The sequence below is a fragment of the Cervus canadensis genome, chromosome 30 (genome assembly GCF_019320065.1).
Source record: "Cervus canadensis isolate Bull #8, Minnesota chromosome 30, ASM1932006v1, whole genome shotgun sequence".
NCBI lineage: Eukaryota > Metazoa > Chordata > Mammalia > Artiodactyla > Cervidae > Cervus > Cervus canadensis.
The window spans coordinates 109,782-181,870 of record NC_057415.1 but is presented as its reverse complement, the minus strand read 5'-3'; the positions used below and the strand labels follow the sequence as shown (position 1 = coordinate 181,870).

The 72,089-nt window shown below is 39.3% G+C and overlaps 1 protein-coding gene across 1 annotated transcript; it reads right to left on the bottom strand.

Annotated features, from left to right (window-relative positions):
* Positions 1–41,609: 41,609 nt before the first annotated feature.
* Positions 41,610–65,448, bottom strand: LPL (lipoprotein lipase). Its single transcript, XM_043453499.1, has 10 exons — positions 65,051–65,448; positions 59,432–59,601; positions 54,265–54,444; positions 52,477–52,588; positions 51,256–51,489; positions 49,430–49,672; positions 48,063–48,183; positions 46,988–47,170; positions 45,370–45,474; positions 41,610–43,109 (listed from the first exon to the last, which is right to left on the bottom strand). Coding segments are annotated over exons 1-10 (1,437 nt in total). The 5' UTR covers positions 65,139–65,448; the 3' UTR covers positions 41,610–43,108.
* Positions 65,449–72,089: the final 6,641 nt, after the last annotated feature.

Below are 72,089 nucleotides of genomic sequence, written 5' to 3'. Positions count from 1 at the left end.
ACCAAAGATCCTACGTGACTTAATGAAGATACCAAGTACTGCAACTAAGACCTGATACAGCCAAATAAATAAATAAATATTTTTTAAAGGAATAAAGAGAGAATAAGAAACTGAATATCATTTCTATGAATAGGAAAAGCATGCCAAAAAGTTACCATTAGACAGATCAAAACTGTAATATATATTTAAAATTAATTAAAAGACATCAAGGCTAGGCTAGGCATTGTGATCAGTCAATGAGACATGAGCAAATGACATGCAAGAGGAGGCTTAATAAGTGCTTGCCTATTGAGGTTTATCCTCTTGAAACGCTAGCTCCTTGTTAGAATTCAGCTGCCATTCTGTGAGTAACCCTACTTAATACGTGGAGAAGTTGTGCAGGAAGAAAGCTAAGACGTTGGCTGCCAGCTCCAGCTCAGCTGCCAGGTGACAGCATCAGCTTCCCATCCATGTGCGTTACCTTCCAGCCCTGCTGGAGATGCCTCAACTGAGATTGTGTGGGCCAGACATTCCCAGTCCACACCAAGCCAAACTGCAGAATTGTGAGAAAATAAGAAGTTATTGTAGCTTTAAGCCGTATATTTGGGGATAGCTTGCAATGTAGCAGTCGATGAAACAAGTCTAGAAACACTGACAACTTGGTAACAGTAAGCATCCCTGGCATTCATATTGTCATCCTGAAATTTCATTTCACACTAAAAGAAGTCAAGGGTTTTTTTACGTTTTTTTTTTTTTTTTTTTTTTTTTAGAAATGGCTGATTCCATTTTCCATTGCTGGGGCATGAAACAGAACATCTTGATATACCAGAGAGCAAGCAAGAATCAAAGGGACAGGTCAGAAAGACAGAGTCCAACTTGAAGAAGTTTCCACTGGCCAAAGATGAAATACTTTGAGTGTTAATAAAAATATGCCTTGAAGCATACAAAATATGTTTAAATTCAAGTGATATATTTCAAGATATAATCAATCACATTCTGACAATAACAGGAAATGAATTTGTTATCTTGAAAACTGTGACAAAGGGAAAGAAAGAATTAGCATAATTCCTGCCTTTCATGTATGAACTATATTATTGAATCATCAAATAGTATACAAGGGAAGCATTTCATGAGAATAAAATGATAAAGTATCACCATTTTACAACCCCTATCGATTTAGGTGATGATCATCAGAGAAAGAGAAGGAAAGAGAGAGAAGAATATTACTCAGACAGAAAAGACAATGAAATAATGCCATTTGCAGCAACATAGATATAGAGATTGTAATACTAACTGAAGTCAGAGAAAGACAAGTGTCTTATGATATCACTCATATGTGGAATCTAAAATATGATACAAATGAACTTATTTACAAAACAGAAACAGACTCACAGACATAGCATAACTGTGGTTGCCAAAGAGAAAATATGGTGGCAGGGGAGGGATAAATCAGGAGTTTGGGATGAATAAACACACATACTGCTATATATAAGATAACCGACAAGGACCTACTGAATAACACAGGGGACTCTGCTCAATATTCTGTGATAACTTATATGAGAAAAGAATATAAAAAGGAATGAACATGTGCACATGTGTAACTGAATCACTTTGCTGTCACCTGAAACTAACACACTGTAAATCAGTTACACTCCTTTAAAATTAAAATTAAAAACAATGAAGTTAAGAAAATAGTTACTTTTGGAGAAAAGAAAAGAGTTTTGATTGGGGCAAAGCACTTGGCCAGAGCTCTGGGGCAAAGTTCTATTTATTGATGATTGAAAAAATAAAAACATGAATTACTAATACACGGAATACTATAGATTATTCTCAAAAACATGACGTAAAGTGAAAGAAGCCAGAATCTACACAAAAGGGTGTATAACATATGCTTCCAATTATATGAAGAGCAGCAAACCCAAATAAAGTCAATTCATGCGTGTGCATGGAGAAGGCAATGGCACCCCACTCCAGTCCTCTTGCCTGGAAAATCCCATGGACGGAGGAGCCTGGTGGGCTGCAGTCCATGGGGTCGCTAAGAGTCGGACACGACTTAGCGACTTCACTTTTGCTTTTCAGTTTCATGCATTGGAGAAGGAAATGGCAGCCCACTCCAGTATTCTTGTCTGGAGAATCCCATGGACAGAGTATCTTGGCAGGTTACAGTCCATGGGGTCGCAAAGAATCAGACACGATTGAGCGACAAACACTTTCACTTTCAAAGTTACTTAAGAGACAATGTAAGAGGGACATTGGACCGTCTCTCTGTCTCCTTGAAAGCAAGAAAGGGGCCCTCCCTGCATCTGGAGGTAGAAGGGCCTCTTTATCACCAGAAACAGGAAATTCAGGGCTGAGAAGCCTATTTAATTTTTTTTTGAGGTGGGTGTGGGAGGAGTGCGCTTTGAGGCAGGTGGGATTTTAGCTTGCAGACAAGGATTAAAGCAGTGCTTTCTGCCAGCGCAAGTGCAGAATCTTAACCCCTGACTCGCCAGGGAAGTCCAAGAAACCAATTTAAACAAACCCTGTTACTTCTTTAATTCACTATCCAAGCCCAAACTTTGTTTAAATTCTTCACTAATTAAGTACCCAAAGCCTAAGTGTCTTTGTCAATTCCTCACAAATTTATTGTTTGTCTAAAAAGTATAAAAGCAGTCTGCTTTGACTGCTTCTTTCATTGTATTTCTATAAGATATTTGTGCACATGACTCACATTTCTTTTTCTCCTATTAACGTGTCATGTCAATTTTATTATTAATACAGCCACAAGGACTCAAGAGGGATAGAGGGGGAATTTTCCACCTTCCCTGACAATATATATCTACATTTGTACTTTAAAAACTGTATATTTTAAACGTGTGAAGCTCATTGCTTGCCAATTACAGCCAGATAGTGTGGAAATGGAGATAGCTGTGAAATACTGTATCCTTAACCCACTTATTAGTCACAAAAAAATCCTCTGAAGCCCTGTGCTTTTTATTGCAATATTTTTACTTAATAGGAAGTGCTTTTTTTTTTTTTTTTTAACCTGAAGAGATCTATTTCTGCTTGTAGTCCAGTTTGATTCTGTGAGTGAAACTGAAGCAACCACATTTATATTTTAATCAGTTAAGCAACTGGTACTGTTTGAACATCTATCATCCATTATGAGAAGAATTCCCAAGAAGTGTTAGACTTCTCTTAACCTTAGTGTCTGAGCAAACAAGATGTGTAAGCTAGTGTTTCAAAACAATGCAAAGCAATTACGTCCAGTGTAGAATGAGTGGCGGAACAATAGCATCCATTGAGCTAAGGGAAAGCAAGAATTTCGCCTCAGCCTGAAGCCTGAAGGAGGAGACGTGCATTAAACAAGGATTTATATGCTGGGGAGGATTGGCTGAAGAAGCAAGAAGAGAAAGAGCACTTGCACTAAGGGGAGGTTTGCAATCTGGAATAGAGCAGCTGGCCAAACAGGACTTCATGGGAATAATATTTAGGCTGTCCAAGCTACTAGATGAGTTATCTTTACAGTATTGTGAAGTATCTTTACAGTATTATACAGTATTTACATGCAGGAGCACACACACACACAGATGGAAAGAAAGGCTGAGGCAGAGAGAGAGAGAGTGGGGGAAATGCCATCTTTCTGAGATATTGGCCATTTCCTCATTGAACACATATTCTTCTGTCCTGAACAACTAAAAGGAAGTCATTGCATTCATTTGTTCACCCACAAGCTTCTTCCAGTACTTTCTGAAAACCCAGTAACCTCAGAACAAACACATAGGTCAATTTTGCCCTAATTCAGTGCTCTCACAGCTTCAAAAAGAAACAGATATCACATTTACCAATGTATGTTCCTTCTTTGGAACATACAAGATTAGAATTTGATTCTAATTTTAAAAGGAAAGCAAAGTACATGTTTTAAAATTTCTTTCATGTCACTTTCCACTCATGGCAACTTGCATGAGCCTTTACCAGGCTTGACGGCACTGTTTTCCAAAAGTGAAGGCAGTGAACAGACTCAGGGCTATCAACTTCAGGAAAAAAATCAAGCTCAGAATTAAGTGTGCAGGGGCCACTTTGCCCACAAGAAAAGTCTGACATAGACTTAGCAAATACATTTTGAGTAATAGTATATTTAGTTTGGCGCTTCCCTGGTGACTCAGTGGTAAAGAATCCACCTGCTAATGCAGGAGCTGCAGGAAGTGGCGTGGGTTCGATCCCTGGGTTGGGAAGATCCCCTGGAGGAGGATCCACTCTAGTATTCTTACCTAGGAATCCCATGGATGGAGGAACATGGTGGGCTACAGTCCATGGAGTCCCAAAAGAGTTGGACATGACTTAGTTACTAAACAAACAAAACACACTTAGTTTTAGGGATCTAGAGACTAATAAGTGCTATTAATTGAACTGTGCATTAGGTATAGATTTCTGAGAAGAGAGAAGAAAATTCCAAGTTGATTTCTTGCACTTTTCTTCACTTACCCCCTCAACCTTTTTCTGTCCCTATGGGTTCTCAAGACTGTAGCTTTGGGGAAAGAATTCTTACTGCTGAACATTTTAAAAGTATTTAGTGACTTCTGTTGATTTTTGGATAAAGTCTAAGTGGTACACAGTTCTTGTATGGCTTTGACCTGACTCCTCTTGTGTCCACAAAGAGTCAGACATGACTGAGCGATTGAACTGAACTGAACTGAACTGAAGTCATGTCCAACCCTTTGCAACCATGAACCGCAGCACGCCAGGACTCCCTGTCCATCACAAACTCCCGGAGTTTACCCAAACTCATGTCCTTTGAGTTGGTGATGCCATCCAACCATCTCATCCTCTGTCGTCCCCTTCTCCTTCTGCCTTCAACCTTTTCCAGCATCAGGGTCTTTTCAAAGGAGTCAGCTCTTCACATCAGGTGGCCAAAATATTGGAGTTTCAGCATCAGTCCTTCTAATGAATATTCAGGGTTGATTTCCTTCAGGATTGACTAGTTTGATCTTGCTATCCAAGGGACTCTAAAGAATCTTCTCCAGCACCACAATTCTAAAGCATCAGTTCTTCAACGCTCAGCCTTCTTATACTACAACATACCAAGTCCATTTTAATGGTTTGAATGTGTGAGACACAGCAACGATTTTTTAATTGAATGGCCTATATATGATTACATTTAAGACAGTCATCCTGAAGGGATGGGTTTCCAACATCCTAAAAATTTTTATTATTATATTGCAAGGTACTTGGGTATATGCTATTATGGAAAATTGTACCTTGATAAAAAAGAACAGTTGATATGTTCATTACCTAGGATCCTGCTTAACCTTCTGCTATAAAGGATGATAATTTCTTTTATCCAGAATGTTGTGCTTTGATGGAAGCAAGGTGAGATAATAAGAATTTAACTGGATAACTATGTTCAATTTTCTTTTATACTTTGTATTCACTTTATGAATAGATAGTGTAGCAAAATAGTTCAACAAATGACACAGCATTGAAAAGCTGTATATGGGAACATGCTTAGTGGTCCAGAGGCTAATACTCCATACTCCCAATGCAGGGGGCATGGGTTTGATCCATAGTCAGAGAACCAGACCCTACATGCTACAACTGAAGAGTTTGCATGCCACAATGAAAAGATCTCACATGCTGCAACTAAGACCTGGTGCAGCCAAATAAATAAAACTATACACATATTTTTAAAGAAAAGATATATTAGAGGAATATATTCTATATTATTCTATAGAATACAGTTCTGTAACCCTTCTCACCACGGGTAACATTTGCCAATTTATTTTGTGTCCTTCTGGAGTTTTTTATGCTTAAATTTTGTCTGTTGAGCATCCTATTTGAATTTCACAGAAAAAGAAATCTGCAGCTTATACTAAATAATGGCTTCCCTGGTGGCTCAAACGGTAAAGAATCTGCCTGCAATGCAGGAGATCCGGTTCAATCCCTGGGTCAGGAAGATGCCCTGGAGAAGGAAATGTCTACCCACTCCAGTATTCTTCCCTGGGAAATTCTATGGACAGAGGAGCCTGGTGGTTATAGTCCATGGGGTAGCAAAGAGTCAGACACGACTAAGCAACTGACAGATTAATTTTTTTATCAAAACCAAATGATTAACTTAAAATAATGGATGATTATCTTTAATAAGAGAAGTGCAATAATAAGTGTTATATAATATGATTTATTCATTTCCTTCTTTTATTCTTAGTGGATTTGGTGTTCAGTGTTTAGCTACAAAATGGATATTCACACCCATGAAAAAGGGAAATACGCTGCTTTTTTTTTTTGACATATATTTTGTCTCTTGAAGGCCTAATAAAGCCAGTGACTATGCTATATGTTCTAAAGACCTTCAATAAAGATCAAATAACTGACTAGTAAGAGCCAGATTTGTTTGAATAAACATGAGTAACCATATATATTCTTGACTTTAGTTGAAAATTTGATGCAGATGTTTTCATGTGCATTTGTGGGTATGACAAGAAAAAGAGTTGCAATAATGTTCTTTTAAAGTTTTTTTGTTGGGAATGAACTATGTGTGTGTATGTCAAAATGTCTGCCCAGAAACTTAAATAAAATCTATAGTCAAAATAAAATCTGTATATTTTCTGTCTACCTGCATGTCATCCAGTTTTCCAAGGCTCTATTAATTATTTCCATCCTTTTCTGAAATCAATCTCTTTCACTCCACTAATGCATAAGCCTAAAAACATATCCAATTTTTTTTCTTAAAATAGAGCAAAAATATTACCTCTTTCATTCTATCCCTTGGATTGCCAACTTCTTTCCCTCCTTGTGTTCCCGGCAAACTTCTCAAAAGGCCATTGACCCCATTTGTGAAAATCCTTTGTGTTCTTTGCCTTAACAATCTGGTTTTTGTTCCTTGTCACTCCATGGAATTTATACACTAAGCAGTCATCTGTAGATTTCCTACTGCCAGATCTGGAAGCTTTTTGTGATGTTGTTAACTGGCTTTCTTTACTTGTGGAACACTCTGTGTATCGGACGATAATTTCTACTTAAGGCTTCTTGGAGCCTCTTTCCATGGAATCTTCTCCACCTCCTCTATTATAAACTTAGTTACCCACAAAGACTTCATTTTTGCTTAATATTTCTTTCTCACTGTTATTTCTTCTTTAGTTATCTTATTTATTTATTTCTAATATTTTATTTGTATTTATTTATTTCTTTGACTGCACCGGGTCTAGTTGCCACATGCAAACACTTAGTTGCTGCATGTGGGATCTAGTTCCCTGACCAGGGATTGGACCTGGGCCCCCTGCACTGGGAGCTCAGAGTCTTAGCCACTGAACCACCTGGGAAGTCCCATCAGTTATTTAATTAGCTCCCATTTGTATGAGTTCAACTCCAAAATCCATGTCTCTAGCCACTACTCCTCTCCTATGCTCCTAACATCCATCTCCATGTGAATGTTCCTTCACACCTTCATGGTCAATTGGTTGAAAGTGAGCTCTCCGTCTTGCACAAAACTGAATTTGCTCCAGTGTTTTTTAGTTTTATTAGCATGTAGTTATCCTGTCATTCAGGCTTGAAATCCATCTATGGATGTTTCCTTTCCATTACTGTGCTTCCCTGGTGGCTCAGACGGTAAAGCGTCTGCAGTGCTGGAGACCCAGGTTCGATCCCTGGGTCGGGAAGATCCCTGGAGAAGGAAATGGCAACCCACTCCACTACTCTTGCCTGGAAAATCCCATGGACAGAGGAGCCTGGTAGGCTACAGTCTGTGGGGTCTCAAAGAGTTGGACATGACTAAGCACACACACTTTCCTTTACATTTATTATTTAGTAGGCATGTGATCAAGTCTTCAGAGTGATACCAAAGAATTGATGCTTTTGAACTGTGGTGTTGGAGAAGACTCTTGAGAGTCTCTTGGACTGCAAGGAGATCCAACCAGTCCATCCTAAAGGAAATCAGTCCTGAATATTCATTGGAAGGACTGATGCTGAAGCCGAAACTCCAATACTTTGGCCACATGATGTAAAGAGCTGACTCATTTGAAAAGACCCTGACGCTGAAAAGATTGAAGGCAGGAGGAGAAGGGATGACAGAGGATGAGATGGTTGGATGGCATCACCAACTCAATGGATGTGAGTCTGAGTAAACTCCGGGAGTTGGTGATGGACAGGGTGGCCTCGTGTGCTGTAGTCCATGGGGTTGCAAAGAGTTGGACACAACTGAGCGACTGAACTGAACCGTGACATGTGATATATTGGATGTACATAGGTTTAGTTCCTGCCTTCAAGTAGCTCACAGTCTAGAAGGAAAGACAACCAAAGAAATATTTGAAGAAAATAACATTCCCCATGATAGATAACTACTATGTGAAATTTAGGTATTCAAGGAAGGGGAAAATGAATTTCCAGATAGAGGCAACAGCGTGGCCTTTGAAGGCTTGCTGGGATTTGACTTTAGCCCACTTTTTTCAGGTAATCTCTCACTGAGCCCTGTAGAAACTCCACATACATTGCAGCCAAACCAGACAACTCCAGGTACTTTCCTGCTTTTGCTCCAGCCATTCTACATGCCTTTTGTTGTCACTGTTGTTGTTTTGTTTGTTCTTGCTGCACCAAACGGCATGCAGGATGTGAGATCTTAGCTCTGCAACTCGGATTGAACCCGGGACCTCTGCATTAGGAGCGAGGAGTCTTAACCACTAGACCACCAAGGAAGACCCTCTAAATGCCTTTTGTTTTCTCTCTGTCCAACCTTTAAGACTCAGCTCAACTACTTTCAGCTATGGAAACTTTCCCATTTCCTGACGGGGAAGAAATCTTTCCATTCTCTGTGCTTTTGGAATATTTGGTTTATGTATTTCTTTAACATGCCTGCCTCATATTCTATTAATGTCCCATCATTTTCCTTTTTTCATTTTTTGTATCTGTGAGCTCCTTAAAGACAGGGACAGTGTCTTCTGTCTTTTTCACTTGTAGATCTTTGATAAATTTAGGGTTTTTTTTAGACACTGGAGTCCCCAAGATCTTTTAAGGCAAAGGAGGAGATTGATTCTAATTAGGGTGATGAGGTTGGCTGGCTGACTCAAGACTGAGTAAGGAGTTCCCAAACTGTGGGACTTCACAGCTAAAACACAGAAATTTCCAGGCAAACCCAGATGGCTTTTCACCCTACTTCTTGATTCAAACAGTGAATGAATGGTAGAGCTGTAAAAATGTTTGGAAAGCAGTTTTAATCATAATCATTGTTAGAACAGATAGTTTAAACAGCAGAATAACTCAAATTGATCTAAAAAATTCTGGTTGATAATCAGAGGCATCCCACAGCACCAAGGTGGCAGGGAATGTAACTGGCTCTGATGAGGATTGTTTTACAATGTATTTTATTCTTTTTGCTAGTCCCAGAGTTACGGAATACAGAGGAATGGAGATTTCCTCCACTCTTGCTTCCTTCTTTCTACCCCTTTCTCTTCCAAACTGAGGCATAATTAACATAAAGTACACAAATCTTAGAGGTATTTCATGGTATATTTCCATTTTGGAAAGGCTTTATAGTTGTTCCTTCTTCAGGAAGGACAGAGACTATTGCCAATAACCTGTGGTGCGACTTATTCATCAGTGTCAGCACTTGACCTGGAAGTCATCTTATATTTTTTTGCCAGCACTAACAATGCATGGTTTGATCTCAGCAAGATCATAAAATGGCACAGCACACACACAAACCTATTTCGCACTGACTCACTTTCATTCCACTTACCATTTTTATTCCATGTCTAATAAGTTGTTTTTATATTTGTATGAATACACTAAGCTTTAAGCAAGAACAAAACACTATAAATATTCTCTTGTTCATCATATTCCCCAAGGAATGCTTTCCTTCTATCTTTAATGTTAAAAAAAAGGATAAAGGCACTCAGTCGCCACAAATGGGGGCTCTTTAGAGCTTTGCCTGATTGCCTGACATACTTTTCCCTTTGATTTTATCCCTTCTTCTCAAAGGAAGCCTAATGTCAGCCTAATCTCCAAGAACAGACAGTGTCTATACCCTCACTTAAACCAGACACTGAGAGCCAAAACCGTACAATTATCTACATTAATTCAATTCTCCTCTGTCTTTATTATTAGCATGGCCTTATTCTTCCAGGGCTTCCCTGACGGCTCAGAGGTAAAGAATCTGCCTGTAGTGCAGGAGACACAAGAGACATGGGTTCAATCCCTGGGTTGGGAAGATCCTCTGGAGGAGGGCATGGTAACCCACTCCTGTATTCTTGCCTAGAGAACCTCATGGATAGAGGAACCTGGCAGGCTACAGTCTAAAGGGTCTCAAAGAGTTGGACGTGACTGCGTAAGCACTTAAGCATGCATTCTTCCAGGAGTGTTCTGCAAAGGCAATTTGATTGGTCACTATGGAAACTTTCCAAAAGTTTTATTAATTCTTCAGTGAAAAGCATCAACAAACAATATACACCACATATTCCTCATTTTGCTGTTTCCAAGCCTGGACGATTGGATTGTGATTGTAAAGGAAGAAAAAGTTTTTCTTAAATCTGTTAGGGTCCCTGGCTGAGTCTGAAAATTAAGCTGATAAAGACAATTTACTATAACAGAAGAAAAATGCACTGTTAGTAGATATAATTTTACATGACATGGGGACTATCGTAAGAAAATGAAGACCCATAGAAATAGACCTGAGTAATTTTAGGCTAGGTATGATGAAGGGTGAGCACTCACATAGAAGTATGATAGGTCAGAGTGTGAGGTAAGTTTAATAAGCTGAGAAATACTTAGCAAGGCCTTTTTGTTGGGATTCTTCCCAATGTTCTTTTGTCTTCAGAGATAACGAGGCTCGTTTTCTTTGGGTAAAGGAAGGGCACTTGTTAAATGAGCATTTTATGACCTGTTGCAAAAGATGAGGACAGGGGAAGGTCAGCAGACCTTTCTGCTTCTGCCATTTTCTCAAACTCCTTCAACTAAAAATATTCAAGATGTCAAGGTGCCATATTTGGGAGGTAGAGTGTCTTGAACCCTATTACAATCCTTACTGAATACTCTCCAAATCTTTGCATTTAAAGTTCTATCTAAAATCAGACTTCCAATTCTCAATAAATTCTGACCTTATCATCCCCTGCACCAAGACACTGCCAAAACTTTGCTATATGACATTCTTCCTTACTGAAGTAAGCAATATACTCAACTTTGTTTTACCAGCAGATTGTGTTAATATTGTTTGGGGGACCATCTTTTGACATTCCATAGGAGGAGCTTAAATCCATACTGAACTTACGGCACTTGCCTCCTGAGATTACTCAGATTCCTCCTGCCCTTTCTTTTAAAAAATGTACTACCTGTCTCCTAGTCTTCGCCTTTAAAATTCCCAATTTTTTTGCAGAATGGAATGTATATTTTTTTAATTTTAATTTTTAAATTTTATTTTATTTTTTGGTATGTATATTTTTTAGTTAACTGATTAATTATTTTTTTAAAGTGAGGTATAGTTGCTCTACAATGTTGCATTAGTTTCTGCCGTACAATTAAGTGAATCAACTATACATATTCATTTATCCCTTCCTCTTGCACCTCTCTCCCACCCTCCCCTCTGTCCCGTCCGTCTAGGTCACCACAGAGCACTGAACTGAGCTCCCTCTGCTAGTCACAGGGAATGAATATTTTTTTAAACTTCATTAAAAGGGCAACAACTGAAGTATTGGCTTATTAGCTCAACAATTATTTAGCATGTGCTAAATGCCGGGTACCAAGCATTTGGCTATAGAGATACAATTAAAAAGGAGACGATGGAAGTTTTTCTCTGCCACTCACACCACGTTGTAAATTTTCCAAGTCTCTGTGCCTCGGCATTACAAGTCAGAAACATATTCTGTGTCACACGTTAGGTCACGTGTTAAGAGAGTATTAGGACTTCCCAGGTGGTGCTAGTGGTAAAGAAACTGCCTGTCAATGCAGCAGACTCAAGAGGTGTGGGTTCAACCCCCAGGTCTAGAGGATCCCTAGAAGTAGGAAAATGGCAATCCACTCCAGTATTCTTGCCTGAAAAATTCCATGGACAAGAGGAGCCTGGCAGGCTATAGTTCATGGGGTCAAAAAGAGATGGACATGACTGACCACACACACACACACACACACACTTGAGGGTATTAAGGTTATAGTTAGTTCAGTCACTCAATCGTGTCCTACTCTTTGCAACCCCATGGACTGCAGCACGCTAGGCCTCCCTGTCCATCACCAACTCCTGGAGCTTGCTCAAACTCATATCCATTGAGTCGGTGATGCCATCCAACCATCTCATCCTCTGTCATCCCCTTCTCCTCCTGCCTTCAATCTTTCCCAGCATCAGGATCTTTTCCAATGAATCAGTTCTTTGCATCAGGTGGTTTAGATGAAATAAAAGTTGCTAATCAGCTGACCTTAAGATGAAATAATCTTGGACTATATGGATGGGCCCAGTATAATCACAAGGATTCTTAAATGGGGAGGAGGGAAGCAGACAGAATCAGGCATGGTATTGTAGAAAGAATCTACCTCCCATTATGGCTTCAAAGACGGACAAGGACAGCAGGTCACAGGATGCAGGCAGCCTCTAGAAACTAAAAGAGGCAAGAAAGTAAATTCTCTAAAGCCTGTAGAAAGAATACAGCTATACTGACACCTTGATTTTATCCCAGTGAGACTCATTTCAGACCTCTGACCTCCTTCAGTGTAAGATAATACATTTGCGTTGTTTAAGCCAGTGGTCCCCAATTTTTTTGGCACCAGAGACTGGTTTCATGGTAGACAGTTTTTCCATGGACTGGGGTGGTGGGCAGAATGATTTCTGGATGATTCAAGTGCATTACATAAATGCAAGGGATTCTTGCTCCTATGAGAATCTAATGCCATTGCTGATGTGACTGAAAGCAGAGATCAGGTAGTAATGTAAGTGATGGGAAGTGGTTGCCAATACAGATGAAGCTTTGCTCCCTCAACCCCTGTTCACCTCAGGCTGTGCAGCCCATTTCCTCATAGGTCATGGACCAGTATCAGTCTGTGGCCTAGGGGTTGGGTATTCCTGGTTTAAGCCACTAAATTTGTAACAATTTATTGTAATAGCAAAAGGAAATTAATATAATAACTATAGTAAATTGAGGATAATCATGACATATGAACTTTCCAATAATATCTCCTGGGTTTTTGATGGGACACATGGTCTGGATAAATATATGTTTTAAAACGCACCTGTAACTTTGTTTTTATTTACGTATGTTGAGGTCCACAGATCAGAAGACAGCTGCCATTTTTTGCTCACAGTTTCCAAGAGGAGAACGTATGCCACACCACGCAGGGCCACATGGGAAAGCACCCGAGTTGACGTGAAGCGGAAGTGTGAAGAAAATATCAGCAAAAGATTTTTGTGTTTTTATGCAAGAAGAAATGGGGGAGGCAAGGTAGGAAGCTGAACAGATTTAGGACTGGCAATTTTGAGTAATTTTCTTGGGATCTAGGCTATAGGGGTGTTAGTTATTTGGTACCAGGCTCTGGGGTGATTTAAGGAAAGAAGCTTGTCTAAACTACAGAAACCAGTTAAAAGAAGGTAGATGGGGTGGCATGGAATCTCACTTGGTTGGTTTATATATTAAAGTCATGTTCACAGGCAAGCTGTTTCCTAACTCTAGGAATTATATAGTTCTGGGACAGGTAGTATCTCTTCAAGTCTGCAAGGCCTGATGGTGTTCAAATCACCATAAAATATAGAAACATTTTTAAAGGATTAATACAGGTTAGCACCTTGGATTCAATTGTGAAGCATGAGACTCAGGCTGGAATCCAGTCAACGTATCCCATTTTTCTGACAACAGTAACAGTGGTTAGTGTTTGTTCTGTGGCCTGAGCCAATCTTAATGAGCTGAATTTCAGCACTTTTTAGATATTGGCTGGAAAGTAATCAGTAACATTTTTGGAGGGTCCTCTCCACTGATCTTGGAGCTGTGAATGTAAGACCAACCAGCTCTCTTCTTATAATGATTAGAAGTTGTCCTGACAGTGGTAAAAACACAGACCAGGAAACTTAAAAAATAGAAGCACCTGTATCAAGCTGTATCTGAAACCAGAACTCCTCTTGGATTTTTCAGGTTTAAGAGTCAGAGAGTTACTTTTTCTGAAATACTATAGTTTTAATTTTCTTCATCTATTACTGAATAACAAAATATCCCCAAAGTCAGCAACCTAAAACTACAACAGTTTTACTATAGCCCACAATTCTGGGGGCCAGGAATTCAGGCGGGGCTTGACAGGACAGCTCTGTGTCTTGTGGCGTCAACTGAGGTCATTTTGGCAGATAGGCTGCTCTGGAGTGTGCAAGCAGTAAGAAAAAACCAACATCCCTCAGAAAGCACTCTTCATGTTTTTCAATCTTTTTGGCATAAAATTTTCTTCCCAGGAGAGATACTTTTGGCATTGCTTAACCTGTGAAGGTAATATGGGTTTGATCTGAATCATTTCCTCTAATGTGTTCTTCTTGTCACTGAGGTTCTTGCCCTTGTTGAGGGAAAAAGCACTCAGAAGGATTTTAGAATGTCTGTATCCTAAAGATTATTTATTTCAGTGGTATTTATGGAGAACCAGGCCTGTTTCATAATAACCTGAGGAACCATCAAGGGAGACTTCCCCTCTTGCTCTTTCCCCTCTGGGGGAAGAATAACTTTCTTTTTACTTACAGGTTCTTGGCTGAAAGACAGATTAACAAGAGAAAAACAAACTGAAGCTTAATGCCATGTATACTCCTTGTACGGCTTCTCCAGTGACTCAGTCAGTAAAGAATCTTCCTGCTGGGCAGGAAACGTAGGTTCAATCCTTGGGCCAGGAAGATCCCCTGGAGCAGGAAATGACAACCCACTCCAGTATTCTTGCCTGAGAAATTCAATGGACAGAAGAGCCTGGAGGGCTACAGTCCATAGGATTGCAAGAGTCTGACATGATTAGCAACTAAACAGCCGCTCCCACCACTCCTTGTATACCGAAAACTGAATAACTCTCCAAAATGACCCAAGCCACTACCTTAAACATCATCTTAAGCTAAAGACCGTCAACTGAATAAAAAGGCATGGTCTAAAAGTTTCAAGTTAAGTCTTATTCAAGGATCTTGCTGAGGATTAGCTTGAAGGGCATCTTCTCAGATAGGTCTGAAGAAGGGAAGAGCCAGGATATATAGGAGTTTTCGATGGAAAAAAGTTAGTGGAGCTTCAAAAGATTACTGCTAATAACAGGCAGGAATACTGGAGTGGGTTGCCATTTCTCCCTCCAGGGGATCTTCCTTACCCAGAGATCCAACCTGCATCTCCTGTGTCTCCTGCATTAGCAGGCAGGTTCTTTACCACTGAGCCACCTGGGAATCCCAAAGAATAGGCATCTCACATTAATGATTTTAGTACTGTTTCTATCTATGGGAAGATGCAAGAGTCTGGGCTCATTGAAATTATTCCTTAGATATGTGTCTTAACTATCTCATGGCCAGTATCTGAAGCAGAGAAAACATTCTGTTTTCTTCCATCATGAATTTCCCTAAGGGCCCAACACTGGGGGTAGCAGCAGTGGCTGATGGCTTGACCTTTGTAGAACTGGAATGGCAGATAATATTTTTTTTTTATTTCCTGGAATAACAGGTAACATTCCCTGTCCACAGAGCCCTCTGTTGGTCAAAAAACTGGTGATGTATTTTGGAGCTTCCCAGGTAGTTCAGTGAGTAAAGAATCTGCCTGTGGTGCAAGGGATGCCAATTCAACCCCTGAGTTGGGAAGATATCCTGGAGAAGGGCATGGCAACCCACTCCAGCATTCTTGCCTGGAGAATCCCATGGACAGAGGAGCCTGGCGGGTTACAGTCCATAGAGTTGCTAAGATTGGACATAATTTAAGCAACTGGGCATGCACATGGGAGGTATTTCATAATCAATTTGTTCTACAGTGCTAGGAATCCTCATTCCTAGGTCAGATAAGGATTTTGTTGATGGGTCACTCAATGTGTTATTCTTGGATTAGGCCATGTTGATAACCTAAAATTCTGTGGATTGTCTGTTTTTCTAGTCTAATATAATCCATGAAATGTTTTCCCTTGTTGTTTTCTTCCATATCTAGAGTTGTACTATTACAATTATCCTATATAGAGTAATATATATGATCAGTTGCCTCAAGTCATTTAGGTATCATTAATTTCGTCAGAAACTTGGTTTCACATTGAGAAGTCATGAACTCTCAGAACAAAACCAGCTAACCAAAACTAGGAAGTGGATCACTTAAGGCAATAATTTAACTTTTCATGTGGGTCATAGTTAGCATAAAGGGAGAGGTTTTACTGAAAAACAAAGACTAAAAGCCAATAATATTTTAGACCAAAAATCATACAATTATAAGTGATATTGATCAGTTTACTTATCCCTTGTAATTAATTCCTATTTAGGTGGATGAAGCCATCAGATATTTTATTAGTTTTATAATTTCTTACTCAGTTCAGTGGCATGATCTAAAAGTCATCAGAACTTATATTTGTCAAAAAGTCCTTTCTATGGATCTTCTTTTTTTTTTAACTTTTTGTTGGGATATAGCTGATTAACAAACAATGTTTTTGGTGATAGTTTTAGGTGAACAGCGAGGGTACTTCGCCATACAGACACATGTGTCCATTCTCCCCAAGACTGCCCTCCCATCCAGGCTGCCACATAACATAACATTGAGCAGAGTTCCATGTGCTATACAGCGGGTCCTTTCTGCTTATTCTATGGATCTTCTTGAAGATCTTCATTTTGTAAATGCATCAGAGTATGTGTCTGATTCTTTATGACCCCATGGACTGTAGTCGGCCAGGCTCCTCTGTCCATGGGATCTTCCAAGCAAGAATACTGGAGTGGGTTGCCACTTCCTTCTCCAGGGGATCTTCCTGCAGGGATGGAACCTGGGTCTCCTGCATAGCAGATTCTTTTACTGTCTGAGCCACCAGGGAAGACCCCAAAACAGTGACTGTCTATAAAAGACAGAAGATTTAAAAAGGCATAGTTAAATATCTGATTGCAGTGCAGTTGACAAATGATTATATCTGTGTCATACAACAGTTAAAGACAATAACTAGAATTATGACTACCAACATTATACCAGGACATATCAGATTTTTAGGAATTCCATATAATTTTCTGGAATGTCTACATTAATGACATTTACCCATACAATATAACCTAAGAAGGTTTATCATCACTTATTTAACAATGTTTCCCATGTAATTCAGCATATCAAATAGACCTATTTCTCTCTTTGGGATGTTTCAGTGGCCCACTGAAGCATTTCAAAGTTAGTTAAAGGTCAAAAGAAGTTTATTTAAAATTTGATTTTGAGAAGTTTGCCAAAGATATAAAGAGTTTGTAAAATACTTGGTCAAAGAGGATTATATGTAACTGTGAAACTATACTTTTTCATTCAACCAAAGTGACAGTAAAATATTTTAAATGCAAATGCAGAAAGTTACAACAGATTACTTAAAAGGTAAAGAAATTTCACACATTGTTATCAAAAGCAGATCAGTACGCAAAAAAAAAAACCTTCGTTTTCAACACAAAGAAAAAATCAAATTCTAGTTTTTATCAACTTACTTTTAATATTAAAATTTATTTATTTACTCAACTGAATTTTATCTTAATCTTAGCCTGACCATGCACAGAACTCTTTTCTCAGCATTCCATTCCCATAAATCTTTAATAAATCTTACTTTACCTTTAGATTTTGTACTATGCTTTATTTTCCCTTTTTCTCTCCAGGACACAATTACTTCCTTTTCCTTATCAAAATGGATTTCCATTCCTTATGCCTTTTTTCATACAAAAATGTTTCCCCTATTAATTTTAGTAGTTTTAATTATATATGTTAATTAAATTCTTAATTTTTAAAACCTTAATTGCTGGTAAAAACTAAGAAGACAGAATTATGGACAGTCTTTTACATTACCATGCTATAGATTGTAATATTGTAAATACTATTTATGATTTCTTAAACGTGCTTTTTTATAGAAAAATTTTCAATAAAAATTTCCAAACATTTTTGTTAATAGATTCAATATCTTTAGTTTCTCTGTGAAAAGAGACCTATGTTTGGTAAAATTTCACTATCTTATTTGGGAATGATCTAGATATTTGAATAATTTCCGTCATTCAACTTAATTTAGCAAACTCTGAAATTTCAAATTACCAAAAATTTGGACAAACTGTTTTCAAGTAGACATACCATAAAACATAATAATTTCTAAAGAGTTCACTTAAAATCTCTTACCCCATTTATATCTGTTGAATTCATTTGTTCCCAATAGTTACGGTAAGATTAGCCATGAAAACTTTATGAGATATTAGACCAGTTCATCCATCATTCCAAGCTACCTTCTTGCTAATAAATTTTATGACAGAGATAATATTTTATTTGACTTTTAGTAAACATAGGTGCAATAAACATAAGACATATCTGATTTAATACTAAATATTAATTTAATATTAAATATTTTCCAGATAGCATGAACCTGAAAGTAATTTGGGCTAGTCTCTATTACATTTAGAAATAATTAATTTGTAAATGCTTTAATAATAAATTGATCATAAATTAATTTTGAAAATACTATCTGAAGGTAAAGATATATCATATGTATAATATACACACAGATACATACACAGGCATAACTAGAGATCTCATAGTTTAATTTCAAAACTTAGTCATGAATCAGGTATTACAATATAAACTTACTAGCTTATAAATAACAATTGGAAGAAGTTAAAGTTATTTGCTCAGATATGACTAAGGCTTTTCAATATTTGTAGAAAAGACTTTCAAGATTTGTGTTGTCCTTGATAAATCTTTAAGGAGGCTGTGAATTAGATTTTGAGTGAGGGAGTCTTCCAGTAGTTTCCTCTTTCCTCGCCTCCCCCTTCTTTTTCTTTTGGTTACAGTTTTTACCTGATTGAACTAATTATTCTGAGTCTCAGGTTATTGTGTGCTGTATTTCAATTTCTGATTTGTAGAGATTTTCAAGACAAATACAGTTGCTTTTTAATTCCCTGAAGAATTGATCTATTACCTAAATGATGGAAAAAAATTTATTTGCCCAGCCACATTTTCTTTAATTTGCTTTTTAAAAGTATATATTAGCAAGAAGATTTCCAACTAAACTGGAACTCGATTTCTATGTTCTAGAACTTTAAGGTTAAATTTATAATGCCCTCAAAAGTTTGCCAGAGTAACTTAACCCTCAATTTTTGCTTTTATTTCATGTATGCTAAGTCATTTCAGTTGTGTCTGTCTCTTTGCAAGCCTATGGAGCTGACTGGGCTCCTGTCCTTGAGATTCTCCTGGCAAGAATACTGGAGTGGGTTGCCATGACCTCCTCCAGGGGACCCATGCCCTCTGATCCAGGGATCAAAAGCTCATCTCTTACATCGACAAGTAGGTTCTTTACCACTAGTGGCACCCGGGAAATCTTGCTTTTATTAGTTCCCAAATATTAGCTCGTGATTTTTACTTCATACTCTGTGGGCTCAGGTAACCCTATTGGTTTCCCTTAGTATGTTTAATTAATATTATGTTAGCAGCAGATTTATATACCCTGTCTTATAATCACCAGGCAGGGCAAGCATCCTTAGTGAGATATAATGGCTATCCCAAAATATAATTAGGCAAAAAGAGATATAACCATCTTATATAAAGCCCCTTTAAATATATCAGTTCTTATAATCTTTCATTTCTATTCTATCAACTCTGATACCTAATTTTAGCCTCCATTAAGACTCCATCAACAAGTCTAATCTGACAAGTAGTCCCACTGACTTTCCTTTTTGTCCCCTGACCATTTTACATATTTTTGTATAAAAGGCTTTGGAGCTCCCAATGAGGAATTGAGACAAGGGACTCAGGCAGATCCTTTTATCAATCTTTTAACCTAATTGATCTCTTAACCCAAGCAATTGTTGTTCAGTGTAATTTTCTTCCAGCCTCATTATTTTTTTTAAACTAGGGCAAACAGAGTTGACTTCTTTGGGTTCCTTTAAGGCTGGGGGAACCAAAAGGAGGTCCTTTTGGCTCATGCAGCCTTATATATAGTACTATATCAGACCTTTGTTTTAATTCCATGAATATGAATATGCTTTATCTCCACTTTTAAATAACTATCTGAAGATTACCATTCTGTTGGAACAAGTCTCTTTAAAATTTTCACCTATTGGGAAGAAGTCTCTAGATTTTTCTCTAAGCTTCTTCTTATTCCTCTGTAAAACTAATAAACACTAATCTAATGTTTTTAATAGCATCTGTAAGATTCATTGAGGGGAAACCAAGACTGCAAATAAGGCTTCCCAAATGATTGTTTTTATTTGTTTTAAAAAAGGGGAGTTCTTAAGCTTAGTCATTATCTATTTGTATGCACATTCTAATTTGATCTTTTCATAGCTACCAATAAAACAGCTGTTTATGACAAGAGCTTTCTAAAAATTTACCAAATTTAGAAACTTCTCTAACTTAAAAGATTTATCATCTTGCCATTGACCAGTAGTATCTTAACAGCAATTCAAACCAATGAAAAGCAAGAAGCATTCCCATAAGAAAGTGAAAAGGATGCAATCTTCGTAAGATCTAGAAAGTATACTTTCCAAAATACTTTAAGAAAATAAAAATTTTCATTGCACACAAGTAGACACAACTGAGGCCAAGATAAAAAAGACTCCTCATGGACTGCAACCCCATCGGCCAGGTTTTCCTGAGAGCTGGCATAACCAGACAAAAGGACGACTTGGAATCCTAATCCACTTGACTGACTGCCAAGTGTACACCGAATGTGTACCTTCAGGATGGCAGAGATCAAGCTCTCAGAAAACAGAACAAAATGCCTAAGAAGATTAGGTAGAAAATTTGCATCTCAGAGGCAGAGAAAGAGAAATACAAGTTCCTCCTAGAAGGAAGGAGTTCTTTTGTTCTTTTAAGGTCAGAATTCTGAAAATCTGTTTTTTTCCAAACTAGGTTTTTTTAGATGTGCACACAAAAAAATTAATTTTGGAATGTCCAAAAAAAAAAAGCAACTTTGTCACTCTTGGGGCAAGATTTCCTTTAATTCCCCATTAAGCAATTAAGCTAGTACTTGTCAGTATAAATACTGTACATTCATAATGAAATCTTCCCAGTGTCTCTCAACTGCGATAACCTACTTAAATGTCTTTAAACTGAGCAAAATCTTCTCTGAATTTTTCAACTGGACTACACTTCAGTTCAGCTCAGTTCAGTCACTCAGTCATGTCCGACTCTTTGTGACACCATGAACTGCAGCACACCAGCCTCCCTGTCCATCACCAACTCCCGGAGTCCACCCAAACCCACACGTCCATTGAGTCGGTGATGCCATCCAAACATCTCATCCTCTGTCGTCCCCTTCTCCTCCTGCTCTCAATCTTTCCTAGCATCAGGGTCTTTTCCAATGAGTCAGCTCTTTGCATCAGGTGGCCAAAATATTGGAGTTTCAGCTTCAACATCAGTCCTTCCAATGAACACCCAGGACTGATCATCTCCTTTAGGATAGACTGCTTGGATCTCCTTGCAGTCCAAGGGACTCTCAAGAGTCTTCTCCAACACCACAGTTCAAAAGCATCAATTTTTAGGCGCTCAGCTTTCTTCACAGTCCAACTCTCACATCCATACATGGCCACTAGAAAAACCATAGCCTTGACTAGACGGAATTTTGTTGGCAAAAGAGTGTCTCTGCTTTTTAATATGCTGTCTAGGTTGGTCATAGCTTTCCTTCCAAGGAGTAAGCGTCTTTTAATTTCATGGCTACAGTCACCATCTGCAGTGATTTTGGAGCCCAAAAATATAAAGTCAGCCACTGTTTCCACTGTTTCCCCACTACACTAGCATTTTTCAACTAGAGGGGCATCCTTCAGTATCTTCCAACTGAGGAACCACATATTTGTTATGCATCGAGCCCCTAGAGGAGAGCATGGCAACCCACTCCAGTATTTTTGCCTAGAGAATCCCTTGAACAGAGCAGCCTGGTGGGCTACAGTCCATAGAGTCCCAAAAAGTCAGATAAGACTGAAATGACTCAACACATATGCACCAAACAAAACTCAGGATCATCAACTAATAGTTGGGATATCTGAGAACCAGGAAAGACTTATCCAGATTCATCTGTTCACACTAAGGAAGTAAATGGACACAAGAGGCCTTTGCTGGTACCAAGGCTCTGGATACTTGGAGAGTTGATTGCCCTTCGTGGCAATCAAAACTGTCAACTGAAGAAAAATGCACAACCTAAAAGTTGTGAGTTAATTTTTATTGAGGTATCTTACTGATGACTATAACCTGGGGAGACATCCTCTCAGATACCTCTGAGGAGCTACAACAGACAGGTAAAGGAAGAAAAAGATATATAAGAGTTTTTTCTGGGAAAAAAAGAAAAACATTTAATGGAGCATTGAAAGCTTACAGTAAGTCCTTTATATATGAACAAATTCAATTCTGAGAGCATGTTTGTAAGTCCAATTTGTGTGTAAGTCCAACAAAGTTAGCCAACTAACACAACTGGCTAATAGTACTCTAAAGTAATAGGTTTGTAGTACTTTTCACACAAATAGTATGTGAGAAAACAAACAAAAAACACAAAGAATAAAGAAAATATTTTTAATCTTATAGTGTGCACGCATGCTCAGTTGTGTCTGACTCTTTGTGACCCCATGGACTGCAGTCTATCAGGTTCCTCTGTCCACGGAATTCTCCAGGCAAGAATACTGAAACAGGTAGCCATTCACTTCTCCAGGGAATCTTTCTGACCCACGGATGGAACCCAGGCAGATTAGGTTTCTTTACTCCAGGTAGTAACCCTGCAGTAAAGAAACTGCAGGCAGATTCTGCACTGTCTGAGCCACCAGGGAAGCCCATAAATAAAGCCATACAGAATGAAAACATTTTTAATCTTTCAATATCTTGAAAAGTACAGTGGTACAGTACATCCGCTGGCATACAGGGATTGGCATGGAGTGAACAAGCAAGAAGAGTTCCTGATGAGGAGGGAGAGAAGGTGGGAGATGGTAGAACTGAAAAGAGATCAACAGCAACAGGAGATGGAGGGCAAGCTCCAATTTTAGTAATGCCAGAACTTGTTGGAACTCAGGTTTGCATTCTTGAAAAGTTCACAACTTGAAGGTTCATTCGTATGTAGGGGACTTACTGTACTGCTAATCACAAAGAACAGGCATCTCAATGATTTTAGTGCTATGAGAAGATACAAAAGTTCGGGCTCATTGGAAGTATTCCTTAGATATACAACTTAACTGTCTGAGGACCAGTATCCAAAGCACAAAATTCTTCCTGCTTCTCTCCATCCTGAATTTCTCTCAGAATCCACCATCAGGGCAGCTAGAGACTGATGACTTGATCTTTGTAGAACTGCGACTGTGGGCAACATTCTTTATTTATTGGAATAGCAGGGAACAATCCCTGTCCACAAGACAAACGAAAAAGTTGAGGCGGGGTGGGATTGGGGGAGTAGCTAGCTATGGGACGTTATCACACAAAGCCCAGTAAAGAAGGGTATGGCTCTAACGCAGATTTTAGTTGGTGCTTAAATGATCCTCTCCATTGATAAGAGTTTCTAAAATATTTGTCATCTTTCTCTTCAGGGAACTGAGAGGGAAACACCCTTACAAGTAAAAGTTGCCCCTGTAAATGTAAATGTCCCTTACAAAATGGGACTTATTTATACTCAGTTTTCAGAGCTTTCCCTGTGTCTGCTGTTCCTTAAAAATAACCAGCTCAAGATAATCCATATACCAAATAGGCATATTTTGGGATGGCATAAAATATAAACACATATTTCTTATAATAGTTCATATACTTCTTACAATAGTTCTACATGTGTGATTTCATTTGAAGAAAAGTTTCTGCTAAAACTAAAAATTTAAAAAATGCTGTGATATTGTGATTTATTCTAGGAAATAAATATTTGGTCTTTGATTCCACTCTTGGCACAGAGGTCCTAAAATACTTGAAATTTTGTAGGGAAGATGTTTTTTGTTATGTTAATGTGAGGATGAGGGCTGGTTGCAAGTGGAGCCAACAGGCTGGTTGGAATGTTGAAAAGTTTCAATTCTTCCAACCACTTGTCCCCCTTCCCGGCAACCTTCTTTTTTTTTTTTTTTATTATTTATATTCTCTGTTATTTATTTATTTTTTTTATTAGTTGGAGGCTAATTACTTCACAACATTTCAGTGGGTTTCGTCATACATTGATATGAATCAGCCATAGATTTACACGTATGCCGGCAACCTTCTGAGAGGAGAGAGGGACTGGAAATTGAATTCAATTGCCAACGGCCTATAATTTAATCAGTCATATGTAAGAAATGAAGCCTCTATACGAACCCAAAAGGATGAAGTTCAAGATCTTATGAGATGGTGAACAGGTAGAGATTTGGAGAGAGTGGTATGCTCAAAGAAGCCATGGGAGCTTCAGGCCCTTTCCCTACACCTTGCCCTATGCATCGACTCCATCAACCTGTTGCTGAGTTATATCATTTTATAATATGCCAGTTATCTAGTAAGTAAAATGTCTCTCTGAAGTCTATTAGCGACTCTAGCAGACCCAAGGAGGAGGTCATGGAAATTTCCAACCTGCAGCCAGTCAGTCAAAAAGACAGGTAGCAACTTAGACTTGTGATTGACATTTGAAGTTATAGGACCGAACCCTTCACTTGTGAGATATGAGGCTATTGCCAGGTAGATAATGTCAAGATTGAGCTGAATTGTAGGATACCTGGCTGAAGAATTGCTTGAATGTGGGGAAACTACACCCTCCCCTACCACTATGGTGGAAATGAGGCAGGAGATAGATAGGCCTCTTCACTAGATTTCACCCATAGCCCTTTTTGCTAGAATACATCTTGGCTGAGAGGTGCGCGCATACACAGCGGAAGAACGAGATAAACCAAGCGTGGACTCAGAACCAGGCAAAGCAAGATGACTGGCCAGAGGAAACCCAGAAGAAATTGCTCCATGTAAGCATTTCATACCATGAGGGTACAACTCTCTCTCTCTGAACTGCCCATGTGAGTCTATCCACACATACTTTTTTCCTCCTAATAAACACTTTACTTGTTTCACTAGTTCCTGGCTCTGTGTGGAAATTCATTTCTACAAGGCTGACAGACCAGGATCACTTTCACTGGGGGTCTAGCGGGTAGGATTCAGCACTCTTACGCCTGTGACCTGACTTCAATTTCTGGCCAGGGAACCAAAATCCTGCTTCTAGCCATTGCAGGCCAAAGCTGCCAGAGTTCAGACCCAGCCAGGTTAAATGACTTGCTCAAGGTCACACAGTTCAAGAAGTAAATAGATGAGAACTTAGGTCTCCTGAGTCTGGCTATCTAATGTGTGTCCTCTCCTGTTTGATTCTAATAACCTAAGAAGCAAGTCCTAAATCTACTTAGATGTGAAAATGAGATTCAGAGAAGTTAAATGATCAGGCCAAATGCATAAGAAGTAGAGTTGGATTTTAGAATACAGGTTGCCTGAAATATTTTTCCTGCCAGTCTGGTGCACCATATGTTACACTAGTGATTCACACATGTTTTGGTTTGTTATATTCTTTCAGAATCTGATGAGTGCTACGAACCACCTCACAGAAAAGTATACTGTGTGCTTGTGGATGTTAAATATAATATAGAGGACATTCTGAAATTCATCCGTGGGCAAAGGTCTAGGAAGAAGTTGTAGATTTTAGGTTAGAAATAGTAGTATTAGTTGCTCAGTCATGTCTGATTCTTTGTGACCCCATGGACTAGAGCCCTCAAGGTTCCTCTGTCCATGGAATTCTCCAGGCAAGAAAACTGGAGTGGGTTGCCATTTCCTTATCCAGGGGATCCTCCTGAACCAGAGATTAAACTCAGGTCTTCTGCATTGCTGGCATATTCTTTACTGTCTGAGCTACCCTTATAAATATTTAGCAATCTCTCCACATGTACTTCTGCCATAAATATTTGTTGATATTTTCCTTTATTCTAACAAGTAAGATGAAAGTGAAATAATGATGTATGTTAAAATTTCACTTGTTTCTCTAATGACACAAGGATGTTTTTGCCAAATCAGATAACAGTTTTTAAACATTGGAAAAATATTCCTCAATTTTTTATGTTATTCACAAAGTAATGGCAACAGTCACAACTTACTTTTATGTTTAATCTGCATCAGTAACACTTCTCCTTTACTGTTTCATGTGAAACTGATTAGCAGATTATAAAGTGATTAGCAGAAAATGAGGATAAAACTAAAAACCATGGAGAATTTAGTCTCCACCAAGGACATCATAGGTGGAAAGAAGTGGCTTGATAATATTGCCCTTCTTTTCAGTTAGCTAATTGTGTGCAGGAAAGAAAGTGGGGCTGGAGAGGATGGTCACATCCCAATTTTCAAGCAAGTCCCTGGGATGGCCGCCAAATGTGCTTTCTTGACTTTGCACAGGAACGAATTCAAGAGCAAGACGTAGTAAAGTAAGAGAAGATAGGCTCGGGGAGATACACAGTCCGCAAGGGCATCCCTGATGGATCAATGGTAAAGAATCTGCCTGCCAATGCAGGAGACCTGGGTTTGGTCCTGGTTTGGGAGGATCTCCTGGAGAAGGAAATGCAATCCACTCCAATATTCTTGCCTGGGCAATCCCATGGACAGAAGAGCCTTGGCTATAATCCATGGGGTCTCAAAGAGTCGGACATGACTTGGTGACTCAATATTAACAACACTCCGCCGACAGAGCGTGGACCATCTCAGAAGTCAAGAGCACCACCAGGGTGGAGGGTGGTCAGTTTTTATAGGGGTGGATAATTTCATAGGCTAATGAATAGGAGGATTATGCCAACTATCTTAGATAAGGGGCAGGGATTTTCAGAAATTGGAGCACACCCCACTTCTTGGTCTTTGATGGTGGGCCTCAGTGCTGTCACGGTGCCTGTGGGAGTGTCACTTACTGCACTGATGTGTTACAACAAGTGTGCACTGAGGTTCAAGTTCCCTGGAAGTTGACTTGTCTGCCATCTTGGGCCCAGTTGGTTTTTGTCATGTCCTTTGTCTATGTTATTCTTTTAAAGGTTGTCCATGCCCCTCCCTTCTTGTTTCAGTTGGAAGTGTGTGTGTGTGCGCACATGCATATCGGCACAATGAGGAGCGCCCAGGGGGCAATGTGAGCACTAGGATGTGTTTTGGTAGAATTGGGTAGAGGGTAACTTCACGTTCATCTGGAATCCCTAATTCACTGTGTGACCCTGAGCAAGTTACTTCACTCCTGGAGGTCCCAGTTTTCTCATTTGTAAAATAAAAGCATAGCACTGAGTCCCTACCAGTTTTTAATGTAATCATTAAGGCATATGTGTTGGAGGGGAGGGGAGGGACAAATATCTCAAAACACATATTTGTAGAAAAGAAGTAGGATCTGTTCTTGCTTATCATAGTCAAGCGAGGAACACAGGAAAGTAAACCACCATTTCCCATTTCAGTTACTGATGGAAAGTGTGACCTGTCAGAAAAAAGGGAGAACTGACTAAGAGATTGAGACTTTTGTGTATAATTTGTGTTTAAATTCAGGCAATAGCCTCCTTTTGTAGCAGGAATGGGGACTTCTTCCAGGGCCCGAAGATTGTTAGACAATCTTCCAAATTGTCTAACATTTGGAAATGAATTGTCTGAGCTGACGGAGCAACAGACTTTATTGGGAAGGGGCGCCCAAGTGCAGAGCAGCAGGGTAAGAGATCTCAGAACTGCTCTGTTACATGGCTTGCAGTCCCAGGTTTTATAGTCACGAGATTATTTTCCAGATTGTCTCTGGCCAATCACTCTGACTTAGAGTCCTTCCTGGTGGCACAAGCATCTCTCAGCCAAGATGGATTCCTGCAAGAAGGATTCTGGGAGGTTGGTAGAATATGTGGACAGGCATCTCCTCTCTCCTTTTGACATTTCCTGAATTCTTCTGGCTGGTGGTAGCTTGTTATAATAGTTCCATGTTCCTTACCAGGACCTCCTGTAAGATAACTCATCCAAGTGGTTACTGCTGGGCTTGGCTAGGGGTGGGAGTGGAGTTGGGGGTGAGGGTGTGGGGGGGGGCAGTTTCAGTCAGTGATTCCCCCTAACACTTTTAACCCTTTATAACAGCTACCCAGCATCAATAGCATTGTTATGCTAATATATCTTTTTCTCCAGAAAAGGGGGTATGCCCTTCTCAGAAGAAACATTCCAGTGGTAATTAAATTCTAAATTAAGTTCTATTTCCCTCTGCTAGGCCTCTCTGTTCAACCCCAGACTATTTTTTTTTTTATTCTCTGTGCCAAGTTAATTAAGGTTTTCACAGATTTCCCAACCTTTTACCCTCATTGGCTGCTATTTCTTACCCCACCATCTTTTTTTTTGCCAGAATTCTCTAAATTCCTTCAGCTGCTGAAGGAATTCTCTAAATTCCTTCAACACTTCTCTCAGCCCCTTTGTTCCTTCCATGTTAGAGCCCAGTCCACACCTTCAGCAATGACCCTATTGCCTTCATCCATGGACCTCACCTGCGTGGAGGGCACTAGCATGAGCTTGGAATTGTGGTGGAAAATCGAAGTGGAATGGATATTGCTAAGAAAGCCCTATAAATGGAGCTGAGAGGCTTGCATCAGAATCAGTCATAACTCGTGTAGCTTTAACAGTCCTATGCCTTTTGCCTTCCTCTACACTCTTGGTTCCACCCAAATCTGTGTCTTCCAGATTACAGTTCCTAAGACCATACATGAAACTCTGTTCTTTGTAGCCTTGTTATTGATTGCTGTTCTACAAAACCCAACTTACAACTTACTTAACGCATCACCTCAACCTAGTTATTTAATTTTTCTGTGTCTTGATTTTCTCATTCATCAAATACAGAAAATAGGCACTTCCCTGATGGTCCAGTGGTTAAGATTTCATACACCCAATGTAGGGAGCCCAGGTTTGATCCCTGGTCAGAGAACTAAGACCCACATTCCACAGTGAAGATCCAGAGCGCTGCAACTAAGACCCAGTGCAGCCAAATTAAAAAAACATATATATATGTATATAAATATATATATATATATATATAAATAATAAGGGAACTTTATCCATACATTTCTTGTAAATATTAAATCAGTCTATGTGCATTAAAGACTTAGCACAAAACTGGCAGACCGTAAAGAGTAAGTAGATATGAGATATTATATGTTTATACAATTATATTTTATATATTTCTGTGCCCACTCCAAAAGCAGGGTTTGTAGGCAGTACAAACACTTTTATTCCAATAGCACAACTGACAAACTTAACTGAACAGCTGAAATTTTTTTTTTATAAAGTTGGTTATTTTGCATCATGTAAAAACCCTTCTATCTATCTCCCTTCAAAAATCAAAGTTTTCTGAATTTAGACCTGTATTTCTGTTACATTTTGTAATTGAACTTACTCTTGGTAGTCAGTTTTACCTCTTCCTTTCCAATCTGGATACCTTTTACTTTCTTTTTTGTTACCTTATTGCACTGAATGGGACCTTCAGTACAATGTTGAGTAGAGTGGTGAGGTGACCATTCTTGCTTTGTTCCTCATCTTAGGGAAAACGAATTTAATATTTTACCAGTAAATGGTATTAGCTCTAAGCTTTTTCTACAAGCTCTAAGCTTGTAGAAATGATGGTTAACTTTATGTGTTAACTTGACTATGATAAGGGATGTACACATAGTTGGTAAACCTTATTTCTGGGTATGTGTGTAAGAGTATCTCTAGAAGAGGTTAGCATTTGAATTAGGGAGCTGAGTAAAAATAGTTCTCACTAATGCTGGTGGGCATCATCCAATCCATTGAGTGTGTGGATAGAACAAAAGGCAGGCCAGTCTACTCAACCTGAAACTTCCATCATATCTCATCAGACAAACCATCACTCCTGGTTTTGGGGCTTTGGGATTCAGATCAGAACTAATTTATACCACTGGCTCCAAATTTTCAGGACTTTGAAACTGGACAGAATTACACCATCTATTTTCTGGGTTTATTTACTTTGCAGACAGCAGATTGTGGAACTTCTCAGCCTTCATAACTGTTTGAGTCAATTCCTATGAATAAATCTCCTTATATATATCTATATCTGCATCTAATCTATCTATATCCTATTGGATATATCCTATAATCTATATTTTTCTCTTGGAGAACTCTGATTAAGCCAATGCCCTTCATCAAATCCCCTTCTACTTCTAATTTTCTGAGAATTTCTTTTAAAAATCATGCATGGATATCAAATTTTGACAAATGTTTTTTATCCTTTTTTTAATGGCTAAAAAATAATCCTAATTAATGGACACATATGCTGTACACAAATTTTCTATTACAAACATGATTATAATAAATAACATCAGGCTAATATCTTAAAGATAAATTTCCAAGAGCAGGAATATTGAAAAGGATGTATATTTATTTGATAAGTATAAACAATTGCCCTTCCTAGGAACTTTACAAATGTGCATTCCCACTATCAGGTAAAAAGTTTTTACCACCAGATAAAATGTAATTGAACAGTAAATGTATAAATTGCATCTCTTTTTATGAGTATAAATATCTTTTTTTCTATTTAAGAAACTTTTTATATTCATTCTTCCCATCTTTTGCCCATTTTTTAACTTTGTGTGTATGTGTGTGTGTGTATGTGAATGACTTTTAAATTGATTTTTAGGATATTATTTTTTATTTATCAATATTTCTTAGTCAATTTATTATTTTTTGATTTTGCTTTTGATATGTGTGTAAAGGCGATATTTTAACTTGAACCTCATTATTTCCATTAATTTTTCTGATGAGCTAGAAATGGACCTTATGAGAAAATCTGAGAAATACTGTAGTTTTATCAATTCCTTTGACAAATCATCTTGTGGAAAGTTGTCCACAGTGATAAAACTTACAATAATAGTGAGCTGATTCCTGCTAATTTTGTTTTTTCACAGAAAGTAATGAATAGAACTTGTTTCTTTTTTAACTGGTGTGGATAAAAGCTACTTTCCTCACTTATTCACATCATTCCTTTAGTATCAGAGGAGCAGTAATGGTAAAGGAACAGGGTGATACTATCTGATGCATATAGAGTTATTATGTGCCCTTGCCTCATGCTCTGCTCACCTTGAAATGATTAGTGGCCTGGATTCACATAGAATATTCCTTATTTCCAACAGTATGTTAATCAATGATATCTTAGCCCAAAGGTCACATGTGGTAATAGGGGAGTCCCAAGGCCTCATTTCCAACCTAGACTCTCCGACTTGGGGATTTTTGAGAGCCTAATTTTTTTAGCCCTTACTTGGATATCAAAGTGCTGAGTTCACAGTGATGAATTCAACCAACTCTTTATTTAACTTGTCCTGTCATTGCCCTCTGTGTACAACACTATCTCACATGATGTTGGCACATACGATGGAAACAAAAGTTATTTTTTCTTTTAAAATTAATTTAAAAAATAGTCTTATGACATAAATGTCTTCCTTCCTTGTCTCTAACTTCTGTTTTCTGTTGCTTTTTTGTTAACCTCAGCTCAACTCTCCCACTCTTTCCTTAGCTTTTTTTGGATCCATATCTCAGTTCCTTTTTTCTTCTTCTTAGGACATACAGGAAAATCTCTTTCTAGAATTAATTATGTTCATGTTTGCTACACTCTTGAGCAATTTATTTTGGTAAATCAAAGAAGAATGTATTTTTAGAACATCCCAGGAAGAATGCATATACTGGTTAAATTCCATTACACCTACTGGTTAAGTTCAATTACACCTACTGCTGAAGGAAACCTACAGAAGTGGAGATACAGAGAGTGAAGTGAAGAATTTTATTCATTTATACTATTCATAAAGGTTTTAAAAGTACTTAATTATGATAGTCATCATTCATTTATTTATGCTTTTATTTAACGAAGAGTTGTTACATAAATACATACAAAATTATTTTCATACTCTGAATTTTCTTTTTAAGTTGATGGTTGATATAACCATTATCATCAAGATTTCTGGGAGAAATATCATTAACCTCAGATATGCAGGTGATACCACCCAAATGGCAGAAAATGAAGAGGAACTAAAGTCTCTTGTTGAAGGTGAAAGCGGAGCATGAAAAAGCTAGCTTAAAACTCAACATTCAAGAAACAAAGATTATGGCATCTGGCTCCATCACTTTATGGCAAATAGATAGGGAAACAATGGAAACGGTGACAGATTTTATTTTCTTGGACTCTAAAATCACTGCGGACAATGACTGAAGCCATGGAATTAAAGGACATTTGCTCCTTGGAAGAAAAGCTATGACAAACCTAGACAGCATATTCAAAAGCAGAGACTTTACTTTGCCAACAAAGGTCTGTCTAGTCAAAGCTATGGTTTTTCTAGTAGTCATGTATGGATGTGAGAGTTGGACCATAAAGAAGGCTGCACGTTGAAGAAATGATGCTTTCCTATTGTGGTGCTGGAGAAGATTCTTGAGAGTCCCTTGGACAGCAAGGAGATCAAGCTAATCAATCCTTAAGGAAATCAATCCTGAATATTTATTGGAAGGACTGATACTGAAGCTGAAGCTCCAATACTTTGGCCACCTGATTTGAAGAGTCGATTTATTGGAAAAGACCATGATGCTGGGAAAGATTGAGGGCAAGAGGAGAAGGGGACAACAGAAGATGAGATGGTTGGATGGCATCATCGACTCGATGGACATGAGTTTGAGCCAACTCCGAGGGGTAGTGAAGGACAGGGAAGCCTGGAGTGCTGCAGTCCATGGGTCACAAAGAGTCAGGCTCAACTGAACAACTGAACAGCAGCAGCATCAGTTGCCGACAACCTTAGCAGAACTCACTTTGGCAGCGTGAAATCGACAGCTTCATTAGCATTTGGGAATGGAGAGGAGAAGTAGAAACAGCACGTGGAGACACAGCAGACAACTTTGCTGTAAAGGAGAGTATATACATGGCATGGTGGTTGGAGATGAACGTGCGATCATGGGACTGGTGTTTGGTGTTAAGCAGCAGTTGAGGCAGGAGATAGATGGACCCCAGGCTGAACAGCTAGAGTTTGTCCCCTGAGGATAAATACTCCAAGATGAAGAAGAGGAGGTGTTAAGCCCTGCCCAGATATGAAACTACGTATTTCTCATTCTCAAGGTCAAGGAGACCTTCCTTGAAAGTCAAAAGTGGGGGGCAACACCCCATAGTAGGTGATGTGAACCTACCCAAAGGCCTCTGCACAAGAATCTATCTTTGCTGAGAGATGCACACGCACACATGGGAAGGCCCTGAGATAAACCAAATATGGACTCAGAACCGGGCAAAGCAAGATGATTTGCCAGAGGAAACCTGAAAGAAATGCCCCATAGAAGTGATTCAAACTGCCATGATGGCACAGTAAATTTCATTCATGTGCATGGAGGTCTTATATCAATAAGACCTAAGAGGTGACCAGAGCAGGCAGATTTTATACTTTTTTAGACAAGAAACAATAAATCTAAATCTATGGAAAACTGAGAGGACAAAGAAACTTAGGTTTTGGTTGCTCAAAATTAGAGAAGTATCTAAAGAGAATTTGAGTTTAGATAGCAAATTAAAGGACTAAAAAAATGTTTATACAGACTTCTTGGCCTGAATTCCCTGTCTCTGGTGAAGGTGTCCTTCTGTCTCCAGATACAGGTAGAGAATTTTCGCACAAGTGATTTATTTCCTACTTTAAGGCAGACAGAAAGGAGGCTCAGAGTGTCCCTCTCGCATTGGCCATTTCTTCAGTAAAACCATCTGTATGCCACTGAGGAACCATCTATAGGCCATTTTAGGATGACCGACCCTGAAGTAAAAATTGAGGGACAGGGGAGAACAGGGATGACTTTAGAGTGATGTCTGAGTAGGAAAGAAGGAATTCTTTTTCCTTAACAATCAATCTGTGCATGAATTGGCCTTAGATAGAAACAGGGAAGACATCCCTCTCTTAAAAAAAAAAAAAAAAATTTATTTATGGCTGTGCTGGCTCCTCATTGCTGTGCCGACTTTTCTCTAGCTGGGGCACTACTCTCCAGGTGGTGGACACGCTTTTCGCTGAGGTGGCATCTCTGGCTGCAGGGCACAGGCTCTAGGGCCTGCGGGCTTCCGTAGTCGTGGCTTCCTGGCTCTAAGAACACAGACTCAGTACTGCAGTGCACTGGCTTAGTTGCTCCGAGGCATGTGGGATCTTTCCAGATCTGGGCTTGAATCTGTGTCTCCTGCATTGGCAGGTGGATTCTTTACCACTGAGCCACCAGGGAAGCCTGAAAACATCTCTTTTATCTGGAGGGAAAGCGGAGTATATGGAGCAGAAAAATTGATATCATTTGGAGTGTTGCACACAGACATTCCTTTATGATTGCCTCTGAATTCTCAGTAAAATCAGAAGTGTAGCCATCAGTTGGGACTGAGGAGAGGTGGGGAATTATTGGAGAGTTGAGGTGAAATAATCATCGGGGAGAATAAAAGAATGTTTGTAAATGTAGGAGGGATGTTGGGCAGTTATAAGGTACTGTTTGAATGAAGTGGTGACCAATTTAAAGTAGACAGTCAGCAGGATGTGTGTGTGTGTGCACGTGTATACATTGGCGTGCTTGCAGTCACATTCTCAGATGCAGTCACTGAGAAAGTGATGTTTGGAGTATTTGTGTTTTGCCTGTAAAACTCAATTCAGGGAGGGAGAAGCAAGGGGCCTTGAGAGTTCTGGCAGTGGAATCATAATGACGCTGGGCCTTGAAATCAAGGCTGAGTAAGGATTGAAGTGAGGCTTTGTAAGGAAGCAAGAGAAGGATAAATCAATGAATTGGAAATCCTAGGGCATCTGAGGAATTGTTGGATTAAATTTATTAACTAAAAAGACAAGTAGTAGTGGTCAAAAAGAGGAGAAATTTAAATGGAGTATATGAGTTATTAGTAATGATATAATGTAGTATTAAAATATGACTCAGATTCAGCCTTAAATTGAAGAAAGTAGGGAAAACCACTAGACCATTCAGGTATGACCTAAATAAAATTCCTTATGATTATACAGTGGAAGTGAGAAATAGATTTAAGGGACTAGATCTGATAGATAGAGTGCCTGATGAAGTATTAACAGACGTTTGTGACGTTGTACAGGAGACAGGGATCAAGACCATCCCCATGGAAAAGAAATGCAAAAAAAGCAAAATGGCTATCTGAGGAAGCCTTACAAATAGCTGTGAAAAGAAGAGAAGCGAAAAGCAAAGGAGAAAAGGAAAGATATTCCCATTTGAATGCAGAGTTTCAAAGAATAGCAAGGAGAGATAAGAAAGCCTTCCTCAGTAACCAGTGCAAAGAAATAGAGGAAAACAATAGAATGGGAAAGACTAGAGATATCTTCAATAAAATTAGAGCTACCACAGGAACATTTCATGCAAAGATGGGCTCAATAAAGGACAGAAATGGTATGGACCTAACAGAAGCAGAAGATATTAAGAAGAGGTGGCAAGAATACACAGAAGAACTACACAAAAAAGTCTTCATGACCCAGATAATCATGATGGTGTGATCACTCACCTAGAGCCAGACATCCTGGAATGTGAAGTCAAGTGGGCCTTAGGGGGCATCACTGTGAACAAAGATAGTGGAGGTGATGAAATTCCAGTTGAGCTATTTCAAGTCCTAAAAGATGATGCTGTGAAAGTGCTGCCCTCAATATGCCAGCAAATTTGGAAAACTCAGCAGTGGCCACAGGACTGTAAAAGGTCAGTTTTCATTCCAATCCTAAAGAAAGGCAATGCCAAAGAATGCTCAAACTACCGCGCAATTGCACTCATCTCACACGCGAGTAAAGTAATGCTCAAAATTCTCCAAGCCAGGCTTCAGCAATATGTGAACCATGAACTTCCAGATGTTCAAGCTGGTTTTAGAAAAGGCAGAAGAACTAGAGATCAAATTGCCAGCATCCGTTGGATCATCGAAAAAGCAAGAGAGTTTCAGAAAAACACCTATTTTTGCTTTATTGACTGGTCAAAGGCCAAAGCCTTTGACTGTGTGGATCACAGTAAACTGTGGAAAATTCTGAAAGAGATGAGAATCAGACCAGACCATCTGACTTGCCTCTTGAGAAATCTGAATGCAGGTCAGGAAGCAACAGTTAGAACTGGACACAGAACAACAGACTGGTCCCAAATAGGAAAAGGAGTACATCAAGTCTGTATATTGTCACCCTGCTTATTTACTTATATGCAGAGTACATCATGAGAAACACTGGGCTGGATGAAGCACAAGCTGGAATCAAGATTGCCAGGAGAAATATCAATAACCTCAGATATGCAGATGTCATCACCATTATGGTAGAAAGCAAAGAAGAACTAAAGAGCCTCTTGATGAAAGTGAAACAGGAGAGTGAATAAATTGGCTTAAAACTCAACATTCAGAAAACTAAAATCATGGCATCTGGTCCCATCACTTCATGGCAAATAGATGGAGAAACAGGGGAAACAGTGGCAGACTATTTTGGGGGGCTCCAAAATCACTGCAGATGGTGATTGCAGCCATGGAATTAGAAGACTCTTACTTTACTCCTTGGAAGAAAAGTTGTGGCCAACCTAGACAGCATATTGAAAAGCAGAGACATTACTTTGCCAACAAAGGTCCATCTAGTCAAAGCTATGGTTTTTCCAGTGGTCATGTATGGATGTGAGAGTTGGACTATAAAGACAGCTGAGTGCCAAAGAATTACTTTTGAACTGTGGTGTTAGAGAAGACTCTTGTGAGTCCCTTGGATTGAAAGGAGTTCCAACCAGTCCATCCTAAAGTAAATCAGTCCTGAATATTCATTGGAAGGACTGATGCTGAAGCTGAAACTCTAATACTTTGGCCACCTGAGGTGAAGAACTGACTCATTTGAAAAGACCCTGATGCTGAGAAAGATTGAAGCAGGGGGCAGAAGGGGATGACAGAAGATGAGATGGTTGGATGGCATCACTGACTCAATTGACATGAGTTTGAGTAAACTGGAGTTGGTGATGGACAGGGAGGCTTGGTGTGCTGCAGTCCATGGGGTCACAAAGAGTCAGACATGACTGAGCAACTGAACTGAACTGAAAATATGACTCAAGTCTATATAAAAGTAGTCTGTTGAAAGACAAGATCATGGGAGGACAGGATGTAAAGAAATTATGAAGGACTTCCCCGGTGGTCCAGTTGTTAAGAATCCTTACTTCCACTGCAGGGGGCATGGGTTCAATCCCTAATCTGGGAACTAAGATCCTACATACCTCACAGCTCATCGAAAAAAAAAAAATTCTTAAAGAAGAAATTATGAGGCCATTATATTGAACACATTATTTGTATATGTTCCAGTTATCTATTTTTGTATAACAAAGCTAATAAAAAACTTAGGTAAAACAACAGTGTATTAGATCTCTCATAGTACTGTGGTTAGTTCCAGTGGATAGCAGAAATTACTGTGTTCTAAACACTCAACTGTGTGGAAGTCCAAGATGGCTCACTCATAGGGCTGACAGTTGATGTTGGCTACTTGCCAGAAGCTCAGCTAGGCTGTTGCCCAGACTGCCAACATATGGTTGCTTGTAACTTGGACTTCTCACATCACAAGCACTGGGTTACAAAGGGAAGTGTCCCAAGAGTGAGTGTTCCAAGGGGCAGAGAGCAGAAACCACAAAGCCAGTAAAGAGTTATACCCAAACTGGTATAGTGATATAGTGTTATTTATACCATATTCTGCTTTTTTGGCCATGCAGTATGCAGGATCTTAGGTCCCCAGTCAGGGATCAAACCTGCATCCTCTGTATTGGAAGCTTGGAGTCTTAACCACTGGACGGCCAGGAAGTTCCCCATATTCTATTAGTAGAAGCAGTCTCAGGGCCCACATAGATTCAAGGGGAAGTGAAGGATAGAGACTAGCTCTTGAAATTGGTGGCAAAGTAACATTGCAGAAGAACAAACACATGGAATGAGAGATATTGTTGTGGCCATCTTTGGAAAAGAAAATTTGCTATAGTGTGAATACTGAAGTCGATAATAATAGGACTAGCATTGCCGGGAAAGAGGGTGAACTAGGTGTTAAAACATTGATTAGGAAGAAAAACTCAGAGATATCTTGTTGAAGATAACCTGTAACAAAGAGAAATAGAAGATAATGAGTTTGTTAGCATAAACTTTAGCTCACTTTCCTTGGTTTATTAGCTCAAACTGTTTTGTAATTTTACTCATTGCCTTACTAATTATGGTATAAACCTTTACCTTATGACAGCTTTAGTTCTAAAGATGTTATATGATAAAACCTCACTTCAGCATTATAACCTTACAATTGTATACTTTGATTTCTCCCCTCCCAATCTCTGGTCTATTGTCATCTATTTATTTCTACGTATGTGAGAAACCCCACTATTCTTTTGTTATTTTTGTTTTAATCAGGTGATTGTTTAAACACATTTAAATAATAAGAAAAGATCTTACATATTTACCCAAATAGTTACCATTTCTACTGGTCTTCATTATGTTGTGTAGATCCATATTTCTATTTGGTACTATTTTCTTTCCACCTAAGGAATACTTAATATTTCTGAAGCATTTCTTGTAGTGTGAATCTACTGTGGCTGAATTATTTTAGCTTTTGTATGTGAGAGTGACAGAGGATGAAACGGTTGAATGGCATCATTGACTCAATGGACATGAGTTTGAGCAAACTCCAGGAGACAGGGAAGAACAAGGAAGCGTAGCGTGCTGCCATCTATGGGGTCAAAAAGAGTTGGACACGACTGAGAAACTGAACAACAATGTCTGAAAAGCTCTTACCCCCACCCACTTCTGTTTTTGAAAGATATTTTTATTAGGTATAAACTTCTAAGCAACAGGTTTTTTTCTTTGAGTACTTTAAAGATGTTGCCCAATTGTATCTCATGAATTTTTTTTTCAACAAGAAATATTCCACCATCTTTATATTTCTTCCTCTCTATATATCTTACTTCTTTAGCTGCTTTAAAATATTTCTTTCTCACTTGTTTTGAGACACTTGATTACTGTGAACCTTGGTGTAGTTTTCTTGTTTCTAGGTTTCATTAAATTTCTTGAATCTGTGGTTGTCATCAGATTTTAAAATATTTGCACCATTTTTTCATTTCATATTTTTTCTCTTCCTTAAGAAGTCCTCCTTTCATGTGAAGTCTCCAATGATACATTTAATAAAACACTTCAAGTTATCCCCCAGTTCACTGAGGCTTTGTTTAATTTTTGATATTTTCAATTCTCTTCTACATTTTGTATAGTATGTCTGACAAGCCCTTAATCCTTTCTTCTGCAATACTTTAAGTTAAGTTAAAGTCACTCAGTCGTGTCCGTCTCTTTGGGACCCCATGGACTTGATCCATGGAATTCCCCAGGTCAGAATACTGGAGTGGATAGCCTTTCCCTTCTCCAGGGGATCCTCCCAATCCAGGGATCGGACCCAGGTCTCCTGCATTGCAGGCAGATTCTTTACCAACTGAGCCACAAGCCCTTAATCGTTTCTTCTGCAATACTTAGTCTGCCATTAATTTCCTCCAGTTTATCTTTTCATCTCAAACAGTTTAGTTTTCATCCCTGAATGTTTGATTATTTTAAAAGAGCTTCCATGATTCTACTTAACATACTCAATCTTATCTCCAGCTCTTTGAACATATGGAGTAGAGTCATTATAACTATTTTAAGGTCCTGAACTACTGATTCTGTCATATGGGTTGGTTTTGATTTTCTTTTTCTTTTTAGGTACAGGTCACATTTTTCTGCCTTTTGCATTCTTGATAGTTTTTGATCAGGTATATTTGTGGATTTTGCCTTTGTGGATGCTCAAAATTCTTATAAATATTCTTTAGCCTTGTTCTGAGATACAGGTTCTTGAAAACAGTTTTAGCCTCTGGGTCTTTCTTTTAAGCTGTGTTGACAGGACCAGTGAAGTGTTTTAGATCTATTTTTATTGAACTATTGAAGCAAAGCTCGTTTGTTCATTGTACTTGGTAACACTAATTATGAGATTTTTCTTGTCTGTGAGTTGGAATCGGGCACTATTTTATTTCTATGTGAGCTGTATAGGTACTATTTTCTTTGTTCCTTTTGGTGAGCTTTTTCCTGAACCTTTGGTAGTTCATTATCCCCCTCCCCATTTCTCTCACACACACAGACACCCAGTGACCAGTACTCAAAGACTCAGGGGGGATCCTCAGCTGATCCAGAGTTCCTTATGAAATGATCACCATGATAAGTCTAGTAATCATCCATTCTCATACAAAGTTACTACAATATTATTGATTGCATTCCTTAATCATTTGACACTTATAGAGTGGAAATGAGAACAATCAGGCATAGATCTTACATTTCTGAAACTCAGTGGGCACAGTTGGAACATTAATAGGGTAGATTAGAAGTTTGGGTTGTCCAGAAGTAGCTGATAAGCATTCAGATTCAGTATAATAATTCTGCTTTCCAATAGACTTTCCTTAATGAACAAAATAGAGGCCGTGTCTAAACATTAGTAACTGGTAAATTTCTTAAGAGGTCATTACAAATTTTATAAAACCATACTTATTTTAGTTTAAGGGAACTAGAAAAAACAAAGTATACAATTCATAACACTTCAAATGAAGAAAGTGTGGGCCAGGAAATCAAACCAATAGTAAACTATTTTGAATCTTAGAGCAGCAATCCATTCTCCAAGAATTGGTTCAAGAATACTAAGTACTGATTGTACTAAGAAGCAATCCTTACTTAGTTACATGGGTGGGCTGTATGTTGTTCTTTTCCATTATCAAAACAATTCAAAGGAAAGGTCTAAAAATGCACCTCCAAAGGGTTCATTGTATTATACAAATGCCATTTGCTTTGTAGCTAATGATCAGATCTCAGAAACAGAGACATTATTCCAGGAAATGGTGAATATATTTTAATATTAATCTAACATGTTACTTGTGAAGAAGTATCTGGCAGGCAAGAAAAGTTCTGTGTGTTTTATTTAGGAAAAATTCTGTATCATTTTTTGCTGTAGTTTAAATGATCTCTAAGACTTTGTACAAATGTAGATGTAAAAAATAAAATATACTGTGCACTGTAATTTTTAGAAGCTGTATTTTTTACTGAGCATAGGGATTATTCAGTAAAAATTTGCTGAATGAATCTGGCTCTAAGAATAAATTTCTTTTAAGGGGGGTTTAAATGATACAAAATAATGACTTAGCACTGTAATAAAATGTTGTCAATTTTATTAAAAGTAGATTCCATTCCTTCACACAGGTAAGTTTTGTGTTTTTTTAAAGCCCATTTTATTGTATTGTTTCGTCAGAGTAAGTTGGCTCAGTGACACTGTCACTGATAAAAACACGTACAAAATTAGCACCAAACATCTATAAATGCAGATAGCCACAATGAACTTTCCAATATGTACAATCTCCCTTTACACAGACACACATATATTTACAGCTAATAAATAACACTGAAAGTCAAAGCATTGCTGATATATATATAGTGAAGTCTGTAGCAGTCAGAGGTCCCAGGACCATACACTGATTGAATTCATACTTGCTTAAATTGATGCACCCTTGCTCAAAACCCAAATCCCGAGAATTAATGAATTATAACAATGAAGGGGGATGCCAACAACAGGTCGCACAGCATTTTATTTTAGAGAGAATTCATTCCAAACTGGCTGATGCTAATCATAACATTCCTTCTCCTTTGTACAGGCACAATCGTCTCTCTCAGATGAAGGAGTGTTCCCGCACCGCTGGAACCTTCCAAGCCAAGCTGAGGAATAATTGTACATGTGGGGCTTCATATGTGAATATGTGTTCAGACACCCACACACATTCACAGTTTGGATTTCCAGCAATAGCCTCTGAAATATTTGACTTCTCTATCATTTTATAATAATATATAGAAAAGCATTCTGAAAATATGAGCTCTAGTTTATAAATAAATGTTCACTCACTCTTGACTAGTTGTTAAAAACAACTTTCATGACAATTCATGTGGATATAGCAATTGATCCTTTTCATTGTCCACAATGGTTTTAAGCACTGCCAGTGAACATATGACTGTAACTTTTCTGTTTCTTTACTTAGTAAAAACAATCTTAGTCTAAACTTTGTAGGACTTTGCATGATGCAAAGCTTCATCTTGAACACATATTTTCTTATCAGAGTTAGAGAAGAAACAGACATGCTCAAAGTCTGACAAAAGCATGGCTGAAATAAGCCTAAAATTGAAAGTAACTATCATACATTAAAGGGCTTCAATGAATATAATTTTGAAAATCTGATAATAAAATTACGGCATCATTTTTTTTCTCTGTAGTGAAAATTCTGTATCAGCTGATGATAACAGGCTCATTTGAAAAGCCTATCTAGGGAAAAACTATTAAAATATAATCTTGAAACAAAGCAGGAAAAGGAAGGGGAAATACTAAACCATAAACTGTAAAGTTTATTAAGATTTAATTGATCTCAACTTTACGTAACTCCTTTAATTTGTAACTTGGTTATGATGCAACCAACCGTAGAGGGTGTTTAAAGGTCCAGGACTTTATCGACTCTATTCTTCATTTCTGTCTCCAAGTCACTAGTTCCTGGGTCACTCTTGGACAACATTCCAATGGCAAGAAGAGAGTAATTCCAAGAAAGTAGGGATTTTGATTGATATGTAAATGGGTCCTACTCATGCTGCAAAAATCACTACTTTCTATATTTAGACTCAGAGAAAGCTTTAAGAATGTTATCAATGTAGAAAATGCAGAATTCCAATTAAAAATGAGATTCAAATCAATTTTAGGCTATGGCTAAACTTACTACATGAAGAGATCTGATTATTTTACCATTTTAAATAACTCTTTATTTTTTTCTCAAAGGACAGAATGCAGTGCTTTTCATATCTGTTATTTGTTACTGTTGGAAGATGTGCTATTTGGCCACTATATGCCTCAAATTGAATTAGTTTTAGTATTTGAGACTGTCTCCTAAAACAACTAAAAAGGCTAGAGCTGGGATAAATACTCAGGAAAATCCACTTTTCACCATCTAAAGAACTGGGCGTCTTTTGTAAAAGTTACTTCATTCTTCATAGAATTCATATGCTGTTCTTTCTTCTGTACCTTTGCCAAGTTTCTGAGAGAAAACAGAGGAGGAATGGCAATTTATTATCTGCTTAGTGTTTTATAACCGTTTCTTCCCCCCTCCACCTTCAAGATGAAAAGTAGTCAACCAGAAGTTCAGAACAAAGGTTGTGAGAATAAACGTAATCAGAGGAAGTGGCAGGCTCATAGGAGTCAAAGACAGTCTAATATTTACTTAGCCTTGTCTTGATAAGGAGTATCCTTTTCAGAAGACTGAATCGAATGATTTCAAGATTTAGAAAGATTTCTTACTTCTAAAACTTGTTAAATAACATACCTATTTTTTTCCCCTTTTCTTGTGATATGAGTCTTTCAAAGAGTTTTACCAGAAGATGAGAGAGAAGCTTTTAGTTCACTGACTTAGTCACAGAGGTGAGAAATGGCAGGTTATTAGTCTGAGTCATAATTACCTCCTAGATAAAGTTCAGGAGTTTAAAAAAAAAAAAAAAAAAAACCTCCCTAAATATCTGTTGTTTCAGTAATCTTATCATCAGATGAAGAACATATCATTAAACTATCTTAGATAAAGTCATAACTTACACAAATGTGACAAGAAATACTTGATAAACAGCTAAGAGTTGGTTCCTAATTTTTCAAGTTTTGTTTTGTTTTTAAATTCACATTATAGATTAAAGTTGTGGATGACCTTGGGATAATATATACATAATAAAGTGTATGTTTCTACATAACTTACTCATATATAAAACTTCATATAGGAGTCCCTTTTGAAGAGTTAAAACAAGTATGAATCATCTCAGATTTGTGATGAAGAAAACCAAAGCAATGAAGCTCTTAGTAGAAGTATACACTTAGATAAAAATTCAATTATTCTCCCTGGCTCAATACCAGTAACTATTCTCCATTTCAAGTTTATCTTGAGTGCTTGTACATTAATGTTTTTAATCCAGATGGTGTCATCTTGTCCAAAGTATATATGTCATAATGCCATAAAGTAAAAAACTAAAAGAAGATAAATATTATACATGTATAAAGTCTGAAATCCATACTTATCCATTGATAAACTGTATTATAAAATAGAAATTAAAAGTAAAAGAGATGTGTCACATACGGCCTTTAATATGCCTTTTCTGATTACAGAATTTTTCTGTACTTTTGTCTGTAAATGTAACTGGGCAAGACAAACCAAAAGCAATCAGCTTTTCTATTTCCGGATGATGTTGTGACCAACTTGTCCCATTGTTTTTTGTGTCACTGGCTGGTATGATATGATCTAAGCTTTCCCCCTTTATCCCTACAACCCTTCAGCACTTGCGCCTGGCAGGGGAATGAGTGGAGGACTGGAAATGGCATACTTTGGGAATTCCAGGAGGGGATGTGGTGGAGAGAGGGGCAGTCACATGTTCATTCTCTACTTAGTACTGACGCTCTGGAAAAATTCAGCTGACAGCTGCCATGTGGATTAACCTTAAAGGTCAGGTAGAAAAGAGCCAGGCAGTTGTTTTGAGGTGGAAAAGAGAACCGTCTTCTAAACTCTTAAGTCCACAAGCTTCCCATCTTTGGGGGTTTTGAGACGGATGCTTGGCAGCTGCCCCTTTGGCTCCCTGTCCTGGAATCTGCCAGCACTCAGAATCAAGGAGGACTCTGGTTTCGGCTGATGTTTCATTCCCCTGGGTACCTCCCAGGAGGAGCTGTGCCCACAGCCACGGTGATGGCTACAAACTTGTGCTGTGTGCTCCGCACACAGGTCTGTAAAGGGGGCAAGGCTGCAGTACAGGAAGACGCAGAAGGGAAGATTCTGTGGTTCAAGAAGTAAAATAAAACCTACCAAGTGCACCAGAGCTGGCAGAAAGAACTGGAAGAAGAAAATAGAGCAAGTACTGCTAAAAGCAAATGGACAGGTCTAATGTGCATGTGTTTGTGTGTGTATGCTCAGTCACTCAGTTGTGTCCAACTCTTTGTGACCCCATGGGCTGTAGCCCTCCAGGCTCCTCTGTCCATGGGATTTCCCAGGCAAGAATACTGGAGTGGGTTGCCATTTCCTTCTCTAGGGCATCTTCCCGATCCAGGGATCGAACCCGCATCTACTACATTGGAAAGCGGATTCTTTACTACTGAGCCATCGGGAAGCCTCCTAATGTGTATACAGAAGACTTTAAGAAAGACCACCTGAAGGTTCTCATCACAAGACTCAATCCAAGCCTGTACTTCAGGGGTGAAGGGCAATGTATGAAGCAGCATCCCTTGGAGAGCAAGTTCAAGATACCCAGAGAGCCTGAGCCCATGATGCTCACCAGCCAGACTTTCTATTCAGAGACTTGTCATGGCATTTCACAAATATCACAGGTGACTTTCCTTTCTGCATATAAGACATTTTCTCCCGGGAACAGAAGATCACCCTGTGGAAGAAAATGTATGTGAACACAGCATATTGGAACAATAAAAATGACTGTTCAAAAATAAATGCTTCTATCAGGGTTGTCTGAAACTTACATGATTCTTCTGACTGTTTTGATATTTCTAATAATGAACTGTTTATACTCAGGCCATTCCAGTCAGCAACACATCTGAATCAGATGGTTATTTGAGGGCTTAATGCACTGTTGGGCAATAAAGCTAGTTCATGAACATAGACAGGCATACAGATAGCCTGGAGCAGGTTTAAAGTCACCAGGCTTTTACCAAAAGATGATACAAGATCAACTTTACCACTTTTTAGTGTCTGCATTAAGGAATTCAGAAATCAGTCTTCAACTGGCCCTGCTAGAGAAACACATACTCTGTATAGCCTCTCCATTCACAACTTCTTTCCCTCCTCCACTTTGGTTATAAAAGGAAATGACAAAAGAGAAATATATTATTGATCCTAATTTAAAGAGTCATTTTTATTTACAATAATGGTATACTGTAGTTTGCAAAATCCCTGTACATTCAGTATGAAAGAAAGTGAAAGTGTAGTCACTTAGTCGTGGCCGACTCTGCATTCCCATGGACTGCAGCCTGCCAGGCTCCTCTGTTCATGGAATTCGCCAGGCAAGAATACTGGAGTGGGTAAGCTGTTTCTTTCTCCAGGGGATTTCCCAACCGAGGGATTGAACCCAGGTCTCCTGCATTGTAGGCAGATTCTTTACCTTCTGAGCCACCAAGGAGGCCCCATTCAGTATAAAAGTTTTAAATCCTCTGAGGCTCTCTAGACAATTCATTTTATAGATCTATGTGGATTTGGGTGGGGGAGAGAGGATGAGATTATCTTGGAATCTCATCCTTCTTGAAGAGGTTGGTTTTTATTTTGTTTGTTTTTAAATATTTGGCTATATCTCTTGGCATGTGGGATCTTAGCTGCCCAACCAGGGACTGAACCCACACCTGCTGCAGTGGAAACTTTCAATCTTAACAACTGGACTGCCAGGGAAGTCCCAAGAGGTTGGTTTTAATCTCTGAATGTCCAAGTGGCATCACTAAGGTTCTCTGCATAACTGTGTTGTGCTTGCAGGAATCAATGCTAAATGAGAAGTTGAGATTGTTGGCTCCTAATGTCAGCTTTACTCAATGATTGTGGCAACTCAGTTTATGTTTTCTTTCCATGAAATGCAGAAATATCATTACTTCTCTATATAATAATACTCTTAAGAAATATTAAGCATAATTATCTAGGTATATAGTTTCAAATTAATTACATAGACAGCCTCAGAGGATTTAAAACTTTTATACTGAATGGGGCTTCCTTGGTGGCTCAGAAGGTAAAGAATCTGCCTACAATGCAGGAGACCTGGGTTCAGTCCCTGGGTATAGGTATATAGTTTTTAAGACAAAGCCTACTAAAGTTTCACCTGAATGTTGGAGGCTCCAGAAATACTATTTCTAGTAAAGACAACTGAGTGAATCGGAAGTGAATGGAGAAAAATTAATTACTTTTTTTGAGTCTCTCCTGCCTTTACTCTGATCTTCCCAATATCAAAGCCGGGGCTGCTCCACCAGCTGGACCAGCTGAAGTATGAATCGCTAATCCATTTGAGTTTCAACATTAGCAGTTCTCCAATATCCACCTCCGTGTAAAGTAGAAAGGAGTATGTCTTATTTGTGGAAACTTCAGGCCTGAATAAAAAATCAACATATTTGGTTAGTTCTGAAAATCAGAATTTTTTCCCTTTCTCTTTCTCCTAAAAGGTAAATAGCTTTATTCTTTGGGGAATATTTTAAAAATGCAAAAAATGTCCAACAAAATACACAAGATGAATGTCAATGGCACTTAAGAGTATTTTGAAAGATGGCTACACCCCTTTAAAGTATTCCAACTTTTAACAATATGAATTATGTAATATAATTCTTAAGAGAAAAAATTCATAAGTCCATCATTTAGAGATATTGTTTTCATTTTCGTATATTCCCTTCCTATTTGTATTGATATGTGAACATGTGTTTCCTTTGTCACAATCATAGTGTACATGCGGTTCTCTATTTTTTCTTTATTCACTTCATGTTTTACCTTCCACTTTTTAACATGCTTTACCTAGTTTTCTATAACTACACTTTTTAGAGGCTAGATTGATTTTATTGATTTGTTGAACCACAATTCACTTAACCATTGCCTCAGTTTTGGACACTTACTTTGCTTCTAATTTATGCTACTGTGGGTTCCACTGTAATGAACATCTTTTGCCTTTTAAAAAATTTTCTATTGAGTACACCTTTTTTTAGGAGTCCTATGTCAGGGGTCTGGGATCTAATGCCTGATGATCTGAGGTGGAGCTGATGTAATAATAATAAAAATTAAGTGCACAGTTCATGTACTGCTCTTGAATCACTGGAACCATCCCCTATCTCCTGATCTGTGGAAAAATTGTCTTCCACAAAACAGGTGCCTGGTGACAAAAAGGTTGGGGACTGCTATCCTATGTCCTTTCTGTTCCTCAGACTGATGGTCAGGGCAGGTAACAGTGCCATAATAAACCCCCGTGCTGAAGGTAAAAATCCTGTGGCTACTCACAGAGTGAAAGGGATGTTCTCGCTCTCAGCCACAGTGCCATACAGAGAGATCTGGAAGGCCTGGTTGGTGTATGTATTACTCTCAGTTCCAGAAAAATGTATCTTTACTTGGTAATGGAAGACTGTAGAGAGAAAATCAGAACAAGCTCTGATCAGTCTTTATGGAAACATCACAGCACAAACAAGCATGCACTCTCAGCAGCAGACTGCTTCTTACTAGTGATCAACAGGAAGTGTTCATACATGACTATAAATGTGACTCGGAAAGATTGCTTCATATCTGTACAGTGCTTACTACTAGAATATTCAGGCTTTGAATTCTATTCCCTTGCAGAAGAGTGTGGTTCTAGTGGATAGGAAAAATCCAGGTGTACCTGACTTGGTAAGCAGACCCAGAAAGTAGTCATCTTTGATCGGGTACTGGGCTTCCTAAGCAACTCAGATGGTAAAGAATCTGCCTGCAATGCAAGAGACTCAGACTGTTAACAAAATGGGAGTATCTTAGAAGGTTTGGTATATTCTTCCCTCTCAGGACTACTTGTATTTTCAAATACAGGTGGTTCCTGCCTTCACTTAAAGCAGACTTTGTTGTTTGTTGTTTAGTAGTTCAGTCACATCCAACTCTTTTTCGATCCCGTGGACTGTAGCCCACCAGGCTCCTCTGTCCATGGGATTCTCCAGGCAAGTATACTGGAGTGGGTTGCTATTTCCTTCCATAGGAGATCTTCCCAACCCAGGGATTGAACCTGCGTCTCCTGTGTTGTAGTCAGATTCTTTACCACTGAGCCACCTGGGAAACCCCAAAGCAGATTTTAGGAGCTGGCATCCTTTTTCTGCAAAGGATGAGAGTAAAGAGTTTAGGTTTTGCGTGCCAAAGAGCCTCTGTCTCAACCACTCAACTCTGCCATGAAGGCATGAAAGCAGCCTTAGTCAATACAGAAATGAATTAATGTGGTTACATTCTAACAAAAGTTTTTTTTTAAATAAGCAGATGGTGGGCTGGAATTGGTTCACGGGCCATAGTTTGATGACTCTGTATGAATGGTTTCACATGAACGCAGCCTGGTACGAATGTGGTGGCCCACGCTAATGGGCACAAGCGCAGAGGATGGTGGCAGGCAGGACCGCTGTGTAGGGTAGCGCACTTGAGCCCGGGGCCTCACAGCAATGGGAATTAGGAACTCCAGCAAAACGGATTAGCGCGACTTCCCCTCTACCAACAGAAACACAAATGAGGGCTCAGAACGGAGCAACACTGTTTTATTGTCTCTCCTGCAGTGGACAAAATCAGTACATGTGATGCAACAAGCATGATAATAAAAAATAAGGTCAAATCCATTTTCCCATTTATAACAGTCTCCAGCCTACCTTTGTAAGGCATCTGAGAACGAGTCTTCAGGTACATCTTGCTGCTTCTTTTGGCTCTGACCTTGTTGATCTCGTAGCCCATGTTGTTGCAACGGTTCTTTCTGCAGCTCAGGCAGAGACCTTTCTCAAAGGCTTCTTTGGAATTGCACCGGTAGGCCTTACTTGGATTTTCTTCATTCAACAGAGAGTCAATGAAGAGATGAACGGAACGCTCGTGGGAGCACTTCACTAGCTGGTCCACATCTGGGGAAAAAGAGACACAAGGAACATTTCAACTCTGTGACCGTTCACAATGAGTGTTTCATCTTGCATGTTTAATACAGCTGAGATGTGGTGTTAGAACAAAATGATCTCCTTTATTGTGGGTCCTGTTTAAGGAGGCACTCTTTTTTTTTTAAGGAGGCACTCTTGATAGCAGCTTTCTTCCCTACTCCAAGAGTGTTAAAGTTTACAATTTTATCAGGAACTTTAGACACTTCTGCTGTCTTATATTTGTATCTTTACGAAGCTATAATAAGGATATCCAAGATAGAAGTTGATTTCCCCCAGTTCATCACACCTTTTACTTATATTGAAACTATATAATACCTCTAGATGGTTCTGGAAGTATACCCCTAGAAACCACATCATAGGTATAATTGCCATATTAACAGCATTTTATCATAGATACTATGAATAATTGAGGAGTGCGTCACCGTTCATGATTTTTACATTAAATTATAGCAATAATAGAATTATTAATAATTATTTCTATAATTTCTATAATTATAAAATGTATTATTTCTATAATTTCTATAAATGCATAATTATAGAATTATAGAAATAATCAGCAATGTCATAAAAGTACAACTTTTTATCATAAGCTTTTTTAACTATTAAAATTAGCAACATTATCCTGTAAATTCTGTAAAGTATGCCTAAAACATCGGAGTATATTGGTTATAGGTAGGTCCCATTGTCCACAAGGTATGCAAAGATCCCTTAAAACAAATCATAAAATTAACACACACTAACATGATTATTCGGAGAGGGCAATGGCACCCCACTCCAGTACTCTTGCCTGGAAAATCCCATGGATGGAGGAGCATGGTAGGCTGCAGTCCATGGGGTCGCTAAGAGTCGGACACGACTGAGTGACTTCACTTTCACTTTTCACTTTCATGCATTGGAGAAGGAAATGGCAACCCACTCCAGTGTTCTTGCCTGGAGAATCCCAGGGACGGGGGAGCCTGGTGGGCTGCCATCTATGGGATCACACAGAGTCGGACACGACTGAAGCGACTTAGCAGCAGCAGCAGCAACATGATTATTCAACATTAAAAACTAATATTAAACTGTATTTTCTTCTTAAAAACTTGGAATATTTATTCTTGGGGAACGGCGATTTGTTTTTGATTTGTACATCTCTTTAAAAGACTGGCAAAAGAAATTTGGACTAATTAACATGTCCTTTACTTTTAGTAGAATTAAAAGTAACTCTACTGGTTTTGCACTGTATTCAAAGTTTAATGTGTAGCAAGATAACACTTTATCAAAGGCAAGGCAGTTTTCTTGCCATCTCACTGTTTGCTTGTTTTTTTCCCTTTTATTGCTGCAAGTACAGTATTCAGTGCAGCTTACAATATAATACAAGATGAAATGTCTATCTGACCCCAGGAAGTATTGAGGCTCCAAGGTGATCATGCTAAAATGTGACAGACTTCTTCACAATCACATCTTGACTAAATGTATACTCAAACTATGTACCTGTGGAGAATGGTAGGGCACTTGGTCAGTAAGAGTTAAGACAACAACTTACATTTAGTTAACTTCTGAATTATATTTACCTCCAAGGCCTCTCTCTGCAATCACACGGAGAGCTTCCCCAATGTTACATCCTGGTTGGAAAGTGCCTCCGTTAGGGTAAATGTCAACATGCCCCACTGGTTTCTGGATTCCGATACTTCGGCCAGGTGACCCCCTGGTGAATGTGTGTAAAACGTCTACAAAATCTGCATCATCAGGAGAAAGGCGACTTGGAGCTTCTGCATACTCAAAGTTAGGTCCAGCTGGATCTAGGCCTTAGCGGGAAAACAAAAAGTCCTCAGAGATTTGTATTTATTTATATATCTGGCTGCATGAGGCCTTAGCTGTGGCACGTGGGAGCTTTCATTTCATCACGTGGGGTCTTCCCTTTGGGCTGCATGAACTCTCCAGTTGAGGTGTGTGGGCTTAGTTGCTCCACTGCATGTGGGATCTTAGTTCCCCAAGAAGAGATGGAACCTGTGTTCCCTTCATGAGAGGTGGATTCTTAACCACTAGACCACCAGGGAGGTCACTCAGAGATTTTTTAATTCCCGTTAGTTTTAGTCTCCATCAGTATCACCTTAGCATTCCATTGCTCATCATTTGAATGTAACTGGCAGTCACAGATTGTTATCAGCTCCAATTCTGTACTGACTGAGTTTTAAATTAGGAGATTCATAAAAGAAGGCTTATCTCTTCTTCAAATAAAATTTGAATTTCTCAAATTAATCATTAAATAACAATTTTGACACAGGATGACTTGATTCCCTTTTGTAAATTATTTCTGTGCCTGGTTAGAAGGCCTGTAAATAGTGCTGGGCTTTCTTCCTCTCTACACAGGCCAAACCATCTACTGCCATTGGCCCGGATGACAGGTCTCCTTTTCCCAAATGGCCTCTGGTGTGGGTCCTTTTCCTTTTTTTCCAGTTTTGATGTGAGAGGTGACAAATACGTGTGCAATACACTATCACAGCACAGAGCAGAGGGAGGAGGGAAGCGGGTTTCCGAGCTGCCACTGGGCTTCCTGTGTTTAACTCTGAATCGTTTCTCTGCTTCTGCCAGTAGATGGTGAGCCCATGAGAGCAAGGGTCTGGATTTTATCTTATTCCAGAAAAAGAGCCCTCCCATGTGATAATCAAACGGCCAGGCATACCCAGGAGGGTAACATGCATATGTTTATTTGACAAGCATCCTGATTCTCTTTCAGAGCAACAGGCAATGCAGTTCTTTCGTTATAAGAGAAAATGGCACTGCTTTCTTACCGGTAATCCTGTTGACCTTCTTATTGGTCAGACTTCCTGCAATACCAGCAGCATGGGCCCCAAGGCTGTATCCCAAGAGATGCACATTGTCCAGGGGATAGTTAAAATCATCCTTGGGAAGATGAACAGAAAAGAGTTTTTACAGTTCTTTGCAAAATATCAATGCTAAAAGAAACAAAAGTTGAATAGTATTTCAAATAAATAAATATCATTTTCAAAACAGAGGCAATACTAAAACTTAACTCTTTATTTTAATTTCTTGTTACAGGTAAGAGGAACATAGACTATATTGTTGAGATTTTTTTCTTTCCTTACTAATATTTAAATTAGAGAAGTTTTCCAAATGTCTGAAATAGAAATGTATGGAAATGTGAATTTCCATACATCTGAAAATATATGTATATGTGTATATTTATATATTAGAGTAGGAAATGGCAACCCACTCCAGTATTCTTGCCCAGAAAATTGCATGGGCAGAGAAGCCTGGCAGGCTACAGTCCATGGGGTCACAAAGAGTTGGACATGACTAAGAGACTGAGCACCATATTTATATATAGGTATTTATACATATATAGACACACACATACAGATATATATTTAACTCATCATTTTCTACTCAAATACCCTGTGTTACTTTATTCTTTAAGGTTGCTCAAGCAATGACTTAAAATCAGAAAGTATTACAGAGGATGGGACACATACGGGCCAGCCTTCTCATTCAACAGATGAGAAGTCTGAGTTCCAGGAATGTGATCTGATTTGCCCAAGTTCACTCTCCTGGTTAGCAAAAGAGTCAAGAAAAGAACTTTTATCTTTTAATGATAGATTCAATAAACAGAGCTTATTTTTTAAGTACCTGGCTTAAATAATGGCCTGTGAGAGTACTATCTTCATTTCAACCCCAAGATACTTTCCAAAGGTAATTTTCAGAGGATGACTTCAGAGAGTCAAAGTGAATAAAGCTCCTGACCTTCAGTTACTTCATATCCTACACACTTTTCAGCCATTTTTTCCCTAGCTCATCTCCATCACTCCTCCAACTCTCAACAAAAATCCAAATGTTTAATCCACACTAAGGACTGGACTGAACTGAACTGAACTGAACTGAAGGAAGAAGTAATAATAAAATTTTCATCAAAAGATTGGTATTCTAACAGGTCAAAGCCTCGATAAAATTTCCATGTGCCAGCCAACTGGTAGGGAAGGATTTGGCTGAACATGACATCTTTCCTCTGCCCTGAAATAACAAGTTTTTGTCTGTTCTGCCCACTAAGAACTAAGAACTAAGGTTCTTGGTCTCAGCAAATCTATTCACTATGAAAATATCAAAGGACAGTGCAGGGCAGGACTATGCTTTATGGATTTTATAGCTTTATCATTTTTTATCATAATGCTACTATTAGCTGAAAAAAATAATGTCCATGCTTATTCTGAAGATATGAGTTGACCCAAAAAAATATCTATATCTAAATGTAAAGGAATAAAGGGCTTCCCTGGTGGCCCAGATGGTAAAGAATCTGCCTACAATGTGGGATACCCAGGTTCGATGCCTGAGTCGGGAAGATCCCCTGGAGGAAGGCATGGCGACCCACTCCAGTATTCTTTCCTGGAGAATCCCAAGGACAGAGGAGCTTGTCAGGCTGCAGTCCACAGGGTCGCATAGAGTCAGACACGACCAAGCAACTGACACTTTCTCTTTTTTCCCACAAAGGAACAAAATCAGTTGTTAGTTCAGCTCTAGTCAACTGGTCTGTTTTGGACATACAAGGCTCCTTCCCCCAGTCTTACCGCCATCCAGTTCATAAACTTGGCCACATCCTGTCCCACCAGCTTGGTGTACCCCGCAGACACTGGATAATGATGCTGGGCCCGTGACAGCCAGTCCACCACGATGACGTTGGAGTCCGGTTCCCTCTTGTACAAGGCAGCCACGAGCTTTGGCACCCAACTCTCATACATGCCTGTCACCTGAAGAGAACGATACAAGCATCCTTAAAATGCCCACTTACAACTTGCTATATTAATAGATACATATGTCAACCCCATACATTAAATGGGGGGAAAAATCCATAGGAAGCCCGTTGGCTCATCAGTAAAACTTCAATAATTTATAGTATTGAAATGAAAGATCAATCTGAGTAAGTTAAAATTTACAGTATAATGACAGACTATTTTAAAAGAAATTTAGTTTAAATACTTTCAATTGGGTTAATAAATATTTCCCAACAGAAATATTTTGGGCAATGTGAGTATCCTTTATTCTTTTTTTTTTCATTTTCCTTTTTCAATTTTTAATTAGAGGATAACTACTTTACAATATTATGATGGCTTCTACCATACATCAACATGAATCAGTCATAGGTATATAGGTCCCCCTGCTTTGAACCCTCCCACCTCGCTCCCCATCACACCCCTCTAGGTTATCACAGAGCACTGGCTTTGGGTTCCTTGTGTCATACATCAAACTCTTACTGGCTATCTGTTTTACATATGGCAATGTATATGTTTAAATGCTTTTCTCTCAAATCATCCCACCCTCTCATTCCCCCAGTGTCCAAAGTCTGTTTTTTCTCTCTGCGTTGCCTTTGCTGCTCTGCAAGTAGGATTGTCATCTTTGCTGTCTTTCTAGATTCCACAGCTTTACTCTTATAAAGGGTTATTTACATACAAAATTTGATGTGATAATAAAAAAATAGTTTTAAATATACTATTCTAACAGAAGATAATTTTATTTAGCAATCTCTTAATACATTAGAAAATTATTAGTTTCAGCTCAGACTTTTTCAACATCCTTTCAAATTCTTGATTATCAGAGTGCAAATTAATGAAGTTTAATTATCAAATTTCCAAAATTATGAGACTGGTTTTGTTTTGGAGATAAGCAAACTGCCATCTGTAATTCTTTGCTTCTTGTTGATAAAGGCCCCCAAATTCAAAGTGAAAAGATTTATGCCATCAAAGAGGAGACACTGAACATCTTGGCGAATATGCTTATTTTAAAATAATAGAACACATTGAAAAAAAATACAGATGACAAAATTTCATGCCATCCTGCCAGGAGCCTATACACAGAAAAAATCTGTTTTAAATCTACCCACCCCTAATACAACCTGAGAGCTGATCATACTGTAGCCCTAGTAAATGTCATGACTCAACAGACAAAGAAGATTCTGAAATAAATGTCTTAGGCTGCTTTTAAGGGGAAATCTGGAAAACCTGTATTCTTCTTAGAGTAACGCCAATAGAAAAAATAAGACTCTTGAATTCCCAAACCAAGGGACTTCATTTGAAACTTTGATCTTATGTGGTGAGTCCTTTCAGATCTGCTTCCTTTATTATTATTTTTTTTGTATTTGTTTTCTTTTTTTAAATTAATTTACTTTTTATTTATTTATTTTAATTTACTTTTTAATTGGAGGATAATTGCTTCTTAACATTGTGTTGTTTTCTGCAATATATCAACATGAGTCAGCCATATACTTCCATTCTGTTTAATCTATTTTGTAGGATAAAACATTAAAACATGAACTCTCGATTCACGCCTGACACAAACAAACTGGGCAAATTTTCACCACATTGCTGTGCTCTGTGGAGGGAAAAAGCAAGCCTGGGACTCAGGAGATGTTGGTTCCAATCCCAGTTCTTCCCCTAATTACGTCTATGAACACAGGCACTGTTTTAATCTTACCAGGGCACCTATGAAACAAAGAAATCAGATGATCTGGAAGTTACTCTCCACTCCTAAATGTCTTCTTGTGACCACTTTGGTTCCCAATCTACTTGCAGTGATAAAACGCCAGCTCTATAAGCTATATGGGAACAGTGACAGACTTTATTTTCTTGGGCTCCAAAATCACTGTAGATGGTGACTGCAGCCATGAAATTAAAGGACGCTTGCTCCTTGGAAGAAAAGCTATGACCAACCTAGACAGCATATTAAAAAGCAGAGACATTACTTTGCTGACAAAGGTCCGTCTAGACAGAGCTATGGTTTTTCCAGTAGTCATGTATGGATGTGAGAGTTGGACTATAAAAAAGCTGAGCACCGAAGAATTGATGCTTTTGAACTATGGTGTTGGAGAAGACTCTTCAGAGTCCTTTGGACTGCAAGGAGATCAAACCAATCAATCCTAAAGGAAATCAGTCCTCAATATTCATTGGAAGGACTGATGCTGAAGCTGAAGCTCCAATACTTTGGCCACCTGATGTGAAGAGAAAAGACCACGCATTAGAAAAGACCCTGATGCTGTGAAAGATTGAAGGCAGGAGCAAAATGGGACGACAGAGGATGAGATGATTGGATGATATCACCGACTCGATGGACATGAATTTGAGCAAGCTCTGGTAGATGCTGAAGGACAGGTAAGCCTGGCGTGCTACAGTCCATGGGGTCACAAAGAGTCAGACACAACAGAGTGACTGAACTGTAACAGCAACCCAACATAGGACTGGAAAACAAAGACCCACCTTCTTTAGCTCCAAAAAGGTAATATTTCCAGCTTTTTTCCTTCTCAGTTTCCTTAAAGCAGTACTAATTTTTAATGGCTTTGATTCGCAGGCACAGCTGCACTAGAAGTCTTCCTTGCCACCTGCACCAGGTGGTCCCACTGAAGAAGCCAGGTTGTTCACTGAAATGCCTAGATGCACAGATCACCTAGTTCTGTGCAATGAAACTCAGTCCCACAGAATATAAGGAAGCCAGGTTGTTCACTGAAATGCCTAGAAGCACAGATCACCTAGTTCTGCGCAATGAAACTCAGTCCCACAGAATACAAGGAAGCCAGGTTGTTCACTGAAATGCCTAGATGCACAGATCACCTAGTTCTGCGCAATGAAACTCAGTCCCACAGAATATAAGTGGAAATGCCTAGATGCACAGATCACCTAGTTCTGCGCAATGAAACTCAGTCCCACAGAATATAAGGAAGCCAGGTTGTTCACTGAAATGCCTAGATACAGAAAGTTACCACTCAGTTCTGCGCAATGAAACTCAGTCCCACAGAATACAAGGAAGCCAGGTTGTTCACTGAAATGCCTAGATGCACAGATCACCTAGTTCTGCGCAATGAAACTCAGTCCCACAGAATATAAGTGGTCTTATTAAGCAGTGAGGCTAATGATAGAAATTACCACTATCTACTGATACTGGGTGAATCATGTCATCTTAGTGTGAGGAGGAAATATTTTTCAAAAATTCCTAAATTACAAAATTCTCTCAAAGACAAGCTGAGATACCTGAGATATTTATTTCTGTCATATGAATGTTAAGCTTAAACTTTTTTGAAAAGCATTAAAAGCTAAGTTCTAAATATAGCCAAAATGTGTTTAAAATAACCAAAAATTATATTTTCCAATATAAACCTCTTAAAATGTAAAAAGATCTATGTCAGAAATTTGAAAATGTAACTTTATCATAAGATATATAATATGCTACCTGAACTCTAGCAAATAGATGTGTTTTGTTAAAATAAATATTCCTGTGAAATCCGTTAGTTGTTGCCTTCATCTTTATAAAAGTAATAACAATTGTCCTACACTGTCAATAACAAAGGCACTTAAGTTATGTAGGAAAAAAAATCAGGAGTAGAAATAGCAACCATTAGCAGATTCACTTCATTAAAGTTAAGTATCTATTACCACATTCACAAACTCTGGACATAATGGAAAGATAATATTTCTTTACGCATCAATTTTATCTAAGTTCTTTTTAATAAGCTATAAAAATCTGCTCATTAAGAACTGAAAATATTGAAAACAAACTAGTTAAGTAAGAACAATACCATGTGAAGGGGCTAGCAGGTATATTTAAAGAGAGCTACTTTTTTCATATTCTTGAAAAGTAAATATAAGCAGTTTTCACCTTTCCTAATCATCTTGCCTGACAGTTCCCTGGCTAGCCCTCTTTCATCTCTAGAAAAGTTCCTTAAGTTTACAGTTGGAGAATGTTGGGAGGGGAGGGAGGTCTAGTCTAAATTCATTTTTTTAACAGAGCAGTAAACTGAGGCCCAGTAGTAAGAAGTGGCTGGATCCAGTCACAGAGCTAGAGAATGGCAAAGCAGAACAGAAACAGTCTCTTCCTTCCACCCCCAGCCCACTCCTCACTCTCACAGCTCATCTTCCTTAGGAAAGGACTTGGGCGAGGCGCCGGATGAATCAGGCCCACGCCAGGTTTCCATCGCTTCCTCTGACCTACACTCTGCTCTGTCCTTGAGCAAAGGCTAGGGGAATGGCCAGTTTGAGGTCACAGCTAGGTACCATGGTAAATTGAAGGCTAGCACTGTCCAGAGGAAGTGCCCATGAACTTGTGGCTTTTCTTATACACTTTTTAAACATTTATTTTTAATTGAAAGATAATTGCTTTACGGTATTATGTTGATTTCTGCGAAATGTTAACATGAATCAGCCATAGGTGTACCTATGCTCCGTCCCTCCTGGACCTCCATCCCACCTCCCTCCCTACCCACTGCTCTTGGTTGTTGCAGAACCTCCTGTGAGTTCCTGCGTCACGCAGCAAGCTCCCATTGGCAATCTATCTTACCTACGGTTATGTCTGTTTCTATCTTACATATGGTTATGTCTGTTTCTCTCTATCTTACATACGGTTATGTCTGTGTCCATGTTACTCTCTCCACACACCCCACCCTCTCCTTCTTCTCTCACCCACGTGCATACATCTGTTCTCTACGTCTGTATCTCCATTGTTGCCCTGCAAATAATTTTATCCGTACCAGCTTTCTAGATTCCATATATATGCGTTTTTATCTTTCTGACTTACTTCACTCTGTATAGCAAGCAACTTGTGGCTTTAGAATCCTCAATCCCCACCTGAGCCAGAACTGCTTTTATTCCAGTTTAAAGCAAAGCCATCACTGGGTTCCCATCACTGGGCTCTCAACAAGGCTGTTAAAATGCTTAGTTCATGCCATTCTACTCCTTCCTAAAGAGCCTTCCTTACCGTCCAGCCATGGATCACCACAAAGGTTTTGCTGCTGTGGTTGAAGTGACAGTTAGCCACAGACTCCGTCACTCCAGGAATGAGGTGGCAAGTGTCCTCAGCGGTGTCTTCAGGAGTCCTGAGAGCAAATTTACTTTCAATGTCTCTAAAATCTTTTCCTCCTGTAATCCCTGAAAAGGAAAAATTGGATAGGAGGTTAATTAGGGGGTGGTTTGTTTTATTTGCTGGACTAGTGTGTTTTAGATTCACAAGCAAATACCACTAACGCTATTTTTGTTTCTAAAGTAAAAAAAAAAAAAAAAGAAAGAAAGTGGATTGCAAGAGAATGGTTGATTCTCCAGTGGTACTCAGAGTTGACAGTGCTCCAGTGCTCAGTTGTATCTGACACTTTGCAGAGGATAAGATAGTCGAATGGCATCACCAACTCAATGGACATGAGTCTGAGCAAACTCCAAGAGATAGTGCAGGAAAGAGAAGCCTGGCATGCTGTAGTTGTTGGGGTCACAGAGAGTCGGACATAGTGACTGAACAACAAAAACGAACAACAACAAAGCTTGTTTGAGGGAAGACTGTTTCCTTTTCACTAGCATTATTTTTAAAAATTTTAACAAGAAGAAAAGTTGGAAGCATGGGGAAATTTTGAATGGAATAATTCTTACCCACATGGAAAGATATATCAGTTCAAAATTGCTTTAAAAGATCCTTTAGTGATTTGTTCAGAAATATCTGTCTTATGCATGAATCATGATTAATTCTTTCCCCCAATATTTCTTTCCTCACTTATGTCTTTACAGACTTCCACACAAAGCCGACACTTAAAATACTACAGCGGGGGTGGTTTTGGAAAGAATCCATTCTTCATTATTAAGCCCCGACTGAATCAGGAGAGAAAGAAAACTTTGGCCTATTTTTGAATCTCTGGACAATACTTCTAAATGTTGATGAATCGTCACAAGGTATTTGTAGGAAGTACATACAATATCACAGTAACCATTTTAAGTAAATTTTAAGTAAATTGTATTGCAATTTACTTTTGATTTTGCCCAAGAAGTTCTTTTACTGTTAGAAACTGCCTTAGAAAATTTCAAACTAGATTAGTTTCACCCACATCATTCTGTATCAAATAACTTATATTTCCCCTCTTAGCAGTCTTATTTTAACATGTTTGATCAGCAAGCTTTTTAAAGCAGAAATAACCTGAACAATCTGGCAGACAGATCTCACCCACCACCTGGTTGCCAAACTGATTATTTAAGATTATTGCTCTGCATAACTCCAGAGGATAATAGTCACTTTTAGTCTATTTTTTTCTAGAATTATGCAACATGGTGGCCCTAGAGCTGCTGGTGGTTTTGAAATGACTAAGAATATTCTTTGAAATTAGTAAGTCAAGATTTGTATATTTCTATGAAAAAGAAGTCTATTCAATCTTTAACTCTTGTACCAGATTACCAAATGGATCACTCAGAGCTCCAATTTCCCATAGCCATCATTTTCTGTGGGGTGCATAGCTTGTAAAGAAAAATAGAAGAAAATTCATACATTTGCAAGAAAATTTGTATTTGGAAACTTTTGTTTCACTTTTCTTGGATTTTTTTTAAGTTACAGAAAGCATAATGAAGCCTTTGACAAGAAAACAGTACCCCTCTATATGTTATGTGATGTTTTCAGTTCTTTGTCTATTCTATATATGAAATTATAGATACAACCGGTGTTTAATCAGTCTTTCCCTCTTCTTGGTGTTCTGACACACACCAAAGGTATTTCCACATACCTGGTTGTTTGTAATCCCTTAAGGATGTCTTGGCAATCTAAAGATGAGTGTGTTTTCCCAATTTCTACCAGCCCTCATGCAACTGACTTAGGCCAGGAAGAGTTAGGGAGAAGAATGAACCCTGACTATGGGTCAACAGTATGTTTAGTCATCGTAATATATACACTGGGATTGCTCCTGGCTGGCAGATGAACTGATTTGACTCAATTGCTACTAAGGAAATTATTGTTTTTTATAAATGGAAATGATGCTAAAAGGACATTTCACTAGATCCCCTTAGAAGTAAAGCCACCTTAGAATAGTATGTTACATGGGCAGTTGCCTAAGGTTTAATCCTTTATAAGGGCCTCTGTTCTGAACTTGACTCATCATATTAGTAACATCACACCATTAGATGTGTCCTCATCAAACACTAAGGAGAGATTTGGGGGCATCAGGTAAGTTAACAAGTCAATGCATTTCTTGACTATATAATCTTTATCTCTTAATTCCTAAATAAATAACAAAAAATCTAAGTGTGTCAACAAAGGTGAGGAGTTAATATAGATAATAAATCACAGAGATGAAATTAGGTCAAGTCAAAACCCTTTAAAGGTAAACTTATAGAAGGTACTTTGTAGGAGGAGCATTGAGCATCCCAGCAAAGTGACTCTAAAGGCAGTTCACAGTTATCAGATAAATAAGATTAACATTTATATGAAGACATGACGTATATGAGCTCAATTATAATGCCATTCTCTTAAAGTTTTTACTTCCTTCCTTTCTCTGTTTTTCCTCTCTGACACACACAAACATACACTCCTAAAGAACTTCATCAGTAATTCGTCTCTTCTCTGAGGCTGATGGTCATAGTTATTGACTCAGCTTCTATAGAATGCTGACTCCCCCCAAAAAAAGGTTTGGGGGGAAAAAAATCAGTGTTGTTATCTGACTGAATTGATTGGAGTTTTCAGACATTCCAATGTAGACAAGGCGCTTGCTTACTTAACAAACAGATTTACTTTCCAATTTTATAGAAAAAAATGTTTGCAAAAATAGCAGCTGTAAACTCTACAGCCTAATTTCTCCTCCTGAAATAAAGCAAGAAAGGAGTGTTGAGCTAAAAATACACCGCCAGAAAGAAAGTGAAACTCTCCTACTGAGAAATCTTCCCGTGCCGGACTCCCACCTTTCCAACAGTAATCAATCACGCTCTTGCTGAGCTCTGCTTCATCTGAAGGTGCTGTGAGCTTTTTTGCCGTCATCACTCATCATGTTTAACTCAGATATTAGCCTAGAAACTCACGATGGCCAGTCAAACAGACTTGTAGCTACCGAGCTCTTCAAATTTCCTAACGAGGCCATGCAGAGATTGTTGTGGCTCCAAGAAAAAGAGGGCAGTGCCCATATCCTCATGTTTTTCTTAGAAATAGAAAATGGAGAAGTATAGTCAGAGCCCAGAGGTGGTGGTACTTACCATTCCCTCCTCACACTTATCCCTTTCTACTCTGAATGTCCTACATTCCTACCTAAATTAGTTTGGAGGAGAAAGAGGGCAGAGAGTTGCTGTGATAGGAGAGGCATAATATAAAGAGGGGATGGAGGTTAGAGGGAGAGTGGGAAGGAAGGATGAGGGGTATTAATTTCAAGTCCATTTCCAAATGATTCCTCCCTTACAAAGCATTTATAGCTAGGAAAAACATAGATTGATTAAAATCCAATTTAATTCCTTAATCACTTGTGTGTCCATTTGCATCGAAAAGTAAGGAATTAAAGGGTCTAAGAGGATTCCGAGTCTGGTCTAAATTCCTCATTTTAGGGCTGAGGAAACAAAACCCAGAGAGGCGACACTGACTAGCCCAGTAATTTAGGGTCCTGAATCTCTCAGGGAGTCTGACAAAAACTTTAAAACTGTGAATGACACTTATGTGTGTGTGTTCTTGGTCTAAGTAACATTATCCTGTGATGTACTTTCTGAAATAAGAATTTGGAGTTTGTTCCAACCGTTTTCTCAGATAGCGTAAAACACTATCTAGGGGCACACGCTACTTCTTAAGATGTTTGCCTGTGTGTGTGGTCGGTCACTCTAGTCCTGTAGGACTCTATGGGACCCCCATGGACCCTAGCCTGCTGGGCTCCACCATCCATGGGATTTTCCTGGCAAGAATCCCAGGCTGGGTTGCCATGCCCACCTCCAGGGAATTTTCCCCACCCAGGGATCAAACCCATGTCTCCTGAGTCTCCTTTCTCCTGATGCTGGGATAGACTGAAGGCAGTAGGAGAAGGGGACAACAGAGGAGAAATGGTTGGATGGCATCACCAACTCCATGGACATGAGTATAAGCAAACTCCAGGAGATGGTGAAGGACAGGGAGGCGGGTGTGCTGCAGTCCATGGGGTTGCAAAGAGTCAGACATGACTTAGCCACTGAACAACAACAAATTGAACCTCTAGTGTTCTCAAACTGATCCGAAAGATACTTTTATCAGCTTTCCTTTTTTTAACCTATCAAACATGCTATTTTATATACAGCAGAAACTAACACAAAATGGTTAGGCAATTTTACCTCAACTTAAATAAATTAAAAAATGTTATTTCACACTCTGTGCTGAAATAAATGTTTAGCAGCAAAGTCAGAGACCAACTTCACTATAAAATGAGCCACTCACTGCAGGACGTGCCTCCTGAAAGCACATCCAGGAGGCACCGCCCTAACTGCAATTCCACCGAAGAGGGAAGAAAACGTTGCCTCTTTTTATGACTTGCTTCAGCTGCCTCTTTAGTTCAGCTGCTTGTTAGCTGAACCAAGGCTCAAGTTACACAGGCTGCCTCTATTGTGGGCAGGTCTCGAGCTGGGCGCTCTTCTTCCCTGCAATAAACTCACATCTGGCCTGGACGCCTTAACCCTGGTGAGCGGTGACCGGGGTTCCGCCAGTGGCCTCCCCGCGGCGCCCAAGAAGCCCCAAGAGCTCGGACCGCACCACGGGGCAGGGTGCCCGAGCCGGGCTCAGCTCCGAGAACAGTCCGAGGACAGTAAGGGTAGCCAAGCGCAAACCTGGCAATCTCCAAGTCAGTGGTCAGATTGCTGGTCGCTCTGCCACGTTTTTCACGGCGAGGGGTGGGGGTGAGGGGCGCGGTGGTCAACCCTTCACCGGGTTTGCTGGCGGATAAGTAAAGCCGAGGGTACAGAGTGGGAGCTGGACAGCTTCCCCGGGGCCCCAGTGCGTGCAGGACCCCGCGTGCCCAGGACTTCGCGCCCCGCGTCCTCTCCTCCACGTCCCTCCACGTGGAGAGCAAGAGGGTCCAGAGTTGGGTCAATGCCTTCTCCCCCCAGCCCCCCGCCCGGCTCCCACACGGGCCGGCTTCTCCGGGAGAAGGGGCCACTTTCTATTCGCGCTCCCACTGGCTGGGGCTTAGCTGCGACCAAGGCCAAGTCAGGGTCACCTTGGCCCCCTTCCTTTCATTCCAGGGCCCCTGCAAGAGGAGAGGTTAAAGCAGGCCACCGCCGGCCGAGCCCTTCCTCCCGCCCCCTGGCCCCGCCCCTCACACTCCGCCGGACCTTCCCCGCTCCTTTCCCAGTAGCGCCCAGGCTCCAGGGAACTCAGCCCCAGCCGGAGTAGAGAGGACTGCGCGGGAAAGAGAACGGGGTTCTCGGAGCCGCCCCAGAGAGATCAGGAAAAAATCTCCTCCGCGCTCCTTCTAGATCCCACCCCCGCGACCCTTCCTGAGGCAAGCGCTCGGGCGAGGAGAGTCGCCGGTGCGCATCGCAACCCCTTCCTACTTTCTTTCCTTCTCATCCTCACAACGTGTGCAAATGGCCACTGAGCCTACTCAGCAAGTGGGGAGTCTGCGCGCACAAAACTTACTGTTGGCGGCGACCAGCCCTCCGCGGGAGACGGTCAGACTCTGCAGCCACACGCTCAGAGCCAGCAGAAGTAGGGCCTTGCGCTCCATCTCGGGGGATGTCCCTCTGTAGGAGATGCAGGGCACCGGGCGGGAGCGCGGACAGACCCGTAGACCCGCTGAGCCCGAGGCGGCAGCAGGCTGGAGCAGCGGTCTGGCGCAGAGCAAGTCACCCTTTAAAGGGGAGGGTGGGGAGCTAGAAGCGGCAGGTTTCCTTGGAAGAGGAGGAGGAGGAGGTGGGGGAGGAGAAAATAAGTCTGACACTGTTTCCACTCCACGGCTGCTTTTGTGATTGGAAATATGCAAATAAACCTCATCACCTATTGGCTATAAATTCATAAGTTGGGGGGGAGGGTACTAAATTCACTTCCAAATATTTGAGCAAACTATAATGAGATTCAACTCTGCCAGGGAGAAGAAGGGGAAAGGGCAGAAGGAAAAAATTTACTTTCTCTAGGAGGGCAATTTGCTTTTTGTAAGGGGTCTGGCTTTCATGGGTTCCCTATACAAACACCAAACAAAGGTTTTCATGGCTTTATGTGAAATACTCTGTAATCATCAGTTTTCTAAGGAATGGAAGTTAAGTTGTTAAACTATATTTGGGCAATACCCAACTTCTTTTGATGGCTCGTTTGTAACTTGCAGTGTCTGTCTGTTTGTTTTGTTTTTTGTTCCCCCCACCCCCAATTCTCCTGGACAATGTCAATCTAAGGACCCATGGACACACATTTTTCTGCAGCTTGAACTTGCACAATCTGGTATTTTAACTTTGTAAAATGGATTGGCTTATGTGGTTGAGAAAAGCCCTCTTGCTCTAACTAGTTTCTAATTTTTGCCTCTTGCAAATTATACTCAATCCTCAAACTCACCAAGAAATGCAAAGTAACATTTTATCCTCAGAGGCAGAATGTTGAGGCCAGACAGCCTGAAAGTGCATTGTTATGCTAAATGAAAGAAGCCAGTCACAAAAGACGCATATCCTATTATTTCATTTGCATAGAATATCCACTAATAGGCAAACCTTAGGGACAGAGAGTAGATTAATGATTGCCTAGTTCTGGGGACTAGGGGAGGCAGGAGAATGGAGATGATTTTGGAGGGGATGGTGATGAAAATGTTCAAAAATTACATTATGGTGGTGTTTGTACAACTGAGTAAATTCACTAAAAACATGGGACTTATACATTTTAAATGGGCGAGCTTTATGGTACATAAATTATATTTTAAACAAGATGTGTTCAGATATGCAAGTAAAATAACACGAATAATGAAATCCCTTTGGATATTGTATTTTTTTTTTTTTGACAAAGTGCTCAGAATACTTTCAAATGTCTTTTTAAATGGAAAGAATTTGAATTAGCCAGGAGGGACAATTAACTCTATACACTCCACTTTACATCTGAGCAATGGGCTCATAACCCAAACCCTCCAAGTCATTGTCTGTATTGGATTATTTCTCTGAATACTTCTAATGCTTCCTTCTACTCATCTCTCCTTTCATCCCCCTCTCTCACAGACATACAAACACACACACAAACACAATCTACATTTATATGCTCGACAGATGAAGCCCATACAATTTAAATTAGGCTCAGAGTTTAAGCTTTTCGCAAAAACAAAATACTTGATAGTGCTCAAATAGTCAGAGTTTGTTATTCTACAGAATAGAGTTCTATCTTTAAGTGTTAAATGTGTGCTGTGCTCAGTCATGTCCGGCTCTCTGAAACCCCATGGACTATAGTCCCAACAGGTTCCTCTATCCATGGGATTTTTCAGGCATGATTACTGGAGTGGGTTGCCTTTCTGTTCTCCAGGGGATCTTCCCCATCCAGGGATTGAACCCAAGTCTCCTGGGTCTCCGGCATTGGCAGGGGGATTCTTTACCATTGAGCCACCTGGGAAGCCTCAAGGTATTAAATGCCATAGCACAATTTGTCTTGTATTACAATTATTAAACAGTATATTGTGCCCATTCATTCTATCCTACAAAACATGTGAAGGAATTAAATTCCTATAAGAGCTTCAGAAGTAGCAGAACAGATCAAGCAGTGGATGAACAACTATGACATGGCAGTCCTCTAAAAATTCTATAGTAAGTTCTAACTTTAAAGAAAGATATAAAATGAGTACATTTGCATTGCATTGCTCAAGGTGTAAATAACATATAAACAAAAGTGGAGAAATGTTTACTATCTTATATAGAATACAAATGAAGCTCATTTTCATCAGAAATATTTTTCAAGACAGCCAAATCAATCTGCACTGCTGTGCCTTTCAGAGAACTGCAAAATTTTGAGTATTAATAATAATTGCTAAAGGGAAGTGTGATGCTTATAATGTATGTTTGAAATGATTTTTCAGGTTAACAGACACAAACTCAAAGCAATAAAGAGTTAGAGTAATTTTTAAAAATATGAAACAGGTTTTGTAGTGGCCTGTATGGTTATACTGCGTGTGCATCAGAGTTGCAGAGATTTCCAGGAAGAAGTCACTCCCAGCAGCTCGGCGTGGTAGAAAAGGAGACAGGTTGGCGCTAAGCCCTGGAACAAGCAGTGGGCAGGTGGGTGTGGCGCCAAGGCGCTCTCTTGATTGGCTGCCCTCGGAGCATCGGGCGCCTGTGTTCCCTAGCGCGGGCTCACATGATCGCCAAGTCCAGACTGTCTGTGCGTTAACAAAGTGCCTCGCCCAAACTTCAGCAAGGTTATCTGATCACTGATGGTGTGAGCCTTGACTTTTCCCCCGAGTGACGTTTCCTTTGTAACAGACATAAAAAGCTTCAGGTTAAAGATACTAAGCTTTTTATAAACCTTTAACAAGCAAGTATAAGGGAGGACATTTGTGGTATAAGCTTAAAACAATGTAAGTAAAACGTTAAATGGGCATGCCTAAAGAAATGACCAGAAAGCTCCAGAACTCCACATGTAGGAAAGTTTTTTCTATCTACTTACCTATCTATATATCTATCATTTAAATTAAAGTCCTGTTGTTTGCACACGCTGGGTACTTTTCATCCGTTTTTGCACTTAATCATTTCAAAATTCCTGAACTTAATGACATTCCTGTTGTATAGAGGAGGGAATATGAAACTCAAGAAAGATTAAATAACGGTAACCACAAATCACAAAGTGTTTTTGGGTTCTTTTTGTGTGTGTGTGACCCAAACAAAGAATGAAAATGTATTTGCTGTATTATATTTTAATGTTGCTCTATTTGCCAATTACTCTGTGTTCTCATGTACAGGCTCACATGATCTCCAAGTCCAGACTGTCTGTGCGTTAACAACGTGCCTTGCCCAAACTTTGCCCAAACCAAAAAAAGCTGGGAAGCAGATATTTTTTTCTACATGTGTGGTTCATTGCAGCTTTTATTTTGTTGCTCTTTTGCTAAATTAATATGATGAAATGTCTAAGTGGACTCTAAAAGAGCATCTGCATTGAAGTGAACCTGGTCTCTATCACCAAAATTATATTTAACCTAGAAAAAAACATGGGTAATACAAATAAAATTTGTAAATTCAAAATTATAAATATTTTAAAAAATTTACTGAAGGAGGAGATGGCAACCCACTCCAGTATTCTTGCTGGGAAAATTTCCCATGGACAGAGGAGCCTGACGGGCTACAATCCATAGGGTCACAAAGAGTCACTGGACAACTGAGCAACTAAGCACGCACGCATGCCTAAAGGATAGAGCATGATGCTAGCCACAACTTAAAATAAGGGGACTGAAAGAAATCAGCAAAGGCAAGAGGAAAGGAACATTTTGAGACACTGAAAGGCAACCCAGAAAAAATATTTAGATCTACTGACCTTAATTAAAACAAAAACAAGATGTTACTAAATATTGCCATAAAAGACTTTCCCATTGCTACCCAACTCTATCCTAGGATTGAATCGTAGAGAGGGGGAAACACAAGCTGTATCTGAACAGAGATGATAATATGACAATAAGGATGAGGATGAGAATGAAGCTGAAGTTATAGCTCTGGAATCTGGGACCTGAGGTTGGAGCAGTTGATAAGTGAAGATACTGGTCTTGTATATTTCTTCTTTCATTCATTACCCAACAAAGCTACCCAAGTAGCTACCTATCCAAGGGAGGATTAATCTCAGACAGATAGAATTAGTTCTTGATTGGTAAAGCTGGGAGTTTTCTTCTCAAAAAGTTAAAGTACAAATAAATGCTGTATTTTGCCAATTTGCTACTATCTCCTTCCTCCATCAGGATCAAGTAAAGGGAACAGGGTTACTTTCTTTGCTTTGGGGGCAAAGGAATTGCGGGGTGTAGGGAAAATTGCTTTAAATGATAGAAGTATGGTGTTAAGTAAATCAGACCCATTTTAAAGATTTTCATTTTATTGGGTTGAAGATATCCATCTCTTCCGCTATTCCAAACACTTAAGAAAACAAAAAATGAAGAGAAAGGAAAAAAAATCATGTGCTAATATCAACATTAAAATATTTGTTTAAATACAGTTAAGATATTTAAAAAAAATTTTGTTTTTTTTTTTAAAGAGAATAATTGAAAAAAAAAAAAGCAAATGCATATTGCAGTGGCATCTGCAATGGCATAAACCCCAATAAGGCTTTGGGGTCTCCCGTGTGGCACTAGTGGTAAAGAATCCGCCTACCAACGCAGGAGACACAGGAAACTCGGGTTCAATCCCTGAGTTGGGAAGAAATGGCAACCTACTCCAACATTCGTGCCTGGAAGATTCCATGGACAGAGAAGCCTGTCAGGCTATAGTCCATGGGCCGCAAAGAGTCAGACATGATTGAGCAACTGAGCACACACATTCACACATACACACAGTGAGGGGTTGCATCAGAACCTACCACAGACACAAATTCTGCCACAGAGGAACTGCAACAGGTGGAGGGAGAGAAAGATTTAGGTCTTTACTACAGGACAGCTCATAAAAACGAAAAAGAATGTCGCAAACATAATCCGTGGATTTATAATCCCTATTTGTTTAAAAGCAGTTTTTATTTTCCATTTTCAAAGAAAAACAAAACCGAAGTTAAAAACCTAAGTCCATGTAGGAAATCAAAAGAGAGCAAGAGAGTTTTATGCGGAGGGCTTCACATTCTGTGATACTTTCAGACAAAGCGTCAAAGGCCTAGAATGAACATGAGCTGAGCCTGACTCACCAAGGACATGTTTGAAGTGCCCCCTGCTGACATCCCGGTGATACTGTAAAGTATCAAAAAACCATTTTAAGGGACTTGACCCAGAATCGACTTATCTTTAGGCTCTTGTATTGTTATTTGGGGTTTCTTGCTTCTTTTGTTAAATTATACATAGGTGAAGGAACTGTTTTGCTCTTTTCACCTCTGTGGTACTTTCCACAGCAGCAAACTGTGCTGGGAAATTAGGACATCCTTCATCAATCATTGTTGGATGAATTAATAACATTGAGTAAAAGATTATCTTTTTGGCATTTTATATGGTTCATGAGGTTCTCACAATAAATATACTGGGGTGGTTTGCCATTCCCTCCTCCAGTGGATCACGTTTTGTCAGAACTCTCTGCTATGACCCATCACGGCATGGCTCATAGCTTCATTGAGTTACTCAAGCCCCTTGGAAATGACAAGGCAGTGATCCTTGAAGCGGGATCTGATGCAAACAGACCACTCATTGGAAAAGTCTCTGATGCTGGGAAAGATTGAAGGCAGAAGGAGAAGAGAGCAGAGGATGAGATGTCTGGACAGCATCACAGATGCAATGAACGTGAACTTAGGCAAACTCCGGGAGATGATGGTGAGGGAAAGGGAGGCCTGGTGTGCTGCAGTCCATGGGGTTGCAAAGAGTTGGACACGACTGGGCGACTGAACAACAATAAAAGATTATCTAGTGCTAAACAGGGGAGAAAGCAGGATTTCTTTTTGTGTGAGCAATATTATTTTATTTAGTAATTTCTCTTTACAACTGAAACTCTAGGAATTCAAAATTAACATCCTTGCCTGTGAGCTTTTTATAGACACCAGAAAAGTCTTTCTGTAATCTCAGACTTCCAATCCTCTAGTCTCTCTACAGAAGCTAATAGTTTCCTTTCATGTGTATATTTCTAGAAAAGTACATACATTTTTGCCTGCATACATGTGTTTCTAAAAGTGTGCTTGTGTTTCTTCATCCATACACGCATAGCTTTTTCTTTCTTTTTGCAGAAATGAGTTTATGTAGAAGGGTTCTCCCCTTTTTCTTTCTTTTTTATGGCTAGGTTGTACCATCATTTATTAAACCTTGGAGACTCAGACAGTAAAGAATCTGTCTGTAATGCAGGAGACCCAGGTTGGATCCTTGGGTAAGGAAGATCCCCTAGAGAAGAGAATGGCTACCCACTCCAGTATTCTTGCTTGTAAAATTCCACGGACAGAAGGAGCTTGGTGGGTTACAGTCCATGGAGTCAGAAAGAGTCTGACATAACTGAGCGACTAACACTTTCACTTTAAAGTTGTGCTATCACTTATAAGGGCTTCCCTGAGAGCTCAGTTGGTAAAGAATCTGCCTGCAATGCAGGAGAGCCCCGTTTGGTTCCTGGGCCGGGAAGATCTGCTGGAGAAGGGATAGGCTACCCACTCCAGTATTCTTGGGCTTCCCTTGTGGCTCAGCTGGTAAAGAATCCACCTGCAGTGAGGGAGATGTGGATTAGATCCCTGGATTGGGAAGATCCCCTGGAGAGGGGAAAGGCTACCTACTCCAGTATTCTGGCCTGGAGAATTCCATGGACTGTATAGTCCATGGCCTCCCAAAGAGTCAGACATGACTGAGCGACTTTCACTTTAGTGAGTCAAAAGGTGTGGCTATTATTTTAATAAGTAAAGATGACTGTTCTCTAATGAAATTGCACAAGTTTACATTCTAATCTACAAATGTAGGAGAGTTGGGTAATTATATATATTCTGGCCATTGTTGTGTATTACTGAAATATTTAATCTCTACCAACTTGTGAAGTGAAAAATGGTGTCATTTTAATTTTCGTTTAAAATAATAGATGGT

What these genes read in the sequence shown, in the direction of transcription:
- LPL (XM_043453499.1), bottom strand. Translation starts at nt 65,138, where the DNA reads ATGGAGCGCAAGGCCCTACTTCTGCTGGCTCTGAGCGTGTGGCTGCAG. An exon ending in AGGGCTGGTCGCCGCCAACA is followed by an intron (nt 59,602 to 65,050) that starts GTAAGTTTTGTG and finishes TTTCCTTTTCAG; the next exon opens with GGATTACAGGAGGAAAAGAT. An exon ending in GCAGGAGAGACTCAAAAAAA is followed by an intron (nt 45,475 to 46,987) that starts GTAATTAATTTT and finishes TTTCTTCCACAG; the next exon opens with GGTGATCTTCTGTTCCCGGG.